This window comes from Oncorhynchus tshawytscha, linkage group LG14, assembly GCF_018296145.1.
Source record: "Oncorhynchus tshawytscha isolate Ot180627B linkage group LG14, Otsh_v2.0, whole genome shotgun sequence".
Taxonomy (NCBI): domain Eukaryota; kingdom Metazoa; phylum Chordata; class Actinopteri; order Salmoniformes; family Salmonidae; genus Oncorhynchus; species Oncorhynchus tshawytscha.
The window spans coordinates 34,089,481-34,143,390 of NC_056442.1; the positions used below are offsets into that span (position 1 = coordinate 34,089,481).

Below are 53,910 nucleotides of genomic sequence, written 5' to 3' on the forward strand. Positions count from 1 at the left end.
CCATTGTTAGAGCGTACACATGAGTATCTGGTCAATATAACAGACAATCTGTGTGCAAGATAAACACAGCATTCCATTGGAAATAATTGTACTTCAGGTGTATCAAAACACAATGACGTTGTCGGTCTGATCGAGGCATCACCCTCTGAGTTTTGACAGCAACACATAACAACGTAGGACCCTCCAAGCGAGTTGGTAAGGGAGAGGGGCTGGTTTGGGATCATAGAGATAGATAGAGGACTCATCTTTATATCTGTGCTATTATAGCATCTGTGACAGCATGGGCAGAGCCACAACCCATAGGAATCCCCACCCAGTTGACTATTTTGATTACTTTAAAATGGTGGAAGTATGGTGGAAGCCAATGGCGCTTCCCGTGCCAAAACTGCCTTTTGGCCACTAAAGGCTTCTATCATTATCTATGTTTGGGATTCACCAAAGTTATTTGTATGCACAGTATCTTCACACATCCACCACAAGACAGCGTTGTAAGTCTATTTAAATATTCATGATTAAAGCTGTTTGATACATTTGTTAACTTTTAACAACATTATAGCATTAGAACTATTGCATAATTTTTGTATTTTGTTTTATCATTTAAAACAGCAAACTTTCAAATATCTTAGCCATATTTTAGAGTAATCTTCTGTGCTAATTGAGCTGAATACACCATATTATTGCAATAAAGATTATATTTTCATTTTAACCAATCTTATTAACTTTTGCTCCAATTGTGTATTTAAATTAACTAAAGACACTACATGTGATTTTTGATTCTGCAAACTGAAATGTGTCTTGACATTGATTTAAACTGGATTATGACTTTTCATTCAGGTTGCATTACTTAAAAAATATATATATTAGAAATGTTGCAATAACAATATCAGGGTCTAGCGCTAATGATAATGAGTAGAGCTCTGTAAGGCCTCAATGTTAGTATGTACTCTGTGGCATGGTCTACACATTGGCACACTCCCTGGAACCTGATATGGGTTGCCAGGTCAGCAGACAGATTCACAGCCCAGGCTCCTCTGCCTCTTTAACTGTGTGGACTGTTACTACAAATGGACGCTTTGGCTGTTCCAACAGACAGGGGGAAAGGCTGGTACATTTCCCTAATGGCACCAAACACCAGAGGACCAACTTTTGCCTGGTTGGACCCATCAAGACTCTACTGTAATTCCCAGGTTCTAGTGATATACCTTTAATTTCTTGGTCCATTTATCCAAAGAAGGTGAGAGTGAGTGTTGAGTGGCTTATAGCAGTTGTATTTCACATTTCTGGGTCAACACATTCTTGGGATGTATTCCCCAGGAGAGTACTTTTGCCTTTCAAGAGGGATTAAAAGATGATGTGGTAACTGAACAATACAGTGGGTATCCTAAGTATTCACCTTGGATTTCTTCACATTTCATTGTGTTACCAAGTGGGATTTAAGATGGATTTGTCCTTTTTTTTGTCAACGATCTAGCCAAAACATTCTGTCATATCAAAGTGGAAGAAATATTTGAACATTTTATAAAGATTAATGAAAAATATAACACTAATACTGTATACCTTGATTAGATAAGTATTAACCCCCCTGAGTCAATACATGTTAGAAACCTTGTTGGTAGTGATTACAGACGCAAGTCTTCTTTGCACACCTGGATTGTGCAACTCATTATTATTTTAAAAATTCTAGCTCTGTCAAGGTGTTGCGGATCATGGCTAGACAGCAATTTTCACGTCTTGCCATAGATTTTCAATTAGATTTAAATCACAACTGTAACTTGGACACTCAGGAACACTGTCTTCTTGGTAAGCAACTCCAGTGTAGATTTGGCCTTGTGTTGTAATTTATTGTCCTGCTGGAAGGTAAATTCCTCTCCCAGAGTCTGGTATAAAGCAGACTGAAGCAGGTTTTCCTCTAGGATTTTGCCTGTGCTTAGCTCCATCCTGTTTCTTTTTACCCTGAACAACTAGCCAGTCCTTGCTGATTTCAAGCATACCCATACCATGATGCAGCCAATGCCATGCTTGAACATAAGGAGGCAGTTACTCAGTGATGTGTTGCGTTTGCCACGAACATAAGGCTTTGCATTTAGGCCAAAAAGTGTATTCATTTTCCGTGTTTTTTGAAGTATTACTTTAGTGCCTTGTTGCATATGCACAGGATGTACATTGTTGAATATTTTTATTCTGTACATTTGTATTCTTATTTTTAACTCTGTAATTTAGGTCATTATTGTGGAGTCACTACAATGTTGTTGTTGATCTATCCTCAGTTTTCTCCCATCACAGCCATTGAACTTTATAACTGTTTTAAAATTACCAATGACCTCATAGTGACATCCCTGAGCATTTTTCTTTCCTGTCCTGCAGCTTAGTTCAGAATGACGACTGTATTTTTGATGTCTGGATGGTTTAATACATAAATCAACAGCATAATTATTAACTTGACCACGCTTAAAGATATATTCAATGTATGATTTGTTATTGTTAACCATCCACCAAGCACTGCCTTTCTTTATGAGGCTTTAGAAAAGCTCCCTGGTCTTTGTAGTTGAATCTGTGCTTGAAATGCAATACTTCACTGAGGAACCTTACAGATTAAATGTATGGGGGGCATAGGAAGGGGTAGCCATTCATAAATCATGTCAACCCCTATTATTTCACATCCCGAGTAGCGCAGCGGTCTAAGGCACCGTGCTTGAGGCATCACTACAGACCCGGGTTTGATCCCAGGCTGTGTCATAGCCGACCATGACCGGGAGACCCATGAGGCGGCGCATAATTGGCCCAGCATCATCCGGGTTAGGGGAGGGTTTGGCCGGCTGAGATTTTCCTTGTCCCATCCCACTCTAGCGACTCCTTGTGGCGGGCCGGGAGCCAGCAAGCTGATTTCGGTCACCAGCTGGAAGGTGTTTCCTCTGAGACATTGGTCCGGCTGGTGTCTGGGTTAAGCAAGCATTGTGTCAAGAGGCAGTGTGGCTTGGTACTGTAGGGTCATGTTTCAGAGGACACATGGCCCTCGACCTTCGCCTCTCCGGAGTCCATAGTGGTGTTGCAGCGATGGGACAAGATGGTAACAACCAATTGATATCATAAAATTGAGGAGCAAAAGGGGTAAAAGTTTTTAAAAAAAGGTTTTGTTATATATACTGGAAGAAAACCTGATGGAGTCTGCAAAAGACCTGAGACTGGGACGGAGATTTGTCTTCCAACAAGACAATGATCCAAAACATAAAGCAAAATCTACAATGGAATGGTTCAAAAATAAACATATCCAGGTGTTAGAATGGCCAAGTCAAAGTCCAGACCTGAATCCAATCGAGAATCTGTGGAAAGAACTGAAAACTGCTGTTCACAAATGCTCTCCATCCAACCTCACTGAGCTCGAGCTGTTTTGCAAGGAGGAATGGGAAAAAATGTCAGTCTCTCGATGTGCAAAACTGATAGAGACATACCCCAAGCGACTTACAGCTGTAAAGTATTAACTTAAGGGGGCTGAATAATTTTGCACGCCCAATTTTTCAGTTTTTGATTTGTTAAAAAAGTTTGAAATATCCAATAAATGTCGTTCCACTTCATGATTGTGTCCCACTTGTTGTTGATTCTTCACAAAAAAATACAGTTTTATATCTTTATGTTTGAAGCCTGAAATGTGGCAAAAGGTCGCAAAGTTCAAGGGGGCCGAATACTTTCGCAAGGCACTGTACATATGAGATGAGTAATGTAGGGTATGTAAACATTATATTATGTGGCATTGTTTAAAGTGGCTAGTGATACATTTTTTACATCAATTACCATCAATTTCCATTATTAAAGTGGTTGGAGTTGAGTCAGTATGTTGGCAGCAGCCATTCAATGTTAGTGGTGTCTGTTTAACAGTCTGATGGCCTTGAGATAGAAGCTGTTTTTCAGTCTCTAGGTCCCTGCTGTGATGCACCTGTACTGACCTCGCCTTCTGGATGATAGCGGGGTAAACAGGTAGTGGCTCGGGTGGTTGTTGTCCTTGATGATCTTTATGGCCTTCCTGTGACATCGGGTGGTGTAGGTGTCCTGGAGGGCAGGTAGTTTGCCCTCGGTGATGCGTTGTGCAGACCTCACTACCCTCTGGAGAGCCTTACGGTTGTGGGCGGAGCAGTTGCCGTACCAGGCGGTGATACAGCACGACAGGATGCTCTCGATTGTGCATCTGTAGAAGTTTGTGAGTGCTTTTGGTGACAAGCCATGCAGTCGTGCGTGAACAGGGAGTACAGGAGAGGGCTCAGAAAGCACCCTTGTGGGGCCCCAGCATTGAGGATCAGCGGGGTGGAGATGTTGTTACCTACCCTCACCACCTGGGGGCGGCCCGTCAGGAAGTCCAGTACCCAGTTGTACAGGGCGGGGTCGAGACCCAGGGCCTCGAGCTTGATGACGAATTTGGAGGGTACTATGGTGTTAAATGCTGAGCTGTAGTCGATGAACAGCATTCTCACATAGGTATTCCTCTGGTCCAGATGGGTTAGGGCAGTGTGCAGTGTGGTTGCGATTGCGTCGTCTGTGGACCTATTGGGGCGGTAAGCAAGTTGGTGGGTCTAGGGTGTCAGGTAGGGTGGAGGTGATATGGTCCTTGACTAGTCTCTCAAAGCACTTCATGATGACGGAAGTGAGTGCTACGGAGTGGTAGTCATTTAGCTCAGTTACCTTAGCTTTCTTGGGAACAGGATTAATGGTGGCCCTCTTGAAGCATGTAGGAACAGCAGACTGGGATAAGGATTGATTGAATATGTCCGTAAACACACCAGCCAGCTGGTCTGCGCATGCTCTGAGGACGCGGCTGGTGATGCCGTCTGGGCCTGCAGCCTTGCAAGGGTTAACACGTTTAAACGTTTTACTAATGTTGGCTGCAGTGAAGGAGAGTCCGCAGGTTTTGGTAGCGGCTGTGTCAGTGGCACTGTATTGTCCTCAAAGCGAGCAAAAAAAGTTATTTAGTCTGTCTGGGAGCAAGACATCCTGGTCCGCGACGGGGCTGGTTTTCTTTTTGTAATCCGTGATTGACCCTGCCACATACCTCTTGTGTATGAGCCGTTGAATTGCGACTCTACTTGGTCTCTATACTGACGCTTAGCTTGTTTGATTGCCTTGCGGAGGGAAAAGCTACACTGTTTGTATTCGGTCATGTTTCTGGTCACCTTGCCCTGGTTAAAAGCAGTGGTTCGCGCTTTCAGTTTTTCGCGAATGCTGCCATCAATCCACGGTTTCTGGTTTGGGAATGTTTTAATCGTTGCTGTGGGTATAACATCGTCAATGCACTTTCTAATGAACTCGCTCACCGAATCAGCGTATTCGTCAATGTTGTTGTTGGACGCAATGCGGAACATATCCCAGTCCACGTGATCGAAGCAGTCTTGAAGCGTGGAATCAGATTGGTTGGACCAGCGTTGAACAGACCTGAGCGCGGGAGCTTCTTGTTTTAGTCTCTGTCTGTAGGCTGTCGTGGTCAGCTTTTCCAAAAGGAGGGCAGGGGAGGGCCTTATATGCGTGTGGAAGTTAGAATAACAATGATCCAGGGTTTTACCAGCCCTGGTTGCGCAATCGATATGCTGATAGAATTTAGAATTTTCAGATTAGCCTTGTTAAAATCCCCAGCTACAATGAATGCAGCCTTAGGATATGTGGTTTCCAGTTTACATAGAGTCAAATAAAGTTTGTTCAGGGCCATCGATGTGTCTGCTTGGGGGGGAATATATACGGCTGTGATTATAATCGAAGAGAATTCCCTTGGTAGATAATGTGGTCGACATTTGATTGTGAGGAATTCTAAGTCAGGTGAACAGAAGGACTTGAGTTCCTGTATGTTTTTTATGATCACACCACGTCTCGTTAATCATAAGGCATACCCCCCCACCCCTCTTCTTACCAAAAAGATACTTGTTTCTGTCGGCGCGATGCGTGAAGAAACCAGCTGGCTGCACCGACTCCGATAGAGTCTCTTGAGTGAGCTATGTTTCTGTGAAGCAAAGAACATTACAGTCTCTGATGTCTTTCTGGAAGGCAAACCTTGCTCGGATTTCATCTACCTTGTTGTCAAGAGACTGGACATTGACGAGTAGTATGATCGGGAGTGGTGCGCGATGTACCTGTCTCCAGAGCCTGACCAGAAGACCGCTTCGTCTGCCCCTTTTACGACGTCGTTGTTTTGGGTCGCCGGCTGGGATCCGATCCATTGTCCTGGGTGGAAGGCAGAACACAGGATCCGCTTCGGGAAAGTCATATTCCTGGTCGTAATGATGGTGAGTTGACGTTGCTCTTATATTCAGTAGTTCCTCCCGGCTGTATGTAATGAAACCTAAGATTACCTGGGGTACAAATGTAAGATATAACACGTAAAAAGAAAAATTTCCTAGGAACGCGAAGCGAGGCGGCCATCTCTGTCAGCGCCGGAAATATCATATTGTATCATACTGTACCGGGCCTGCCCCCCCTCCTCCCCCCCAACCTAATAAACTGACCGGTGAGTGCATTTTAATTATTTATTTTATTATTAATTAGTAAAAATGTATAGAATTTTCTTTTCAATTTGACATTATGGAGTATGTTGTGTAGATCAATGAGAAAAATGCCAATTAAATCTATTTCAATCCCACTTTGTAAAGGAAACAAAATACGAAGAAATCCAAGGGGGGTGAATACTTATGATACCCACTGTACAATTTATAACTATAACAAATTTCCCCTGCAGTATGCAAAATGTGTATTTTGTCCAGTGCATATACGTAATGATACTGTAAGGGAACCCATAGCAGTCCGGGTGGTCCATCTGGTTCATTCTGGTTTATTTTGTCTCTAATCCAGGCTCTGTCAGATTGTGTGAAGGACCTTCTCTATCCATTCCAGAAGGAGGCCATTGACCTGGTAATGGGTATAGATGCAATGGGATTCATCCTCGGTAAACAACCAGTCAATAATGTTTTAGGAAAACACACAATCTCAACCAATCTGCTCATGTGTTGTTGCTGAAGTGTGGCTCTATGCTACTTACTTGATACTCATTTTATTTCATATCCAGCAAGCTCCACTGAAAGGGCAGGAAACCTAACCCCCTTGGCAATGATACTTAATTTAGGGGTAGTACACATAGGTCCTGCTTGGAGAATTGCATCACCAAGGACACACTAAGAATGCGATATCACACCATGCAATTCAAAATAAAAGCCTTGCTAAATCAATCACAGTATGTGTGAAATGGATCTGTATGGATTGATCTATATGGAATGCTGCTGTCACTTCAATCACTTCAATTTCTTCTGAGAGAAAATTGATTGGTGAAATGAACTCACAATCTCATCAAAACAATAACAGTGTCTCTGTGCTGTTTCTAAGATGTCAATTTTATCTTGGTGGTTTTCAGGATCGGCTGTGGCCACCACCCTTGGAAAGGGCTTTCTGGCTATCTGCAAAGCAGGACACCTGTGCATACAAACCCAGAGCCAAGAGTACAGTGACTACTCAGACAGAGAGAAGATGGTGGCGGTTCGCCTGGATGTGTTAAGGCCAGGTGAGTCACCATCACAGTCTGACAGGATAGCTTTCATTGGTGAATAAGTCACAATTTTGAGTCTATGGCCAATGAACGGACACCACTCGTCTAAGGTTTCAAGAGTCCTGCCTTGTTTGTAGAATCTTGAGGTGAAGGATAAAGAGACATACTCATTAACATGAATGTAGCAATGGACAACATACAGTGTGATAGACAAGCTCAATGAACCCACAAGCAAAGAGGCAGTATGGCCTGTTTTGGCTCTGACTTTGTATTTGTTTCAATGAATGCAACCATGGCCTCATTCCCTCCAGACATAACCACTCTTATTTCCTGTGACATAATGCCCTCTAGTGTTGGTGCAGGAACCGAGGGCCCTATTCTGTATAGCAAATATTTAAGGAAACATTTGCCCTTCAAGGTGATTCTCTGAATGTGTTTTGTACTGTATCTCAGTAGGACTGCCAGTGTGCATACTGTGAGTTAGGAGTTTGAATAGAAATGTGGTGTAGATCCCAAATGGCACCCTATTCCCTTATTTTGACCAGTGCCCATAGAGCTAGGAATGCACTATGTAGGGAATAGGGTGCCATTTGGGACACAACCACAACCACTAGTTGGTCTGTCTCTGTGCTTCAGGGCTCCAGGTGCTGATAGTGGACCAGTGGATAGAGACCGGAGGAACCATGAAGGCTGCTATCAAACTGGTGGAGCGACAGGGAGCGACTGTTGTAGGTCAGTGTGTAATCACAGTGCCAGACAATGTGTCTCATTGTAGGTAGGCTAGACTTGATTTAACTTGTTGTATCACTGAGAAGTGCAAAAAATATATACTTTAATCACAACGGTATACTTTAAAGTTTTCTTCTACCTTAATTATTATCAAGTAAAAGTAATGCATATTTGCAGGTGTTGCTGCTGTGGCCATTGAGAACAGCGAGGGAGTGACCAGTCCCATGATCGCCAAAGTAAGCACGGGGAGTTGGCTCAGGTCTCCAACCTGACTCTGCCACACTTCCCGTGTGCCCCCCAAATTTTGGGGGGGGCGGCTGCCTCTCGGGCTTCCTTGCCAGCCGTGTTCCCTCGTATCGCCGGTTCCCTTTTCCTGCTGCCTCCGCTCTCCTGGCTGTTCCCATGGGAGGCGATCCCTTCCAGCCAGGATCTCCTCACATGTGTATGATCCCTTGCCGTCTAGAATGTCCTCCCATGTCCAGTCCTCTTTTCCACGCTGCTTGGTCCTTTGGTGGTGGGTAGTTCTGTAACGGCCGTTGGTGGAAGAAGGTGAGGACCAAGGTGCAGCGTGGTACATGTTCATCTTTTATTAGTTGAACTGAACACTGAATAGCAAACCAACAAAGAGAACAACCGAAACAGTTCTGTCTGGTGCAGACACAAAAACAGAAAGCAACTACCCACAAAAACCCAGTGGGAAAAAGCTACCTAACTATGGTTCTCAATCAGAGACAACGATAAGACAGCTGCCTCTGATTGAGAACCACACCCGGCCAAACACACAGAAATAGAAACACATAGAAAAAGAACATAGAATTCCCACCCCAACTCACGCCCTGACCAAACCAAAATAGAGACATAAAAAGGATCTCTAAGGTCAGGGCGTGATAGTTTGTTAGGATTAAAAAAAAAAAATGTAATGTAAGCATAGCCCATTACATTACCTCAGTCTTCTGAAAACCTAACCCTGGGATTAAAAAAATTACCCAAAATGTAATGCCAAATATGTACAGAATGGCCTTCCAGGAGGTGTTGACTGTTTCTAAATAGTCCAGTCTCAGTCCTGACTTAAATCTGTTTAAAGAAAAACAAGACAATGTTTGAATATTGCTGTCCATCAATGATTCCCAACCAAATTTACTGAGCTTGAGCAGTTTTGACAAAAAACAATGGATATACAGTATGTAACCCTAAGAGTTGTGTAAGGTTGGTAGAATCTTATTAAAAATGATTTACATCTGTAATAGCTGCCAAAGGTGCTCCCATCAAGTACACTCAGCAACAACAAAAAAACGTCCCTTTTCAGGAGCATGTCTTTCGGAAAAATCTAAATAACTTCACAGATCTTCATTGTAAATGGTTTAAACACTGTTTCCCATGTTCAATGAACCATAAACAATTAATGAACATGCACCTGTGGAACGGTCGCTAAGACTGAGGGCTTGTAGGCCTGTTGTAAGTCAGGTCCTCACCAGACATCAGCGGCAACAACGTCACCTATAGGCACGAACCCACCATCGCTGGACCAGACAGGACTGGCAAAAAGTGCTCTTCACTGATGAGTCACGGTTTTGTCTCACCAGGGGTGATGGTCGGATTCACATTTATCGTCGAAGGAATGAGCGTTACACCGAGGCCTGTACTCTGGAGAGGGATCGATTTAGAGGTGGAGGGTCCGTCATGGTCTGGGGCAGTGTGTCACAGCATCATCGGACTGAGCTTGTTGTCAGCATGACAATGCCATCAGCCATACTGCTCATTCTGCGTGTCATTTCCTACAAGACAGGAATGTCAGTGTTCTGCTATGGCCAGCAAAGAGCCCAGATCTCAATCCCATTGAGCACGTCTGGGACCTATTGGATCGGAGTGTGAGGACTAGGGGCATTCCCCCAAGAAATGTCCAGGAACTTGCAGGTGCCTTGGTAGAAAAGTAGGGTAACATCTCACAGCAAGAACTGGCAAATCTGGTGCAGTCCATTAGGATGAAATGCACTGCAGTACTTAATGCAGCTGGTGGCCACACCAGATACTGACTGTTACTTTGAGTTTGACCCCCCCTTTTTTCAGGGACACATTATTCAATTTATGTTAGTCACATGTCTGTGGAACTTGTTCAGTTTACGTCTCAGTTGTTGAATCTTATGTTCAAACAAATATTTACACGTTACGTTTGCTGAAAATAAACGCAGTTGACAGTGAGAGGACATTTCCTTTTTTGCTGAGTTTATTAACATACAGTATGCAATCAATGCAGATTTGACACCAATGCTCCTTATAGGACACATCACTGCACTCTAAACTCCTGTAAACTGGTCATCTCTGTATACCCGTCGCAAGACCACTGGTTGATGCTTATTTAGAAATCCCTCTTAGGCCTCACTCCCCCCTATCTGTGACATCTACTGCAGCCCTCTTCCTCCACATACAACACCCATTCTGTCAGTCACATTCTGTTACAGGTGTAATGAGTATGATGGGAGACAGAGTGCTGGTTTCAAGCGCAGGGCACAGCAGGTGTTTGTTTAATAAAGGACGACACGAGAAGGCAGGTACCATGATCCAGGGAAGGTCAAACACAGGGAATCCAAAAAGGTAACAGTACAGGCCATGGGGAAAGGCTAATAACATAGTCCGGGAGATCAGGCAAGAGGTTGATGACAGGAAATCTGATAGGCAAAAGTATAGGCAGGGAATAGGCAAAAACGTTGTTAGTGAGGACAGCCAAAAACTACGAGACACGGGAGGACTAATAAACATCACTCCGACTAGACTGTGGACAAAATCAAACAATATCTCACAATGATGGGGTGCAATGAACTAAACTAAATAGTGTGTGTAAATGACATACAGGTGTGTGAACAGGTGATTAGAATTCAGGTGATTGGGATCTGGATAGTGAGGTGCGTTCAGGGGATCTATGTGTTTGACAGTGTGAGCTGAAAAGTGAGCTGTGTTCATAGGATCTATGTGTTTGAGAGTGTGAGATGGAAGCAGACATTATAAAAGGTCCCCAAAGAACACACATCCCTGGGTCGCTCCTCTTTTCAGTTCACTGCAGCTCGTGACTGGATCAAGCTACAAACACTCAAACTGGACAGTTTTATCTCAATCTCTTTATTTAAAGACTCAATCATGGACACTCTTACTGACAGTTTTAGCTGCTTTAAGTGATGAATTGTTGTCTCTACCTTCTTGCCCTTTGTGCTGTTGTCTGTGCCCAATAATGTTTGTATCATGTTTTGTGCTGCTGCCATGTGGTGTTGTCATGTGTTGCTGCCTAGCTATGTTGTTGTCTTAGGTCTCTCTATATGTGGTGTTGTGTGTTTTGTCCTATATATACACTGTATACCTATTTTTCATATATTTTTTTAATCCCAGCCCCTGTAATAAGAATTTGTTATTTTACTGTTATTTAACTAGGCAAGTCAGTTAAGAACAAATTCTTATTTTCAATGACAGCCTAGGAACAGTGGGTTAACTGCCTGTTCAGGGGCAGAACTACAGATTTGTACCTTGTCAGCTCAGGGATTTGAACTTGCAATCTTCCGGTTACTAGTCCACCGCTCTAACCACTAGGCTACCATGCCGTTCTTAACTGACTAGCCCAGTTAAATAAAGGTTAAATACAACAACAATCCTAATGTTAGAATGTTGTATTTCTTAGTCATTTATGTGGAGTAGGTCGTGTAGATTGACAGGAAAAAATATTTAATTGAATAAATGTTTTGTATTTGTATTTTAAGGAAGCAAAATGTGAAGATTGTGCAAAGGGTGTGTAGACTTTCACTAGCGACCTTATGTATTATTGTTTCATATTAAGAGGCCCTGGCTAATATGACAAACAGTTATAAAACATAATTGAATTACAGATTAGTGACTCATCCCAGATAGGACTTTTAATAATAACTTTGAATTAGTCTAATTAGAGGTAAACAGCAGTTTGATTTGATACAGAGCAGTGATTTTAAAGCTTATATCTATATTATAGAGCTAAGTGTAGTAGTTTTTGATACACAGTATATCTTTATAGAGTCAAAACTTACATCGGCAATTAAACATATTAGAAAAAAAACGTAAATAATCTTTATTGTCTAAAAGGACAACTAGACATATGTATGCACATTTCACTCTGATTATGATATTCAACTAGAGGGATAGTATAAGATCAGTCATTCAAATATCGCATATAATTCAAAATGAATAATTCTCAGTTATATTATTGTCTCTAACGTAGATGAGGTACATCTGACTAATACACATCTCTCATACTGTATGAACGCCTCTGTGCTGCTAAAAATAGGACTATCCAAACAATGAAATCATACTCCTTAGCTAGCATAATATAACCTCCCAGGATGGAGTCATGAGTTTCCATCTATGCTATAGTTACAAATTGTGCAAAAAACATATACAATGCAAACAACACTAGACAAAACACTGTAAAAACTCTAATAGGCCTAATGGTGGTGTCTTAAAAATATCCATATTAGGTATTTGAAGACGTCCATGATTGTCCATACTCCATAGCCATTTAAGCAGTGACGCGATAATCTGTCAACACTCAAAAACTGGAATTGTACAGTATGGAGTGCAATGACATAGAGGAAATTCTATTCCGAAACAATAGATAGGCAAAAATAAGCCAAACACCACAGGAATCCACATCCAACCAAGGAGCTGTTCTTACTGGGCCCGGAGAAATGATAATCAAATGCCTGTGGAAGCAAAAGTCTCTGTCCCGTCTGCTAGCTCTCACTGCAAATTCCATGTGTCTGGGAGTGGTCCGTGGTTCTCAGTTTCTCTTCTGAGTAAATTATGCTTTTTTGCTTTGGTACCTTTTAACTGTAGTAGTCACGTGTTTGTCTTCATTGACAACAGTTTGACTGTTTCTTCTTTGATGTTGCATACACGTTGTTTGAATTACTGTTAATTTCTGAAACAAACAAATAAACTTGCATGAAAAAAGGCTCTTATGTGTTTCTTATGTTATTCATTCAAGGGCCTGCCTGTAACCTAGTCAGGGTTAACATGGCGAGAGAAGTGGTGTTATTAATGTTACATACAGTGGCTTGCGAAAGTATTCACCCCCTTGGCATTTTTCCTATTTTGTTGCTTTACAACCTGGAATTACAATTTTTTGGGGGGGTTGTATCATTTGATTTACACAACATTCTTACCACTTTGAAGATACTATAAATATGTTTTATTGTGATACAAACAAGAAATAAGACAAAAAAAACAGAAAACTTGAGGTGCATAACTATTCACCTCACCAAAGTCAATACTTTGTAGAGCCACCTTTTGCAGCAATTACAGCTGCAAGTCTATTGGGTATGTCTCTACAAGCTTGGCACCTCTACCCACTGGGATGGGTTTCGCTGGTGTACAGCAATCTTTAAGTCATACCACAGATTCTCAATTGGATTGAGGTCTGGGCTTTGACGAGGCCATTCCAAGACATTTAAATGTTTCCCCTTAAACCACTTGAGTGTTGCTTTAGCAGTATGCTTAGGCTCATTGTCCTGCTGGAAGGTGAACCTCCGTCCCAGTCTCAAATCTCTGGATGACTGAAACAGGTTTCCCTCAAGAATTTCCCTGTATTTAGCGCCCTCCATCATTCCTTTAATTCTGACCAGTTTCCCAGTCCCTGCCGAAGAAAAACATCCCCCACAGCATGATGCTGCCACCACCATGCTTCACTGTGGGAATGATGTTCTCAGGTGATGAGAGGTGTTGGGTTTGAGCCAGACATAGCGTTTTCCTTGACGGCCAAAAAGCTCATTATTAGTCTCATCTGACCAGAGTACCTTTTCCCATATGATTGGGGAGTCTCCCACATGCCTTTTGGCGAACATCAAACGTGTTTGCTTATTTTTTTTCTTTAAGCAATGGCTTTTTTCTGGCCACTCTTTAGTAAAGCCCAGCTCTGTGGAGTGTACGGCTTAAAGTGATCCTATGGACAGATGCTCCAATCTCTGCTGTGGCTTTGCAGCTCCTTCAGGGTTATCTTTGGTCTCTTTGTTGCCTCTCTGATTAATGCCCTCCTTGCCGTGAGTTTTGGTCCGTGAGTTTTGGTGGGCGGCTCTCTCTTGGCAGGTTTGTTGTGGTGTCATATTCTTTCCATTTTTAAATAATGGATTTAATGGTGCTCCGTGGGATGTTCAAAGTTTCTGATATTTTTTTATTACCCAACCCTGATCTGTACTTCTCTACAACTTTGTCCCTGACCTATTTGGAGAGCTCCTTGGTCTTCATAGTGCCGCTTGCTTGGTGGTGCCCCTTGCTTAGTGGTGTTGCAGACTCTTTGGCCTTTCAGAACAGGTGTATATATACTGAGATCATGTGACACTTAGATTGCACACGGGTGGACTTTATTTAACTAATTATGTGACTTCTGAAGGTAATTGGTTGCACCAGATCTTATTTAGAGGCTTCATAGTAAAGGGTGTGAATACATATGCACGCACCACTTTTCCGTTTCTTATTTGAAGTATTTTTATTTCACTTCAACAATTTTGACTGTTTTGTGTATGTCCATTACATGAAATCCAAATAAAAATGTATTTAAATTACAGGTTGTAATGCAACAAAATAGGATAAACACCAAGGGGATGAATACTTTTGCAAGGCACTGTAACGCTTGTTTCTATATTTTAACAGTGTATAGCTGTATACTCACTGATAACGTCCCCAATGTGCCTTGATCCACTCTTCTCTAGCTCTGCCAGAACGTTGGCCTCAAATGCCAATGATGCAATACGGAAGAAAAATTCCCTCACATTTTCCCCTACAACAAAAATAGGAGAAAAACATGAAGTCACATTTGTTCCTTAGATGTTTAAACAATTAGTTTATGATAATTGATAATACCGCCTTACAAACAAGTAGGCTGCATCCTATCATATTGCTACCAATCTCAACATTGATTTGATGTATTAGCCCACCCACCAGTCAATGATGACAAGGCCCAATATTCTGCTTTGATTTCCTCAGCCAGTTCGATGGCATCCTGTTCAATCTGAGAGTACTGAGCAGGAGACTGAGGAAATAGCATAGAGAAGAGGAAAATACAAACCCAATAGAAAAAAACATAATGTACAATAATAATATACAGTATTCCATGCATTTTATACAGAATCTTTTTCAATATCTTAGTATCCAGTATATAGTCTGAACTTTGACTTCTGGAAAAATGCATTCCTGTGGTACGGTGTTTAATAAGACATGGATACTTGATGCCGTTGTCCTTTATCCCAAAAAAATCCAGATTTGACCTTCCCCTAAAGCAACAACATACCACTGGAACAGAGGTGAATACTGGGACAGTGGTTAAGAAGTGGCTAAGTTGTATCTTCATCATGAAGTATGATCTTGAAATGGAGAGACTAAAACGGATCAATTGTGCCTCTGAAGAATGTATATCAAAAGAGTAAACACATACACTTAGGTCTTTCTTTGTGCCCACCAGGAAAAGCTGGACATTGGTAGGATCATTCTCCTTCAAGGCATCTTCAAGCCACTGCCTGTGGATAAACGCAGTGACATTCAGATATGTTAAATAGAGTTTACAGAACACACATGCAGCTGAAATGCACATCCATAGTCATGTCAGGTGATTCTAATGTATTTTACCTTGCATGGCCCAAAGATGCCACATCATTTACATCGAACACAATAACAATAGCTGGAAAACAAAATTAACTTCATTAGTAAACTCAAACCTCATCACATCTGTCCCTAAGAACATGGCAACATGTTTTAGGTCATAATGAATGATGTGGAAACATAAAAACTGTTCAAAAGAGAAACTCCCCTTACTCTGAGCTCCCCTGTAGTATGTGGAAGCAATACACTTGAACCTCTCCTGCCCTGCAGTGTCCCACCTGTAGAGGAGAAAGATATTGGTGAGTGAAGGGATACAGGTTAGCTCTGGGGATTAATACTGTCGAACACACCAGTAGAAAGAGACTCACAACTGTAAGCTGAAAGGCACCCCCAACACTTCAAACCGCTCCATCTCAAAGTCAACACCAATGGTCGCCTTGTAGTTCTTGTCAAATGCATCCTTGCAAAACCTAATGAATAAAGTGTGAAATATTAGGAAAATTGGCTGACAATCTGTACTTACAAACAACCTAGAAAAAATACAACCTACGGTATTCAAGTTTGCTGTACGCTGTGCATTCCATCTGGTTATTGATTCACCAAAACTGCCCAGTTGACTGGTATTACGCATCAGCAGTATCCTTTGCTTACCTATTAATCAGACATGTTTTTCCCACAGCCAGGTCACCAACCACTATGACCTTAGCAATTTTAAACCTACTGGAGGAGAAGGAGACTTTTACAGAGAGACAATCAAAGATCCCAATGAGACACAACATACCACCCTCATCCCCATAATGCCATAAGGTATATATCTAACCTGTATATCTTGAACATGAAAAGGTTTTGTGGCCTACCCACCCTACTGTGCCAGTGCGTTGCTCCTGGCAGGCAGTCTTCACTTTGGAGTTGAACTCATCTTTAGTGTGCACAGCAGCCTTCTTACTGTAAAACTAGATTAGAACATAATGAACACAGCTTTATGAGATTGGTGGCTTGGTAACACTTTACTTGACACCCAGTGTCATAGCACATTATGACATGGCCAAAATCATGTCATAATGTGTCATAACAGCTGACATAACCTGTCATAACACTGTCATGACCCATATATTTACACCTGTTGTGACATATGTTGCATTATTTTATGGCTGGTTATGACACCTACATAAGAGTGTCAAAACTGACATTTATTCAAATTAGTTTTTGCCATGCCAAGACATTTCCTTTCGTTTGAAAGTTTGTTTCTTAAATCCTTAGTTTCGTTGATGTTGTAATGAATTCTTCAGTCATGTTTTTTTCATAATATTTTTAATAACTTGTAGAAAATGCACTTTATGACACTGTCAAGAAGCATTATGACCATCATAATCATATAAGCCAGATAGGCCTATCACGTACTGTACATGCCCTTATGTCAGATATTAGTCTAAAAGTGGGTGTCGGGTCTTGCTCCTGAAATCACCTCCTGTATTCATCCCACTCATCAGCAACAGAACATTGGGGTAGGTGAATGTCTGACATCAACGTGTGCGTAATTACAATGATCATTTAATATGGTCAATTGCGAAAAAACGTATATAACATAAACATACTGTTGACACATAGGCTATGGTGTAATAGAATGTTTGCCTTGTGTGGTAGGTTTTGACACTCTTATGTAGGTGTCATAACCAGCCCTAAAATAACACAATACTTCACAACAGGTCTAAATATTGTCATGATAGTGTTTTGACCATATTATTACAGGTTATGACAAGTTATGTCAGCTCTTATGACATGTTATGACATGGTTATGACCATATTATTACAGGTTATGACAAGTTATGTCAGCTCTTATGACATGACATAGACCTCACTTCCGTCATCATGAAGTGCTTTGAGAGACTAGTCAAGGCCCATATCACCTCCACCCTACCTGACACCCTAGACCCACTCCAATTTGCTTACCGCCCAAATAGGTCCACAGACGATGCAATCTCAACCACACTGCACACTGCCCTAACCCATCTGGATAAGAGGAATACCTATGTAAGAATGCTGTTCATCGACTACAGCTCGGCATTCAACACCATAGTACCCTCCAAGCTCGTCATAAAGCTCGAGACCCTGGGTCTCGACCCCGCCCTGTGCAACTGGGTACTGGACTTCCTGACGGGCCGCCCCCAGGTGGTGAGGGTAGGCAACAACATCTCCACCCCGCTGATCCTCAACACTGGGGCCCCACAAGGGTGCGTTCTGAGCCCTCTCCTGTACTCCCTGTTCACCCACGACTGCGTGGCCACGCACGCCTCCAACTCAATCATCAAGTTTGCGGACGACACAACAGAGGTAGGCTTGATTACCAACAACGACGAGACGGCCTACAGGGAGGAGGTGAGGGCCCTCGGAGTGTGGTGTCAGGAAAATAACCTCACACTCAACGTCAACAAAACTAAGGAGATGATTGTGGACTTCAGGAAACAGCAGAGGGAACACCCCCCTATCCACATCGATGGAACAGTAGTGGAGAGGGTAGCAAGTTTTAAGTTCCTCGGCATACACATCACAGACAAACTGAATTGGTCCACTCACACAGACAGCATCGTGAAGAAGGCGCAGCAGCGCCTCTTCAACCTCAGGAGGCTGAAGAAATTCGGCTTGTCACCAAAAGCACTCACAAACTTCTACAGATGCACAATCGAGAGCATCCTGGCGGGCTGTATCACCGCCTGGTACGGCAACTGCTCCGCCCACAACCGTAAGGCTCTCCAGAGGGTAGTGAGGTCTGCACAACGCATCACCGGGGGCAAACTACCTGCCCTCCAGGACACCTACACCACCCGATGTTACAGGAAGGCCATAAAGATCATCAAGGACAACAACCACCCGAGCCACTGCCTGTTCACCCCGCTATCATCCAGAAGGCGAGGTCAGTACAGGTGCATCAAAGCTGGGACCGAGAGACTGAAAAACAGCTTCTATCTCAAGGCCATCAGACTGTTAAACAGCCACCACTAACATTGAGTGGCTGCTGCCAACACACTGACACTGACTCAACTCCAGCCACTTTAATGATGTAAAATGATGTCAAATATATCACTAGCCACTTTAAACAATGCTACCTTATATAATGTTACATACCCTACATTATTCATCTCATATGCATACGTATATACTGTACTCTATATCATCTACTGCATCCTTATGTAATACATGTATCACTAGCCACTTTAACTATGCCACTTTGTTTACATACTCATCTCATATGTATATACTGTACTCGATACCATCTACTGTATCTTGCCTATGCTGCTCTGTACCATCACTCATTCATATATCTTTATGTACATATTCTTTATCCCCTTACACTGTGTATAAGACAGTAGTTTTGGAATTGTTAGTTAGATTACTTGTTGGTTATTACTGCATTGTCGGAACTAGAAGCACAAGCATTTCGCTACACTCGCATTAACATCTGCTAACCATGTGTATGTGACAAATAAAATTTGATTTGATTTGATGTTATGACATGGTTATGACCATGTCATTAACGTGTTATGACGCTGAGTGTCAAGTAAAGTGTTACCGGTGGCTTTGCAAGCTCAGACAAGTTTAACACATTCAAATTATTGTTTTACTGATAGCATGTAAGATGCTTACCTGAGGAAGCTGGGCAATGATGCGGTCCCTTCGAACAGGAGGCAGCACACTCATGGATGGCACCCGGACAGACATTAGGCCAAGATAACAGTGATCAGAGAGACCTACAGGGTAAAAAATAAATAAAGGGAGAGAGAGATTTAGGTTTTATTAACATGAAAATTATGAGCAAGAGTAGCCTATGCCACGTGGTATGGCAAGCCACTACATGATTTGCCTATGAGTCAGTCAGTAGCCAGTAACTCCTACATTCTGGAGATGATCCACTAATCTCTATTTTAATCCTATTGTTCTGTGCACAAAGACAAATATTGACTGGAAGCTGTTTACAACAATATAGCTAATTCATATTGAACCGAGAATAGATTGTAAAAAATAGTCTTGCTGCTTTTTTATAATTGTAATCATGCTCTCCAAGAACCAAAACACGGGGACACATTGAAACATGACCTTCCAAGATGGTTAAACAAAACCGAAGTTTTGTCTACAAAGGCTAAATAAAAAAGCTGCTAACTGCAACAGAGTCCAAACGGGGATGTCACTGGACTTACATACCTTGTAACGGGACGGGATGGAGTTCTTTCGTCACGGAGCAGTAACCGTTTTTCAGTCAATAAAAACAATGCTTTGACTTTTAGTCTGGTTTCTAGATTTGAGGATTTCACATAAATGAACCCCAATCTTTCCAAAACACTCACCGTATTTGCTTACACCAAATAGACTCGATCTACGGAAGTGAGTGGGGAAAAACGTAGTCTGCAAATGATTTCGTTTTTTAGGCGGACCACTGACTCTGACTCACCTCCAGGTTCTAGTTGGAATTTGGGAAGTATGTTCAGCGCGGGTCGAGTCCCCCTGGCGGCAGATATCTTTGGACACAGTGTAGCACAAACAGGCATTTTTTTTGCAATATTGTTTATTATACAGAATCATGTAGGCTACAATCCAACATTAAAGTCATTGGCACCCTACTCCGATGATAGAACGCTGGGTTTTCTGACCTTTGATAATTACTGTAGACCTACGTTGCTTTGCCACTTTTTCTATATTCTATGCTCATCGACACTTCCTGTCTCGTGGATACAGGGAGGTGACTGTTGTCTTACCAGTAGTAGCCAATGGAAAATTACAATTAGGCAGGATTTTAACTCAAAATCTTGCAAAATACAGTACATTTAGTTTTGAAGCTTCATTTCTGGAGGTGGTCTATTCGTCTTGCATTTGCACCAGCATTCATAAACTATTTAGTTCAGCCTTTCTTAAAGTGGGTCGCGACGAGTGCGAGTAAATGTATAATTATTTCATTCATTATTGGAATTGATTTAGCCAAGTGCATCTGCGCTCTCTGTTCGGTGCGCTCTGTGCTTAATCTTAAACAGGAGGTCTTTGCTCAGTTTGGCAGCTGCGCGAGTGTGCTTCGCGGTTTACCGGATCTTTTTCTCTGCCTTATTCTTGAAGATCACTCCGCGACACACACGATGCAGCGCTGTGGGTCAGCAGCAGATGATAAACTGGGAGTTATTTCAAAACGGCATGACGTAAATTCACGTAAGCCTTGGTCCGTACAATTGCCCTTATTTTAGCGCCCCAAAAACGTAATACTTCCAGATCAACTGTAATGTCAATACCATTGTAAAGCACAATTTCTCCCCTTTCCAACAGAATCAATTACATGACCTAAACGCTGCCCGTTTCTGCATAATTCAAGCAGGCAATGAGCCCGTCGGGTCTTTTTTTAAATGGTGGGTGGGGAAGCGAAACTAATGCGTGATAGTGAAAAGGAGAGGTTGTGTGGGAAAATTGCATTTTTTCCACTGATCTGTCCAACTTATCACCTTATCGCCTCTAAAATGTAAATATAACACTATAAAGAGTTTATATAATGTGTCATTACATACCTATTTGAATGTTTGTGTCAAATTTGAATCAGGTTTTTAGGGCGGTGCTAAAGTGATCTTCGAAGTAAACAGCGGCTTTGAGAATGATGATCGCATGCAATGATGACGAAAAAAATTACTAGATATCCCCCTTACCCCCTTCACTGTCCATTTCTTGTTTTTAAAGGATGATAGAAGTGCTACACCTGGTGGAGAGAGGCTGTAAGACAGAATTAGTTGCCTTATGCGTGCTGTACCTTACGACATGAGACGTCAAGATGTAACGGAGGGTCCGTTTTTTCAACTTTTCTCCAATACTATAGAGCCATTACCATTTCGATCAACGCTTGAATGGAAACCTAGTTCACACCCCCGATTTTGACGTCAAACACAGTCGCTACAGTCCCATTAGTTTTCTTTGTAGCCTCATTTGAATGTTGCGGTTGCGCACATTTGTACTGAATGGGGTGAGTTTACATTAATGCTTCAGGAAACAGTGCTTCGACAGTGGAAAAGTAAGTTAGCTAGTAAGCTATTGCTGTCATTTTATAACAGGTGGTGGATGATAAGCAGAAATAAGGGAGTACTAACTAACTCTCATAGTAGTAGATGTGAGTTTCTCTTTCAAACAATCCGCTGGCCTTGTACACAGCTAATAGCCAACATTCGCCAACGCAAGCTAGCTACTGATAGTGTAACCCTAGTAACGGTACAGATGAAGATGAAAGATGATAAGGCCAGTACATCTTACTGTATAAATTATTGTTGAAAACTACTCTAGGTTGGAACTGTTGCTGTTAAAATACAATAATAATTGTTATTCTTAACTGGAATTAACTGATTGAAGCAAAATGCTTTTGAGGCAAACACAGTTCTGGGTTGCTCATCTACAGCAGGAGGCGGTCTCCTGACTGACTGAGAAAGCTGTATATGTTCTGGGCCAGTTTGTCACCACATATAGTGACAAATATAATGGCCAGGTCGCAGTTGTAAATGAGAACTTGTTCTCAACTAGCCTACCTGGTTAAATAAAGGTGAAATATATATATATTTCTTTTAAATAGTTGAAGTCGGAAGTTTACATACACTTAGGTTGGAGTCATTAAAACTCGTTTTAGTTAAAGCTTGATCGCAAATGGGTCTTCCAAATGGACAATGACCACAAGCATACATCCAAAGTTGTGGAAAAGTGGCTTAAGGACAACAGAGTCTAGGTATTTGTATGGGCCATCTCAAATCCCTGACCTCAATCCCACAGAAGATGTGTGGGCGGAACTGAAAAAGCATGTGCGAGCAAGGAGGCCTACAAACCTGACTCAGTTACACCAGCTCTGTCAGAAGGAATGGGCCAAACTTCACACAACTTATTGTGGGAAGCTTGTGGAAGGCGATCCAAAACCTTTGACCCAAATTAAACAATTTAAAGGAAATGCTACCAAATACTAATTGAGTGTATGTAAACTTCTGGGAACGTGATGAAATAAATAAAAGCTGAAATATATCATTCTCTATAATATTATTCTGACATTTCACATTCTTAAAATAAAGTGGTGATCCTAACTGACCTAAGACAGGGAATTGTTACTAGGATTAAATGTCAGGAATTGTGAAAATGTATTAAATGTATTTGGCTAAGATGTAAACATCTGACTTCAACTGTACATATGCGAGTCATGGTTCTCAACTCTGACATACTTTAAAAAAACAAGTACACAAACAGTTTCAAGGCTGAGCATAACCTCAGTGTTGTACTGTTACTTAGGGTTGCACTATCAAAAACTGAGCCTGTGTGTGTGTTCTGTTTTTCATCTGTGTGATGTGATCAATCCGTTTATTCCAGTACAGATTGAAAATTATTTATTGTATTTTAACAGCAACAGTTCCAACCTAGACAGATATGTAAGTGTTTTAAATGGAGGAAAATAAACATTTATAGATATTTATATTCATATTTAATTTCATTGTTGTTCGTTTTTGACTATATTGCATTTGTTTTAGGCATACGGGCAATGAAATGTACCAATATTTATGTATAGTTGCATTTTTCTTAAACTTGGGTCCCAGGAAAACACAGGATTTCTCATTTGGGTCCCAGGTTGAAGTTTAAGAACCCCTGCTTTAGTTCATACAAAACAGCTCTAGAGAGCAGCATAGATCCATGAAGTATTTTATCTTTATGAATGGGACTATAATTCAAAACAGTTAGGCAATTTATTCCTTCCTTAACAAATTGTCTTTATTTGTTTAACAGATCATAAAGTTGCATTCAACAAACAAATGGTTTTTACAAAGCTTTAATAAGGTACATAAAATAAACAATTAAAATCAGATATGTAATCTTTGAGTCACTCAATTACTTTATAATACATTTTTTCTTAAGCTATATTAGACTTTTTACAGTAAGTAACCATAAGGCATGTTCTGTAAATGTTCACGGCATACCATTACATTTCAATATCTGTTTGGTTGTTTTCTGCAATGTTTTATGTTTTTTTTACTATTTGGCAAAAGCCCATATAGCTCTTCAAAGAAAAAAAATTAAAAGGTATTTATTTAACCTTTATTTAACTAGGCGAGTCAGTTAAGAACAAATTCTTATTTACAAAGATGGCCTACCCTGGCCAAACCCTAACCCGGACGAAGCTGGGCCAAATGTGCGGCACCCTAATGGACTCCCAATCACGTCCGGTTGTGATACAGCCTGGAATCGAACCAGGGTCTGTAGTGACACCTCTAGCACTGAGATGCAGTTCCTTAGACCTCTGTGCCACTCATGAGCTCCAAAAACAACAAAACAAGGCACTGACCATTTATTGTACACAGTTGTTCTACGTATATTTATGTTTACATCATTCAGTCCAGCCAGCCCAGAGTCACATCTGTACAGTGTTAGGGAGTAGTGAACTAACTATACTGAATAAAAGTATAAATGCAAGATGTAACAATTTCAAAGATTTTACTGAGTTACAGTTCATATAAAGAAGTCAGTCAACTGAAATAAATAAATTACAGATACTCGCACATTTGAGTTATCTTTGTTGCAGGTGCATGAGAACAATTTAATAACATGAGAGAAAAAATAAGAAACCTGCACACTGCTCTTGCTAGTATCACTGCTCTTTATTAAGCCTTACGTATAAGCTTCATCAGAGCTTTTGTGAGTGTTTTTAATTTGCACTCTTATGTAGACATTGCTCCACCCACATCCGTTCAATGCATACCTTTAAAAAAGGCGCGTCAATGGTACTCTGCATCTCGTCACAGTATTTCTGTGCATTCAAATTGCAATCGATAAAATGTAATTGTGTTCATTGTATGTAGCTTATGCCTGCCCATACCTTAACCCCACCCGCCCCTTGGGGCACTCTGTTCACCACATTGACATTAGCAAACTGCTTGCCCACATGGACATACTGCCAAATTCTCAAACAAAGTTGGAGGTGGCTTATGGTAGAGAAATGCACATTATTTTCTCTGGCAACAGCCCTGGTGGACATTCCTGCAGTCAGCATGCCAATTGCACGCTCCCTGAAAACTTGAGACATCTGTGGCATTGTTTTTTGTGACAAAACTGCACATTTTAGAGTGGCCTTTTATTGTCCCCAGCACAAGGGTAATGATCAAGCTGTTTAATCGGCTTCTTGATAGGCCACACCTGTCAGCTGGATGGATTATCTTGGCAAAGGAGAAATGCTTGTTAACAGGGATGTAAACAAATTTGTGCACAAAATGAGAGAAATAAGATTTTTGTTTGTATGAAACATTTCTGGGATCTTTTATTCAGCTCATGAAACATGGGAGCAACACATGTTGCATTTACATTTTTGTTTAGTGTACATGTAGTTCAACTTGTAATTTAACTACATTTTGCAGCAACTTGGTGGCAGTTGAACTAAATTCAAATCTATGTAGTGTATTCAGTAGTTTATAACTTTTTTGCCATGTAGCGGTGCAGCTACAGTTGAAGTCGGAAGTTTACATACACTTAGGTTGGAGTCATTAAAGCTTGTTCTTCAACCACTCCACAAATTTCTTGTTAACAAACTATAGTTTTGGCAAGTCGGTTAGGACATCTCCTTTGTGCATGACAAGTGTGTGCATGATAATTTTTCAACAATTGTTTACAGACAGATTATTCCACTTATAATTCACTATCACAATTCCAGTGGGTCAGAAGTTTACATACACTAAGTTGACTGTGCCTTTAAACAGCTTGGAAAATTCCAGAAAATTACGTCATGGCTTTAGAAGCTTCTGATTGGCTAACCTGTGGATGTATTTCAAGGTCTACCTTCAAACTCAGTGCCTCTTTACTTGACATCATAGGAAAATCAAAAGAAATCATCCAAGACTTTAGAAAGAAAAATTGTAGACCTCCACAAGTCTGGTTCATTCTTGTGAGCAATTTCCAAATGCCTGAAGGTACCACGTTCATCTGTACAAACAATAGTACGCAAGTATAAACACCATGTGACCACGCAGCCTTCATACCGCTCAGGAAGGAGACGCATTCTGTCTCCTAGAGATGAACGTACTTTGGTGCGAAAAGTGGAAATCAAAGAACAACAGCAAAGGACCCTGTGAAGATGCTGGAGGAAACAGGTACAAAAGTATCTATATCCACAGTAAAACGAGTCCTATATCGACATAACCTGAAAGGCTGCTCAGCCAGGAAGAAGCCACTGCTCCAAAACCGCCATACAAAAGCCAGACTACGGTTTGCAACTGCACATGGGGACAACGATAGTACTTTTTGGAGAAATGTCCTCTGGTCTGATGAAACAAAAATAGAACTGTTTGGCCATAAAGACCATCGTTATGTTTGGAGGAAAAAGGGGGAGGCTTGCAAGCCGAAGAACACGGGGTGGCAGCATCATGTTTTGGGGGTGCTTTGCTGCAGGAGGGACTGGTGCACTTCACAAAATAGATGGCATCATGAGAAAGACAAATTATGTGAATATATTGAAGCAACATCAAGACATCAGTCAGAAAGTTAAAGCTTGGTCGCAAATGGGTCTTCCAAATGGACAATGACCCCAAGCATACTTCCAAAGTTGTGGGAAAATGCCTTAAGGACAAAGTCAAGGTTTTGAAGTGGCCATCTCAAAGCCCTGACCACAATCCTATAGACAATTTGTGGGCAGAACTGAAAAAGTGTGTGCGAGCAAGGAGGCCTACAAATCTGACTCAGTTACACCAACTCTGTCAGGAGGAATTGGTCAAAATTCAGCCAACTTATTGTGGGAAGCTTGTGGAAAGCTACCTGAAACATTTGACCCTAGTTAAACAATTTAAAGATAATGCTACCAAATACTAATTGAGTGTATGTAAACTTCTGACCCACTGGGGATGTGATGAAAGAAATAAAAGCAGAAATAAATCACTCTCTACTATTATTCTGACATTTCATTCTTAAAATAAAGTGGTGATCCTAACTGACCTAAGACAGGGAATTTTTACTACGATTAAATGTCAGAAATGGTGAAAAAACTAGTTTAAATGTATTTGGTTAAGGTGTAAAATTCAGACTTCTACTGGAACTATACACTACTTTTATTTGCAAAAATATAAGATTGCCTACTTCACCAATCCTTTTCTTTCTTTTTCAGCATCAGACCTGCCTCATTCACACTTGAAACATTGTTGTGTTTAATTTAATATGTTAAATTACTCTTTGTTACCATATGACCCCAAAGTGATAATCTGTTCTTGCAATTTGTAGAGTCTATGGCATTTCAAATTTACATAACTTCATCTAAACTACTTCATGAAAAATGTACTACTTTTTCAAAGTAACTTTAGTGACATAAACTATATTTTTCTTAAGGGTAGCTTTAGTCCACCTTAACGTCTTCTAATGTGAAGTAATTGGTATCTTCTCCAACATTGCATCTATAAACATACTGTACGGGCTATCTAGGGAAGGTTGTTGAGAAGGAACTGTGGTATAGGCACTACTATAACTTACCAAAATGCATTGCTAACCCATCCTCTGGACCTGTCTGTTTTGGTTTGGTTCACTTTGATAAATAATTCAAAGATAAATATAAGTGATTCTTGTAACCTCAAGAAAATGTAGACCTGGCCGTACATTCAGCTACTTTCAACGGGATACATGCATTTCACTATGTTAGATAGAGTTTGTGGGGTGGGATGTACAACACCAAGGTGATGCCCGATATATCTTTGGCAGTTTGTTTCTCTACTGTATATATTCACAAAATTATGTTAAATGTATAAGTATTTTTTCTGTTAAAGAGCATTCCACATGAATCACATACATTTATTTAAAATATAAGAATGTATTAGCCATGATCAGAAGCAAAAGTGGCACAGTATCCTGGAGGTAAGTTAGTAGGATTCTCCCAGCCAGTGTGAATGGACCAGTCTCTAACTCTATGCTGCCCTGTTTGGGTGTCTGTGAGAGATCTTTAGCCACAGTGGGCATAATCATCAGTAGAGAAGCATCACTATAGGGAATGTACCACTGTCCCCATCCTTTCCTGGCTGCCTCTCACTACAACACGAGCTGTTGAGAGACAGAGCTCTGTTATGGTTGTTGTTGTGAAGACACAGCTTGACAATGCAACCAGATGAGACGTCTTGATGAGGAATGATATCAGTAAGCAAACAAAACAAAAGGCAAACACAACCGCCAGTTTACAGCCATGTCGCTCTCGGTGTCATTCAGTGAGGAACTTTTTGATGTTGTTGTTATGGGTGCCATTTAGCGTCATGCTAGGCCTGCTCCGGGGGAAGAAGTCGGCACGGAGAAGACGATAAAAGTAGATCAGGATCATGGTGTTCATGAGGGTCATGGTAATGAGGAAGTAGCCTCCTTTGTCCATCCAGGAGTAGTTCTGGACGATGTAATACGTGAGGTAGAACTGTGCGCTGAGGCGGAAGACAACATATGTGAAGACATTGAGGAACTTGTTGATTTGGTACAGAGGGGACGACTGCTGTGATGCTAGCTTCAGCATTAGCCTCAAATGCAGGGTGACACTGTTAACCTCCACAAAGAGAGCCACCACAGCACCTGCCACGTAGAGGTGCGAGTACAGAGAATACAGGAAGCACCAGAGCACCTGAGGAAGGGAAGGACAGAGAGAAAGGGGTTAATAATATATACCAATGGCACTCTGCCACCTTACAGCAGTAAGGCTATTGGGATACCGTAATCTTTGCAATAGTCAAACTGGGGAGAAAACTATTTATATTGAATTTATTGAATATATTGTATGATTAATGGATCGCCAGAAAACACTATCAACCAACTAGTAGTCTTTAGGTGTTCCAGTATGTGCCATGTTAGAAAAGTTGGGACATACATGCCCACTGACTGATCAGAGACACAGGGAAGCGCAGCTCAGTGTGTGCCTCTGATCAGTGGCAAGATGCACTGTGTTCAACACAACACAGATCCCCCCCACACAATGGTGGGTGTTGTTCCCCTGCAGGGGACAGGCACACAGGAGCATTCATTTAGAATAGGCCCTCGCTGTGGCACCTTTAAAATTCCACTACTGACATATTAAAATCCCCCAAGGAGGAGTGCGATATCTCTTAGCACCATACAATATTAAAATTCCTTCACAGCTCACATTGTTTCACTTCCATAGAAGTGAATTGAAACAAAGTGTGAGCGCAGCGATCAGTCTGGTTTCACAAGGCCATAAAACAACATTTAAATACGGTGTATCTAACCTTCAGACACAATCTACCAGTAGCTGCTATAACAATTTACCTATGGTCTCTTTTTTTAAATTATCTTACCAGGTAGTAGGTACAAACTGAAACAATAAAAAGGCAATTATCTTACCAGGACATGATGAATTAAGAACTCCCAGGATCCTTTTGCGTGTCCAGTTAGGATGATGTCACCTGCATCCTGAACAAAGTATCCTGTCAAATGAGAGTAAAAATCAATGCTTCAGTCTCTCTAGGCCTTGGAGTGCCCTAAATCAAATTTTATTCATCACATAAACAGGTGTAGACTAACAGTGAAATGCTTCATTATGGGCCCTTCAAAAAAATTCTGAGAAAGAAAATGGAGAAACAATAGAAAAGTAAAACGTGTAATAATAAATACACAATGAGTAACGATAACTTGGCTATATACTGTACATGGAGTATCAGTACCAAGTCAATGTGCAGATATATTAGATAGCTCTTAGATACAGTATCTAATCTTAGGCCACGTTCCAATGTGCATACCAGCATACCCATTTGAGTGCATGCCCAATACATTGCTTCAATCCAAATTCTATGCAGTGTAGATATTGGAACAGAGCCTGAGATTCTATTTCTATGGATTACTTATCAAGGTCCAAACAACGGATGAAGGCCATCTAAATGGTTGATAACAGTGGTACCAGAAAGAAATGGTCAGGACTTCCCTGTCCTATGTACATCAGTGTAGAGAAATATATTGAACTGTACTGGCATAGTCCATCCTGGTTATCATATGTATTACACTTGATAGGCAAACACAGAGAAACCGCTTTAGACTGGATTTCAAAATGAGTGTTGTGTGAACCTCTATACATGCCAAACTGTCTCAATGGAACAGAAGGTTTGTGGTTGTCAGGCTGGCTCTCCTTAGACCTGCATGCTTGAGAGACACATGGAATAATAACACCCAACACTAGTCACATCTTGTCATCACATCTTTCAGCAGTGCTCTTGACTGCTGGGTCTTTAGGGGATTAGTTTTGGTGCCCAGAGCGATCTGAGGGTGTGGCCCATCCCCTATTTGAGCCCGGTGAGATGGGTGGATCTGCATTGTTCATTCTCTCAACCTGGTTGCCACTTAAATGTGGGAGAGTATCTAGTTTCCCAGGATATACCAGCTTTTACTAGAAAAAGGGGATGGAGGGGGATAGTATAGTGTGTTCTGTGTGAGCAAGTGCTCCGAATTCATTCCATGCCTTTTAACTTATTTTTTTTATTTGATCAAGCCAGACTGAAGCCTTTATAATAAAGTTCAACATTGGAGTGAGAGTCTCAAAATAGCATGTTTACAGATTCTCCACGATGAACCCTACTCTCCCATGCCAGTGGCGATCAATATTCATAGTTCAATAAAGGTGAACTGGGAATGAATGAACTATTTCACACACAGCTTTTTTAGCAGCCATCTTAAAGGGGTAGTGACTGACCTGATGAGATGCAGATGAGTATGTAGGCTGGGGCCGTGTAGAAGGAGTGAATGTTGGTTGCCATCTCAGGCCAGATGAATACACTGGAGAGGACAGGGATACATGGTTATGGACAGTTAGGTCTGATATCTTCTCATTCAGATGCACATGGCTCACTCCTGTAGCACATGGTTTCCCAAACTCAGTCCTGGGGCCTCCCCTGAGTGTAAAAACCAAAACGTGCATCTAGGGGAGGCCCCAGGACCAAGTTTGGGAAACCCTCCTGACTAAGCACACACTTAGTATCACTATCTGGTAACATATTATCCTGCTTCTTTATGAGATGATACATGCCTTAACAAGGTCTCTAGCAAAGTCTATGGTAAGACATAACATTCCCTTGTTATTGAGTAACCTGGTGCTTTCTAGCAGGTCAGGGTAAACATGTGTATGGCAATAATCAGTGAACTACATGAACAGCTTGTCCAAGCAGCTTGTTGAATATAGCTGCTTTCACTTTCTTATGAAACAACTGTTGATACATCTATTAGTACACTATATTGTAAAGCCTGCCAATGTATGCATGTGTTGTAGTCAGCTAGCTATACAAGTAGCATAGCTATATGTAAAAAATAAAATAAAAAATAAAAAATGTATACTTGTACTACAAAAACAATGTGTGAAACAATTAAATAACAGCTTTTACGACAGTCTAGCCAGCAGGTTTTTCCAGTTCACCTACTTGCTCTTTTTGAAATAGGCTACTTCACAAGCTTATGATTGAATCGTAAAAAGAAATTAAAAGAAATGTCTATGGCGTGACACTAAGGTAGGCTAATTGACTTGAGTGGACTCAAGAATTAGGCTATTTTTCTAATGTCAAAACAGATGTGCTTTCTAAACTGCCACAATCTGAATCTGATTAAGGTGCCATTGTTGCTGACTCAATACTAACCTCTGACACATATTGATAGTTATTAACTACAAAGGGGAACATTTACTGCCCTTATCAGCTACTCTAAACTACAAGCATGACATCAACACATCATCATGCTCATCTAGACCACAGCCTGTCGTTTTCAAATGGTAACAAATTAGTGATAGTGGGCAGAATAAGCAAGGAGGTGGGCAGAGCCAAGCACGAGCTAGCGAGATCCTACTGGTGTGTTCTAGCATACATTTGCATATTTCCATTAGGGAATGCTTTCTCTGTGAAGTGCGTGTGTGCAATAACTCAATTAGCCTTTGCACTCATAACTAGCACAATTTCTAAAACCTTTGGTAAAGTCTACAAGACTCAGTCCATTCTGTTCGTAACAGATTCTAGTTTTGTGAACAGAAAACTGTAGAGATCAAATGTTTCGTCAATGAGAAAATTTGCACAATGTCGGACAAAATCCATCTCATTCCATCTTCCATATTTGGTAGTGAGTGAAAACGCCAAGCGGATGCTTCACATTTATACATTTGGTGAAATATCGGTCTCATTGTTCTATCTGTGGTATTGCAGAGCTCAACAAGTATTTATTTCCCGAGGATGCCATTTTGTAAACTGTACTGTGGTATTTAACTCCCCACTTGAGAATGCCTTAGTCTCCCCACTCCTTCCCCTGTCTCCCCCGCCAGTGAGTGTTACTCCTCTGCACCACACACCCTTAAATAACACAACATCATGTGGATCCACTATGAATGAACAATGGTGTCCCAGTGCAGAGAGTGACTCACCAGGTCACAGCCCAAGTCCCTGTCAGGAGGGAGTGGACCATAGAGACCGAGAGGTTCCTCCACTTCCAGGAGCGGAAGTCATCCACCGCCACCACTTTGGGCACAGGCAGGTTCTGTAGTAGTCGGTGGGCCACCCGGAACATCAGAGCGCACACCAACACAGACAGTCCAGGGTGCCGCTGCAACACAGGAAGCAAGGCCTCCATTTTCTTCCCTCTCTCTCTTTTTACTCTCTTCTTCCTTGTTCTTTGTCTGTTTCACGTCAGCTGCTTATCGCCACGGCTCTTCTCACACCTCCACGGTCCGTTGGCGAGTATGTGTGAGGGGAGAGATCTCCTCAGGACAGTCACAGCTCCAGGTGTTTGAAGGGAGTCAATGTTCTAGATATGGTATTTCCCCCTTGTGCTTTCAGAACTACTCACAGAGAATAGGTGCAGCTTGTCTCATGTTTCACACTTCCTAGGCTCAGAGGGAGGCAAGCTAGGGCTCCCTTAAACAGCTCATTCCAATTCCACAGATTTGTTCCCCCTCTCGTAGTGTGTTGCCACTCAACCAGTCTGTTCGTGTCTGACTGTGACTAGAGGGAAGGGGGAGTGGTGTGGGTGGTGGCCTACTTCCAGAAAACCAGAGAATCAAGGGAGGGGCCACTCATCTTACCTCACAAAACACAAACAAGAAGATTGAACTATATGACAGGGCTAAAAACATTATCAGGGTATATATTGTTAACTTACTATGAAACAGTGTTCTTTGTTTCTATGGAAAATTATCACCATCACAGATCAGGCTGTATAAAATGTGAATTTATGAGGTTTGATACAAAGAAGGAATTTCTCAACTTCAATAGAATTTGTTAGCCAATGAGAGCACAGATCTGAAACAAAATAATTTCTCACTAAATTGTAAATACAAATCCAGCAACTAATTTGTTTAGACTAATAGCTAACTTTGAAAAGACTGAAACTCGATTAGTGAGAAACTGTGCTGCTCCATAAACCACTGTCTTGTTTTCCCAACACTTTTTCTATAAACAGAGCACACACTCCCCACAGCTGGCCATCTCTGGCCCCTGTGGGGGAAGGGGAAATGGAAGTGAGGAGGAGGGTGGAACAGTGGCAACATCCCAGGGCATGCACACTCAAATCAAATCAAACGTTATTTGTCACATGCACCGAATTCAACAAGTGTAGACCTTCCCGTGAAATACTTACTTACAAGCCCTTAACCAACAGTGCAGTTCAAGAAAGAGTTTAGAAAATATTTACCAAATAAACTAAAGTTAAAGATAATAAAATGTAACAATAAAATACCAATAACGAGGCTATATACTGGGGTTACCGGTACAGAGTCCATGTGCGGGGGTACAGGTTAGTCGAGGTAATTTGTACATGTAGGTAGGGGTGAAGTGACTATACATAGATAACAAACAGCGAGTAGCAGCAGTGTACAAGACAAATGGGGGGGGATAGGGGGTGCTCCTTCTGCTGTATCCTGAAATAAATTTAAAATCCTACAATGTGATTTTCTGGATTTTTTTTCTCATTTTGTCTGTAATAGTTGAAGTGTACCTATGATGAAAATTACAGGCCTCTCTCATCTTTTTAAGTGGGAGAACTTGCACAATTGGTGGCTGACTAAATACATTTTTGCCCCACTGTACATATGAGATGAGTAATGTAGGGTATGTAAACATAAAAGTGGCATAGTTTAAAGTGGCTAGGTATACATGTATTACATAAAGATGGCAAGATGCAGTAGATGATATAGAGTACAGTATATACATATACATATGAGATGAGTAATCTAGGGTATGTAAACATTATTATTATTATTATTAAGTGGCATTGCTTAAAGTGGCTAGTGATAAATTTTTTACATCAATTTCCATCCATTTCCATTATTAAAGTGGCTGGAGTTGAGTCAGTATGTTGGCAGCAGCCACTCAATGTTAGTGGTGGCTGTTTAACAGTCTGATGGCTTTGAGATAGAAGCTGTTTTTCAGTCTCTCAGTCCCTGCTTTGATGCACCTGTACTGACCTCGCCTTCTGGATGATAGCGGGGTGAACAGGCAGTGGCTCGGGAGGTTGTTATCCTTGATGATCTTTATGGCCTTCCTGTGACATCGGGTGGTGTAGGTGTCCTGGAGGGCAGGTAGTTTACCCCCGGTGATCCGTTGTGCAGACCTCACTACCCTCTGGAGAGCCTTACGGTTGTGGGCGGAGCAGTTGCCATATCAGGCGGTGATACAACCCGACAGGACGCTCTCGATTGTGCATCTGTAGACGTTTGTGAGTGCTTTTGGTGACAAGCCAAATTTCTTCAGCCTCCTGAGGTTGAAGAGGCGCTGCTGCATCTTCTTCACAACGCTGTCTGTGTGGGTGGACCAATTCAGTTTGTCCGTGATGTGTACGCCGAGGAACTTAAAACTTACTACCCTTTCCACTACTGTTCCTTCGATGTGGATAGGGGGGTGCTCCTTCTGCTTCTGCTTCTCCTTCCTTCCTTCTCCTTTCTTTCTCTCTCTCGGAGGACCTGAGCCCTAGGACCTGAGCTCCAGGACTACCTGACATGATGACTCCTTGCTGTCCCCAGTCCACCTGGCCATGCTGCTGTTCCAGTTTCAACTGACCTGAGCCCTAGGACCATGCCCCAGGACTACCTGACATGATGACTCCTTGCTGTCCCCAGTCCACCTGGCCATGCTGCTGCTCCAGTTTCAACTTCCACCTGACTGTGCTGCTGCTCCAGTTTCAACTGTTCTGCCTTATTATTATACGACCATGCTGGTCATTTATGAACATTTGAACATCTTGGCCATGTTCTGTTATAATCTCCACCCGGCACAGCCAGAAGAGGACTGGCCACCCCACATAGCCTGGTTCCTCTCTAGGTTTCTTCCTAGGTTTTGGCCTTTCTAGGGAGTTTTTCCTAGCCACCGTGCTTCTACACCTGCATTGCTTGCTGTTTGGGGTTTTAGGCTGGGTTTCTGTACAGCACTTTGAGATATCAGCTGATGTACGAAGGGCTATATAAATAAATTTGATTTGATTTGATTTGATTTGCTGTATCCTGAAGTCCACAATCATCTCCTTTGTTTTGTTGACGTTGAGAGTGAGGTTATTTTCCTGACACCACACGCCGAGGGCCCTCACCTCCTCCCGGTAGGCCGTCTCGTCGTTGTTGGTAATCAAGCCTACCACTGTAGTGTCGTCCGCAATCTTGATGATTGAGTTGGAGGCGTGCGTGGCCACGCAGTCGTGGGTAAACAGGGAGTACAGGAGAGGGCTTAGAACGCACCCTTGTGGGGCCCCAGTGTTGAGGATCAGGGAGGTGGAGATGTTGTTACCTACCCTCTCCACCTGGGGGTCGGCCCGTCAGGAAGTCCAGTACCCAGTTGCATAGGGCGGGGTTGAGACCCAGGGTCTCGAGCTTGATGAAGAGTTTGGGGGGTACTATGGTATTAAATGCTGAGCTGTAGTCGATGAACAGCATTCTCACATAGGTATTCCTCTTGTCCAGATGGGTTAGGGCAGTGTGCAGTGTGGTTGCGATTGCTTTGTCTGTTGACCTATTGGGGCGGTAAGCAAATTGGAGTGGGTCTAGGGTGTCAGGTAGGGTGGAGGTGATATGTTCCTTGACTAGTCTCTCAAAGCACTTCATGATGACGGAAGTGATTGCTACGGGGCGGTAGTCGTTTAGCTCAGTTACCTTAGCTTTCTTGGGAACAGGAACCATGGTGGCCCTCTTGAAGCATGTGGGAACAGCAGACTGGGATAAGGATTGATTGAATATGTCCGTGAACACACCAGCCAGCTGGTCTGCACATGCTCTGAGGTCGCAGCTGGGGATGCCGTCTGGGCCTGCAGCCTTGCGAGGGTTAACACGTTTAAATGTTTTACTCACGTCGGCTGCAGTGAAGGAGTGTTGCTTGCCTCGAAGTGAGCATAAAAGGCATTTATCTCATCTGGTAGGCTTGCGTCACTCGCGTCTGTTTTTCCCTTTGTAATCCGTAATAGTTTTCAAGCCCTACCACATCCGACAGCGTCAGAGCCGATGTAGTAGGATTCAATCTTAATCCTTTATTGTTTGTTTGTTGTCCTTTATTGCTTGTTTGATGGTTTGTTTGAGGGCATAGCAGGATTTCTTATAAGCGTCTGGATTAGTGTCCCGCTCCTTGAAAGTGTCAGCTCTAGTCTTTAGCTCGATGCGGATGTTGCCTGTATCCATGGCTTCTGGTTGGGATATGTACATAAGGTACTGTGGGGACGACGTCGATGCACTTATTGATGAAGCCGATGACTGAGGTGGTATACTCCTCATGGCCATTGGATGAATCCCGGAACATATTCCAGTCTGTGCTAGCAAAACAGCCCTGTAGTGTAGCATCCGCGTCATCTGACCACTTCCGTATCAAGCAATTCGCTGGTACATCCTGCTTTAGTTATTGCTTGTAAAGCAAGAATCAGGAGGATAGAAGTATGGTCAGATTTGCCAAATGGAGGGCGGGGGAGAACATTGTATGTATCTCTGTGTGTGGAGTAAAGGTGGTCTAGAGTATTTATTCCTTTGGTTGCACATGTGGCATGCTGGTAGAAATTAGGTAAAACTGATTTATTTTGCCTGCATTAAAGTCCCCGGCCACTAGGAGCACCGCTTCTGGATGAGCAAATCTTGATCCATAGAATATGGACTAAATTACACTGCCCCCACTCTCATCCTCCTTTCACAGAATAACTTTCACAAGGTGAACGGGGGCCTCCTGAATGGCCAAGATTGTGTGCACAAGGTAGGCCTACTTAGAGGCCCCACCCTTAATTACAATTGCACACACCTGCTGCTTACAGGGCAACAGATGTGCATTCATAACAGATTTTATAAGGGCAAATCAAATAAAACCCATAGAATAAAAAGGAAAGTTGTACATCTTCCTAAGTCTGAGTTTTTTTTTTACCTTCCAGACATGGAATTGTATCAACTCCCTACCCAAGGCTTTTATTTGCGACATTTAGTTAAATGCACTAAAGAGGAGCAATAGGTATATATTGAAGTTGCTCATGCTCATCCCCAGAATCTTTTCAAGTGTCTATTTTCAAAGGATAAAGCTCAGAACATTAACAACTTCATAGTTAAGAACAGTGTAAATAATATGGATGAAAATGAAATGTATTCTACAAGAACCAATATCACTCCCTAAAAACACAACCCTATGGAACAATCCTTGGATAGCTTTTCAGAATTCACAGATAAATTGGTCTGCATGGAAAACTAAAGGCATAGAAACCATAAATGACTTGGTAATATGAAATACATTTATTTCCATGACAGAATTAAAAAGCATTTTTTTTATTTTACCTTTATTTTATCTAACTAGGACTGACCAATGTAGATATTTCAAAATACATGCAACCTAAAAAAGTTTCATATCAAGACATCAGAACAATCTGAGGTTATCTTATTTGAGTCAGATAAGGATAATCATATGATAGATCAGATACACTGTATATACAAAACCTTTCAGAGAGCCTATCCAACAGACAATCTCTTAGAAAAATAAACTATTGGAACCCAGACTTAAAAAGAACTGATATTGGCATAAAATGGAGGGAATGTTGGAGCATGACTAAAGAAAGTACAGTTAACATACATGTACACTTAATCCAGTGTAAACTAATGTATAGAATTTATTACACAAGAGACAAAACTTACAAAATCTACAGCACAACGGCAGTCATTCCTTAAGTGCCAAACTCACAATGACTCAATAATCCATGCTTTCTGGGAATGCTATGAAATCAAAAAATTATGGGCGGATACTTTTTTCTTCGGTCATCTCGAAAAAACAAATACTTAAAATCTGGAAGTCAACCAATCCTCCATCGTTAACACAATGGAAAGGTCAAATGCTTTATTATCTACATTTTGAAAGGGCATGGGCCATGTGGCGGAAAGTGATGCAGGCGCTGGAGATGGGGGTGTGAGCAGGTGGGTCTGGGCGGGTGATGTTGTGGATGTTTGTGTGTGTTTTGTAAAAAAAAAAATATATATATATATAGACATACTGATCCACTCGTAAAATTGAAAACCAGTGAGAAGTTGAAACCAATTTTATATTATTCAATTTAAACGAATGGAACAGAAAATGTAAATATTGAAACTAATACTTTATTGTTCAATTTGAACGAGTGTATTAGGTCATTACATTGATAAGCGTTATACGGGCCCAGGTGACAGCAAACCCACAAGTGACGCAAAGTTTGAAGGGAAGTTGTTGCATTGTGAAGAGGATGCCGCTGAACATGGATAAATTCGGAAATGAACCACTTGGGGGCACTTCATGCTTATGTCTACAGGACAAATATTTTTTAAACTCACTTTTAGAGCTTTTAGGCTTAGAGGAATCCTTTTGACAGGTATAATTAAGTGTTGTTATCCATTTTTACATCAAAAAGAGGGCATGTAATACAACAATGCAGTTATGTTTTTGTTCATCTTGTTTGATCAAGGTCTACTGTGTGTAAGTCTGATGAGGCAACCCCACACCTGTCCTCAGTCAACTTCATGGATGAGCGGCTGCTTTGTGGTTGTTGCACAACGTGTCCATTGGATCGGACACACTCACTAACGGGCATAGGCCCATCAAGTTATCGGGCGAAAATGGGGAGGGAAGCGTGCCCTTCTCCAATCGAACCGTAGGCCTAATCTGCGCCTCTCTGTAATTTTGTCAACAAGGCCAAATAAATGTTTGAATTTTCTTGCAAGTTTTAATTGAGAAGTCAATGCGTTTTTATCAAAAGCAATCCATTTTGCATGGGAACAAAACAATAGTGATTTCTACAAGTGCTTAATTACATCACTTTTGTTTTGAGATGACTTCCCCGTGGGTTTTGAAATGGGCATCTGGCTCACACCCGGGAGTCAGCCCGGTTTGGCAGTTCCAAATCGCATGCAAATGAACTTTCAGACAATGCATAACAAGCCTACACAGGCGCCCGGACGGGATTAATCGACCCCCACCATACTTAATACAGGCTCCAGTAATGTAGCGCAGGGCCAGGATAGAAGTAAGGTAATGTGGTGGCCACAACATGCTCATAGTCAGGAAGGTACAGGAAGCAATTGATTAAGTAGAGTTGTGGCGATTTCATGTTCTCAAGAGAACTCAGACAGTGTGGTTTACCAGGAGAAAGGTGAGGTATGCTTGAGTTTATATGGGAGAAACTTGGAGAGGGTGGGGACCTTCAGGTTCTTTGAGGTATATTTTGACACTAGACTGTTCTGGGCAGAACACATCGAGAGAGTGGTGTAAGAAGGTGCTAAATGTGATGTCTGATGGGGAAGGAGAGGGGGGCTGGGCGTTCCACATTGAAGACCATGTATATTGCATTGATCTGATCTTAGGTAGACTATGGCAGTATAGCGTATGGTTCTGCAGCTCAGACCTCATTGGAAAGGCTAGATGTCATACAGGGGCAAGGACTCAGAATATGTAGTGGGGTGTTTCAGACCTCCCCAGTGGCTGCACTACAGGTGGAGATGGAGGATATGCCATTGCTGATTAGGAGACATCAGCTGGCAATTAATTATTGGGTCAATCTACAATGACATGCGGTGTCTCTTCCTGCGAAAAGGATTTTACAGACATGCTGGGTAACATGAGTGAGGACAGAACACAAGCTTTGGGTGGGTGGGTAATACTCAGGCGAGGGGACTGTATGGAATGGAGTTTAGTTCAACAGTAGATATTCCTGTAAAACCACCATGGCTACTCCCGCCTCCAGTAGTTGATCTAGAAGTGTTGATCCATCTGATTTGTTTAATAGACACCTGAATACTGTGTATCAGGATTTTGTGTCCATTTACAAAGATGATTCAAAGGATCTAAGGACAGAATGTACTGGGTCAGTATTCGTAGTGCAGGAATGTGAGATGGCAGTCAGGAAACGTATTACAGATTATTTGGCTGTATATATGTGAGAATGTTATTCATTGACAACAGCGCAGCATTCAACACCATAGTGCCATCAAAGCTCATCAATAAGCTAAGGACCTTGGGACGAAACACCTCCCTCTGCAACTGGATCCTGGACTTCCTGACGGGCCGCCCCCAGGTGGTAAGGGTAGGTAACAACACATCCGCCACGCTGATCCTCAACACAGGGGCCCCTCGGGTGCGTGCTCAGTCCCCTCCTGTACTTACTGTTCACTCATGACTGCACGGCCAGGCACGACTCCAACACCATCATTAAGTTTGCAGACGACACAACAGTGGTAGACCTGATCACCAACAACGACGAGACAGCGTATAGGGAGGAGGTCAGATATTTTTTTAAACTACATTGTTGGTTAGGGGGCAATTCAGACACTCTAGATGGCAACCAAACGTGTTTCATCATTCTACATTATGTATTGGCAACACGTCAATTAGCCCATGAAGGTCAGCCATCATTACGCACCACTGAGACGAGCGGTGTTCACTTGATTGACAGTGTCTTGGTCCAATGAGCACCTATCGTTTTGAAACATAGCTAGCTAGATAACCAATGAGCTGGGCTTTCCAGCAGTATGTGAACGCCCTTTGTACGACAAACAGCCATCATGCTAGAGCTGTGCTCAACAGTGTACATTCTCAGGTGAAAGTAAACAGGAAGCACGGTAGTTTACGTTACACAGCAGTTCCTTCTCTTCTACAAACGTTTCTCAAAACTGATAAAGTAAAACATGGCTACTAAGAGTGGAAAATCTAAATCGAAGTCCAAGTATACAAATTTGGATGAGATTATTGCAGATAATGGGAGAGTGACCCATGAATGAATGGATGAGGACTCTGAGTGAACACAGTTTTGATTCCAGCGGGGAAGAACACTTTTAGATTAGTAAGTAAAATATGTTCTTGCTTCTCATGCTAATGCAGTTGTTGAAATGGTTGCATATTCATTTGAGATTTTTCTTTGATATCTATATACTGTATATAGGCCTGAGGCATACAATGTATTAGCATAACCTATGTGTATGTTATGTTGGCTATGACATGCTGTGAGTGTGATTTTTGAGTGTCTTAATGCCTATTGGTCCACATATTTCATTATAGTGATTGTGTTCCCCATACTCGGGTTCCCGAGTGGCGCAGTGGTCTAAGGCACTGCATCTCAGTGCTAGAGGTGTCACTACAGACCATGGTTCAATTCCAGGCTGTATCACAACCAGCTGTGATTTGGAGTCCCATAGGATGGTGCACAATTGGCCCAGTGTCGTCAGGGTTTGGCTGGGCTAGGCCGTCATTGTAAATGAGAATTTGTTCTTAAAACAATAAAATGCAGGTCTTAGTAATAGGGTGTCTTTTCAAGTGTAAGCAGCCGTGTAACCTGATGCTTCAGTTTCCTGCTTCAGCCCACTCCCTTTGTCATCAGCCTTCACACAGCGAGAACTGCAGTATTGCTCAGGGCAGATCTCACACTGATAGTATCACCGAAACCTACCGGTGCTGGCTGTCTGTCTGTCTGTTGGCGCATTTCCATACAGGATTTACCCTGTTATCGTTATTGATTGTGTACTTTTCTATTATTTCTCCATTTTCTTTCTCTCTGCATTTTTGGGAAGGGAAGGGGCTGTAAGTTAGCATTTCACTGTCAGTCACAAAGTATGTGATGAATAGCATTTTATTCAAATGTTTTATTTAATCGGCTTATGTTTAAAGTTTTAATGTCACATGCACATGTAGAGTGAAATGCCTTTCTTGCATGCTATTTTACAGCAATGCAGTAATCAATAAGAGTAGTGCTATGAAGTAAAGTAGAACATAAACATACAAGAAATAGAATTAAGAACACAAGAAACCCAAAAGGCTCACACTTTTCTTTTTCCATCTACGCAGGCCAGCACTCGTGTCTCACTGGGTCATGGCTCTGGCAGACCTGCTCTGACTTGAAGCCAAAGCCAGGCCACTGGTACTTTTCAGCTTTCATTTACTTAACAGGGGCTCCTGAGTGGTGCAGCAGTCTAAGGCACTGCATCTCAGTTCTAGAGGTGTCATTACAGACCCTGGTTTGATTCTAGCCTGTATCACAACCATCTGTGATTGGGAGTCCCATAGGGTGGTGCACAATTGGCTCAGCTTCGTCCGGGTTAGGGTTTGGCAAGGGGTAGGCCGTCACTAAACATCCAAGATGGTGTAGCAGTCAGATGTCTTTGTGCTGTCTTGTCCCGTCCCATGGATAATCGTTTTCTTCATATATATTTCGTATATATTAAAAATCTAATATACAAATATTAAAAGTCTCAACATACTCTCCTGCAACCTGCCTCACCCAATGTGGTATGGATCTGCTATTTCTTTATACTTTAGAACCGGAACCCCAATCAGCAGCTAATCAGCTAGCTAGTAGTCAGTTAGCTACTACTAGTGGTCATCACCGTTAACTAGGACATCAGCCAACCTCAGCCCGGTCAATTCCTGCCAGTCTGCACAGCGTGATATCAACCCAGAGCATATTGGACTGCTTTTTCTCTACCTCATCTCTGGATTCCTACCGCAAGCTTTGAACCTTTACACCGGATCATCGCAGCTAGCTAGCTGCTATCCGAGTGGCTACTCCTGGCAACCGTCTCTGTCCCGAAGCAAGCACCAGTTAAGCCTGGAGCTAGGCCCATCTCCCGGCTAGCCGAAAATATCCATCAGACAATTCCTGGGTTTCAATACCTCTTTTGTCAATTGGCCTGGACCCTTTGCTGCCGACACGGAGCCCCGCCGATCCATCACGACTGGTCTGCCGACGTAGCCATTCGAGGGGGTTTCAACAGGCTCTCCCGTTGCGATGTCACCCTGAGGCCTGTTAGCCTGCTAACCCCGGCCTGCTAGTTGTCTGAATCACCATGTCTCTAGCTCGCCTAGCTACTCACTGGACCCTATGATCACTCGGCTACACATGCCTCTCCCTAATGTCAATATGCCTAGTCTATTGCTGTTTTGGTTAGTGATGGTCTTATTTCACTGTAGAGCCTCCTGCCCTGCTCAAAATTCCTTAGCTAGCCCTTTTTTGTCCACCCCTCACTCATGCAGTGACTTCACCTGGCGTAAATGGTGCCTCTAGAGACAAAACCTCTCTCACAGTCACTCAATGCCTAGGTTTACCTCCACTGTACTCACATCCTACCATACCCTTGTCTGTGCCTTGAATCTATTCTTCCACGCCAAGAAATATGGGCAATTTTACTCTCTGTTCCGAACGCACTAGACAACCAGTTCTTATAGTCTTTAGTCGTACCTTTATCCTACTCCTCCTCTGTTCCTCTGATGATGTAGAGTTTAACCCAGGCCCTGCAGCCCCCAGCATCACTCCCATTCCCCAGGTGCTCTCATTTGTTAACTTCTGTAACTGTAAAAGCCTTGGTTTCATGCATGTTAACATTAGAAGCTTCCTCCCTAAGGTTGTTTTATTCACTGCTTTAGCACACTCCGCCAACCTGGATGTCCTAGCAGTGTCTGAATCCTGGCTTAGGAAGGCCACCAATAATCTTGAAATGTCCATCCCTAACTATAACATTTCCCAACAAGATAGAACTGCCAAAGGGGGCGGAGTTGCAATCTACTGCAGAGATAGTATGACAGAACTCTGCAGGCTATCCAGGTCTGTGCCCAAACAATTCAAGCTTCTACTTTTAAAAATCCACCTTTCCAGAATTGAGTCTGTCACTGTTGCCTTTTGCTATAGACCCCCCTCAACCCCCAGCTGTGCCCTGGACACCATATGTGAATTGATCGCCCCCCATCTATATTCAGAGTTTGTACTGTTAGGTGACCTAAACTGGGACATGCTTAACATCCTGGCCGTCCTCCAATCTAAGCTAGATGCCCTCAATCTCACACAAATTATCAAGGAACCTACCAGGTACAACCCTACATCCGTAACCATGGGCACCCTCTTAGATATCATCCTGACCAACTTGACCTCTAAATACACCTCTGCTGTCTTCAACTAGGATCTCATCGGTCACTGGCTTATTGCCTGCATAACTTAATGGGTCCACGGTCAAACAACCACCCCTCATCACTGTCACACGCTCCCTAAAACACTTCAGTGAGCAGGCCTTTCTAATCGACCTGGCCCACATATCCTGGAAGGATATTGACCTAATCCCATCAGTAGAGGATGCCTGGTTGCTCTTCAAAAGTGCTTTTCTCACCATCTTAAATAAGCATGCCCCATTAAAAAAAATGTAGAACTAAGAACAGATATAGCCCTCGGTTCACCCCAGACTTGACTGCCCTTGACGAACACAAAAACATCCAGTGGCATTCTACATTAGCATCGAATAGCCCCCGCGATATGCAACTTTTCAGGGAAGTCAGGAACCGATATACTCAGTCAGTTAGGAAAGATAAGGCTAGCTTTTTCAAACAGAAATGTATTTCCTGTAGTACTAATTCCAAAAAGTTTTGGGACACTAAAGTCCATGGAGAATAAGAGCACCACCTCCCAGGTGCCCACTGCAATGAGGATAGGAAACACTGACACCACCGATAAATCTACGATAATCAAGAATTTCAATAAGCATTTTTTCTACGGCTGGCCATGCTGTCCACCTGGCTACCACTACCCCGGCCAACATCTCACACCCCCTGCAGCAAAATTCCCAAGCCCCCCTCGCGTCTCCTTCACCAAAATCCAGAGAGCTGACATCCTGAAAGAGCTGTAAAGTCTGGATCCCTACAAATCAGCTGGGCTAGACAATTTGGACCCTCTCTTTCTAAAATTATCCACCGAAATTGTCGCAACTACTAGCCTATTCAACCTCTGTTTCGTATCGTCTGGGATCTCCGAAGATGGGAAAGCTGCCGCGGTCATCCCCCTCTTCAAAGGGGGAGACACTCTAGACCCAAACTGCTATAGACCTATATCCATCCCGCCCTGCCTTTCTAAAATCTTCGAAAGCCAAGTTAAAATCAAATCAAGTCAAATGTATTTATATAGCCCTTCGTACATCAGCTGATATCTCAAAGTGCTGTACAGAAACCCAGCCTAAAACCCCAAACAGCAAGCAATGCAGGTGTAGAAGCACGGTGGCTAGGAAAAACTCCCTAGAAAGGCCAAAACCTAGGAAGAAACCTAGAGAGGAACCAGGCTATGTGGGGTGGCCAGTCCTCTTCTGGCTGTGCCGGGTGGAGATTATAACTGAACATGGCCAAGATGTTCAAATGTTCATAAATTACCAGCATGGTCGTATAATAATAAGGCAGAACAGTTGAAACTGGAGCAGCAGCACGGTCAGGTGGACTGGGGACAGCAAGGAGTCATCATGTCAGGTAGTCCTGGGGCATGGTCCTAGGGCTCAGGTCCTCCGAGAGAGAGAAAGAAAAAGAGAATTAGAGAGAGCATATGTGGGGTGGCCAGTCCTCTTCTGGCTGTGCCGGGTGGAGATTATAACAGAACATGGCCAAGATGTTCAAATGTTCATAAATGACCAGCATGGTCGAATAATAATAAAGCAGAACAGTTGAAACTGGAGCAGCAGCACGGCCAGGTGGACTGGGGACATCAAGGAGTCATCATGTCAGATAGTCCTGGGGCATGGTCCTAGGGCTCAGGTCCTCCGAGAGAGAGAGAGAGAAAGAGAGAATTAGAGAACGCACACTTAGATTCACACAGGACACCGAATAGGACAGGAGAGGTACTCCAGATATAACAAACTGACCCTAGCCCCCCGACACATTAACTACTGCAGCATAAATACTGGAGGCTGAGACAGGAGGGGTCAGGAGACACTGTGGCCCCATCCGAGGACACCCCCAGACAGGGCCAAACAGGAAGGATTTAACCCCACCCACTTTGCCAAAGCACAGCCCCCACACCACTAGAGGGATATCTTCAACCACCAACTTACCATCCTGAGACAAGGCTGAGTATAGCCCACAAAGATCTGTTAACAAACAGATCACCGACCATTTCGAATCCCACCGTACCTTCTCCACTATGCAATCTGGTTTCCGAGCTGGTCATGAGTGCACCTCAGCCACGCTCAAGGTCCTAAACGATATTATAACTGCCATCGATAAAAGACAGTACTGTGCAGCCGTCTTCATCGACCTGGCCAAGGTTTTCGACTCTGTCAATCACCGCATTCTTATCGGCAGACTCGATAGCCTTTGCTTCTCAAATGACTGGTTCACCAACTACTTCTCAGATAGAGTTCAGTGTGTCAAATCAGAGGGTCTGTTGTCCGGACCTCTGGCAGTCTCTATGGGGGTGCCATAGGGTTCAATTCTCGGGCTGACTCTTTTCTCTGTATATATCAATGATGTTGCTCTTGCTGCTGGTGATTCTCTGATCCAACACTAAGCAGACGACACCATTCTGTATACATCTGGCCCTTCTTTGGACACTGTGTTAACAAACCTCCAAACAAGCTACAACGCCATACAACACTCCTTCCGTGGCCTCCAACTGCTTTTAAATGCTAGTAAAACTAAGTGCATGCTCTTCAACCGATTGCTGCCCGCACCCTCCCGCGCAACTAGCATCACTACTCTGGACGGTTTTGACCTAGAATATGTGGACAACTACAAATACCTAGGTGTCTGGTTAGACTGTAAACTCTCCTTTTAGACTCGCATCAAGCATCTCCAATACAAAATTAAATATAGAATCGGCTTCCTATTTCGTAACAAAGCCTCCTTCACTCATGCTGTCAAACATACCCTTGTAAAACTGACTATCCTACCGATCCTTGCTTCGATGTCATTTACAAAATAGCCTCCAACACTCTACTCAACAAATTGGATGCAGTCTATCACAGTGCCATCTGTTTTGTCACCAAAGCCCCATATACTACCCACCACTGCGACCTGTATGCTCTCGTTGACTGGCCCTCACTACATATTCACCGCCAAACCCACTGGCTCCAGGTCATCTATAAGTCTTTGCTAGGTAAACCCCCACCTTATCTCAGGTCACTGATCACCATAGCAACACCCACCCGTAGAACGCGCTCCAGCAGGTATATTTCACTGGTCATCCCCAAAGCCAACACTTCCTTCGGCAGCCTTTCCTTCCAGGTCTCTGCTGCCAATGACTGGAACGAATTGCAAAAATCACTGAAGCTGGAGACTTATATCTGCCTCTCTAACTTTAAGCATCAGCTGTCAGAGCAGCTTACTGCTTACTGCTGTGTACAGGTACAGCAAATCTGTAAATAGCACACCCAACTACCTCATCCCCATATTATTACTTACCCTCTTGCCCTTTTGCACCCCAGTATCTCTACTTGCACATCATCATCTGCACATCTATCACTCCAGTGTTAATGCTAATTGTAATTATTTTGCCTCTATGGCCTATTTATTGCCTATCTCCCTACTCTTCTACATTTGCACACACTGTACATAGATTTTTCTATTGTGTTATTGACTGTACGTTTGTTGACGTGTAACTCTGTGTTGTTGTTTTTGTCACACTGCTTTGCTTTATCTTGGCCAGATCGCAGGTGTAAATGAGAACTTGTTCTCAACTGGCCTACCTGGTTAAATAAAGGTGAAATAAAAATAAAATAAAAATTGTAAATAAGAATTTGTTCTTAACTGACTTGCCTAGTTAAATAAAGGTAAAATAAAAAATCAACTTTAACACCTTCTCACAAAGCAGCTGTTTTGCTTATGCATAGGTTTTTGATTCTGCTCTTTACAAGTCCTCACTGTCAGCTCTAGGTATGGAAACACAATTTCCCTAGTATAACAACCGGTTGTATACACTAGTGTTATAGTCGAAAGGCAGCATGTCTGTCCATCACCCATGATAGGTCTATCACCCTCCTCTAGGGCTGGTTCTGTCATGGGATGTGACATAACACCTATTTTACATACCATCTTATGAATCTGAAATCTTAAAAGAAGCAGATAGGTTACCTTTGTTGACACTCGCAAAGAAAAGGCCCTAATTCATGTTGGTGCTTTTCCATGTAGACTTACCCCCACACTAGTGGGTCACCAGTGTTTTATGTTAATGTCAGCTATAGTGTAAATGTGTTTCCATTAGGAATGTGACACTAAAGACTTGGCAAGCAGAATCAACAACTTTTGCATCACAAGAATGTTGCTTTGTGAGGTGTTTAAGTTCAGTTAGCCATTGTTCTGTAAATACCAGCTGAAAAGTACCAGTGGCCTGACTTTGGGCCTACGTCAGAGCATGCCCGCATAGATGGAAACAGAAAAGTCTGAGCCCTTTGGGTAAAAAAACACTGGGGTAAATCCTCAGTGGAAATGCGCTGTGATTGGCTTTCTTGTAGAGGCTAATGGAAGAAATACCTCTTTGTGTCTGTCCAAAGTAGGTATTCCAATCCCAATATCATGTGGTGCGGCCGAATGGAATCTTAGTGCCTGGTTCAGTGCTCATTTGGCTGTATTGATTCTAGGGTGTGTCCCAAATGGCACCCTGTTCCCTATACAGTGCACAAACCCATAGGGTTCTGGTCAAAATTAGTGCAATATTATAGAAAAAAATGTATAATTTGGGACACAAGCCTAGTGTCACAGAGAAAAAGTACAATGGAGATTTTGAACAGCCAATGAAGTGAAAAATCGAAGGGTTCATTTATTTCTGAGGGTCGTTAGTGCATTTTAATAGACAAACACAAATAAGCCTGTTTCAGTGGAGGATGGGGAAGATTCATCCGAATGCACAGCTGGCGGAAACTAGATTACACACTGCCAGATTTACCACAGAAAACATGTGTAGTCAGTGCCTAATGTAGTGTGTGCATATTTCTCTTCATTTGATGTACAGAAAGAAGGCCTGTATAAAAATCAATGAAGAAATTTAAATGATAGCATTAAAATCAATGAATGCCACATAAAAGGTACTCAGTGAACGTCAATTGATTTCCCAAATGGAGTTCCAATGAGCAAAGGGTTGTTATGTTTGTACTTTAAGTCACAGGTGAGCTGATGGAAACAAACGTGACACATATTTCTCTGCCTGTTAATGAATGATGGTTTCTTTTGTTAACAGACTGACAAAGAAAGGTGTTTAGGTTGTAACAATGTTGTTGACTGAAATCAACAGAAACCCATCACTCCATGAACACACACATAAGAGCTAAACCAACTCAATAGAGCCCTCACTTCACTGCTGTGAATAGAGTCATACCACCATGTACACAGCGGATAAGAACGCTGCACCTCTATCATGTAGACAAAGATGTAGGTAAACCACACATTGTCTGGGTCAGCAAGTCATCCTCATTATAGACCTGAACCACTAACGAGACAGGCACTGGCTGAGTTCTAAATGGCACCCTTTTCCCTACATACTGCACTGCTTTTGGGCTCCAGAGTGGCGCAGAGGTCTAAGGCACTGCATCTTAGTGCAAAGAGGCTATCACTACAGTCCCTGGTTAAAATCCAGGCTGTATCACATCAGGCTGTGATTGGGAGTCACATAGTGCGGTGCACAATGGGCCCAGGTTTGGCCGGGGTAGGCCGTCATTGTAAATAAGAGTTTGTTCTGAACTGACTTGCCTAGTTAAATAAAGGTTCAATTAAATACATTTAAATTGACCAGAGATATGGCCCCTGGTCAGAAGTAATGAAATGTAACTACCCTCTCTAGTTTCCACATCTAGTAAACAATCTGCAGTGGGAAGTGGATGTTAGGTAATAACATATTTTGGATGTGATTCTGACTTCCACCCATTGATTCCTGGCACTTTTATGAGGTGTCTCTCATCTCATGAGATCTCATAAATGTGATGATCTCTACAGATTGATTTACAACCAGACAAGCAGTTTCAGTTGTTCTTATCTTCCCACTCAAGTACATACTAGTGATTTAACGTCCGTAGTTTCGGTGTGCACCCTACACTACACCTTCAGATAGTGCATTCCTGGACATCGACATCCATCCATCCAGTGACACACACACAAACACCCCCAGTGATAGCACACAACTCAAAACAAAATATGTCACCCAGCAGGTCAAATATGTCACCCAGCAGGTCCAGGTAGTGTGAGAGAGAGTGCACATTTCAGTTCAGCAAGGTCAACAAACAGTGTAAACAGACATTGATTACAATGATTTTCAGATCAGCATGTGGTGTTGGAAGATGTACCTGAGAATAAGCAGAAAATTTGCTGCTTCAAATGAGGGCTGTGATGTGTAACCAGCGCATTACAGACCTGACAAGGCCTCGTCAGAGAGACTACAATATGTTTGTTATGGCCTGCATTAGAGCAGAGACGGAAGCAGAAGGGACAGGAGCAAAGCTTGCCAGCTGCCTGCTTATCTCAGCCAAAGGGAAGGCGCTCCATAATTACATGCCGTCTAGACACTGTTATCTACAGCCCTACCTAGGAGAGAGATAATATGGGAATTAACACTCACTCACACACACACAACAGCATTTATGATGACAATGTCTAATTTAGTAAAATTATATGAAGGAGCATACAATAATAGCCTACAACAAAAAGCCTTTGTGTAACCACAAATAGCCCTAGACTCAGGCTCAAGGAAAACAGAAGAAGCTCGCTTTCAGACTTGCGTGCCTTTTGTCCCTAGTTGATCTCTGTAGGAGCAGAGGAAGTGTTACCTGGAGACGAATTTTGATGTTTTTTTACAGCCTCGTCTTTACAGAGATGGAGAAGTATGAGAAAATCAAAGTGGTCGGAAGAGGAGCTTTTGGGTAATCCGAAAAAATGTACTTGATGAACTTCTTGATGAAACTACATTGCTAAGGCACAGTACTCTCATTCATACTGTAATGAAACAGCAAGGAGCAGGTCTCGAACCCTCGACCCCGAGGTCGGGTGCGCTATCGACTGTACCGCAAAAGCATGCTCGAGCGGCAGAGTCGATTTCCGCGCTTAAAAATCCAGGGTCATTACACTACTCACTCCCTTCTAGCTTGGGACTCTACGTTTTACAGGAACGCGCTCACCGGCCAAGCACACGCACTGTCGTGGATGCAAGGTCCGATCACTTCTGACACCAGTGTAATGAAACAGGCAGGGAGCAGGTCACAAACCCTCGACCTTCTAGCCCGAGGTCCGGCGCGCTATCGACTGTGCTGCAAAAGCATGCTAGAGCGGCAGAGTCGATTTCCGCGCGTATAAACCCAGGGTCGTTACAATACTTTGTGATGTTTAATTTCTCTTCCTGTCAAACTTAAATCACGGAAAGCATGTACATTGGTTCAGTCGCGCCCATCTTTAATTAAATGTCCCGCGCTCATAGAATTCGAATTATGCGCTCATTGTATTTCTATCGCTGCCCTAATCAATATTGTACAATACTAGTACATGATGAGTGCAAAGCTACTGTGCTGTCTTTTTAGTCATAACTAACTGTGATGTGTAATGTTATTTGCCCATTATATAAATGGTCAAATTCTAGTTCTAATGCCCACATGCATGAATGCATTCGTATTTATTACCCCATCTTCCTGGGGTCCAGCAAAATTAAGGCAGTTTATACATTTAAAAAAACTTTACAATATATTCACAGATTTCACATTACATAGCAATTTTCAATAACATCTGCTAAACACATGTGACAAATACAATTTGATTTGATTTAGCATCCATATCAGTAGCAATAATGTACAAGAGCATACAAGCAAGTAGGCCCACTGTAAGGGGATAGCCTACACCAGAACACACTTTCCCAACTCTTCACCACGCTACTCATTCTCCACCTTCCCATGTCATGTGTGACAGGATAGTGCACCTGTGTCGCCTGCGCAGTGACGGGGCCTTTGTGATCCTGAAGTAGATCCCAGTAGAGTAGATGTTCAGTGATGAACGCCTCAACGCCCAGAACGAGTGCCAGGTGCTAAAGCTGCTCAACCACCCCAACATCATAGAGTACTATGAGAACCTCCTGGAGGACAAGGCTCTGATGATCGCTATGGAATATGCACCAGGTACTGTCACATTACCCCCCCCCCCCATAAAGTACATAGCTCACTGATCTCATGAAAGTCTGACACCTATGCTGTAACATAGGGTGTCATATGTTTTGCTTGTCAGATGTTCCCCATGAGGTCTCATCAGATGTCAGTCCCTGTTCTAAAGCTTCAGGAGATATATGATATAGGGCACTGCATTATGTTATAAAACTCAGTGGCCTGAGAGCATGATCTATTCTACTGTAACTATTATTTCCCTGGATTCTTACTGTAGGTGGAGCCCTAGCCGACTACATTCAGAAGCACTGTAACTCCTTGCTGGATGAGGACATCATTCTGTAGTTCTTAGTCCAGATCTTGCTGGCCCTGTACCATGTGCACAACAAATCCATCCTACACCGCAAGCTGAAGACCCAGAACATTCTGCTTGACAAGCATCAAATGATTGTCAAAATAGGTGACTTTGGAATCTCCAAAATCCTTGTCAGCAAGAGCAAAGCCTACACTGTGAGTGGACATGATCTAGCATTGGTCACCTGACTACATAGTAACAGCAAAATGCGTCCGCTGATGATAAGCATAGTCATAGGCAGCACTGGCAGTAGAGTTGATCCTTTGTTTTATTTCCATTCAGGTGGTGGGGGCCCCATGCTGCATCTCTCCGGAGCTGTGTGATGGAAAGCCCTATAATCAGAAGAGTGATATCTGGGTGCTGGGCTGTGTTCTATGTGAGCTAGCCAGCCTCGAGAGCTTTTGAGACTGCTGTACACATTTCTTTCAAATGCACTTCGTACATTGCCATTACAATTTCAGAAACTGTCCTTGCACAGGATCCAAAAATAGCATTGAAGTGAATCATATCTCACATTAGTTTTTGAAGCACGTATCTTTCCATCTCCATGTAAAATGTATTTAATTTGTTGGATGATGCATAAAGCTTACTGGTCCAAAAGTAAACCCATAAAGAAATCAAGGCATTAGCATTGTTTTAATATTTAATTCCTCTCCTTGGGCTTACTCACTCTTCCTTCTTTTACAGAACCTACCTGCCCTAGTGTTGAAGATCATGAGTGGTACCTTTGTACCGTCCAGAACTCAGGAAGTTCATAATGAACATGCTCAACCTGGACCCATCCAAACGCCCACAGCTCAATGAGATCATGGCCCACCCTGTTTGCATCAAACCCCTGCTCAACCGCTTCACTGATATAGGCAACGTCAAAATGTGCAGGTAGTGAATGCCACAAAAGTCTATCCCAAATGGCACACTATTCCCTATACAGTTCACTATATAGGGAATAGGATGCCATTTTGGACACAGACAAAGCCACTAGCTTCTAGTCACCAGACTCATCGTAAGAAAACAACAATTTATCTCATGTATACATACATTACCATTGATGGAAGTGTATGTATATAATATTCAAATACATTTTGATTTCTGATCCATAATTGAGAAACCACTGTCCACCGTGCAGTCAGGAGGTCATGGTAAACCGGGAGGGCGAATGACCGGCACAAGGTCATTCAGAGGTCAGTGACATTCCTGCCACATCTATGATTGAACCGGTTCTGTAATAATTAACACCCTTTAGTATAATGTTTTGTCCTGTACTAGATGGACAGATGGGAACAGGACAATTGCACTCCCTCCCGCTGTCATCAGTGTACACATGGGGCAGTGGCATCCCTGCGTCTGCCCATGCTCAACACAGAGGTGCTGCAGGTGGCCCTGGGACGCACACAGAAGATGGGCGTCACCAAGTCAGGCTGACTCATCACCTAGGAG

General features: G+C 42.5%; 3 protein-coding genes and 1 pseudogene across 6 annotated transcripts; 2 read left to right on the forward strand and 2 right to left on the reverse strand.

Annotated features, from left to right (window-relative positions):
• The first annotated feature begins 428 nt into the window (after positions 1-428).
• Positions 429-8,769, forward strand: zgc:174895 (uncharacterized protein LOC100126024 homolog). 3 transcript variants are annotated; one of them, XM_024445795.2, is made up of 6 exons: positions 429-488; positions 1,090-1,234; positions 6,823-6,916; positions 7,379-7,525; positions 8,147-8,242; positions 8,417-8,769. In XM_024445795.2, the coding sequence occupies exons 3-6, from the start codon at positions 6,886-6,888 to the stop codon at positions 8,509-8,511; spliced, it is 369 nt and encodes a 122-aa protein (XP_024301563.1). In that variant the 5' UTR covers positions 429-488; positions 1,090-1,234; positions 6,823-6,885; the 3' UTR covers positions 8,512-8,769. The 3 variants fall into 3 exon arrangements, with proteins under 3 accessions (XP_024301563.1, XP_024301565.1, XP_024301564.1); XM_024445797.2 differs by having other exon boundaries at positions 1,090-1,176; XM_024445796.2 differs by lacking the exon at positions 429-488 and having other exon boundaries at positions 858-1,234.
• Positions 8,770-12,297: 3,528 nt separating this feature from the next.
• On the reverse strand, positions 12,298-20,849 carry LOC112267082 (ras-related protein Rab-34). 2 transcript variants are annotated; one of them, XM_024445145.2, is made up of 11 exons: positions 20,289-20,849; positions 19,487-19,590; positions 16,706-16,797; positions 16,496-16,564; positions 16,213-16,314; positions 16,058-16,122; positions 15,872-15,923; positions 15,681-15,762; positions 15,188-15,278; positions 14,919-15,026; positions 12,298-13,172 (listed from the first exon to the last, which is right to left on the reverse strand). In XM_024445145.2, exons 1-11 carry the CDS (start codon positions 20,383-20,385, stop codon positions 13,105-13,107), a joined length of 930 nt encoding a protein of 309 aa, XP_024300913.1. In that variant the 5' UTR covers positions 20,386-20,849; the 3' UTR covers positions 12,298-13,104. The 2 variants fall into 2 exon arrangements, with proteins under 2 accessions (XP_024300913.1, XP_024300914.1); XM_024445146.2 differs by having other exon boundaries at positions 16,496-16,561; positions 20,289-20,847.
• Positions 20,850-27,625: 6,776 nt separating this feature from the next.
• On the reverse strand, positions 27,626-32,823 carry LOC112267083 (TLC domain-containing protein 1). The gene is made up of 4 exons (XM_024445147.2): positions 32,229-32,823; positions 30,525-30,607; positions 29,186-29,268; positions 27,626-28,451 (listed from the first exon to the last, which is right to left on the reverse strand). Exons 1-4 carry the CDS (start codon positions 32,432-32,434, stop codon positions 28,047-28,049), a joined length of 777 nt encoding a protein of 258 aa, XP_024300915.1. The 5' UTR covers positions 32,435-32,823; the 3' UTR covers positions 27,626-28,046.
• Positions 32,824-50,635: 17,812 nt separating this feature from the next.
• LOC112267084 overlaps positions 50,636-53,910 on the forward strand; it is a 9,536-nt pseudogene continuing 6,261 nt past the window's right edge.

What these genes read in the sequence shown, in the direction of transcription:
- zgc:174895 (XM_024445795.2), top strand. Translation starts at nt 6,886, where the DNA reads ATGGGTATAGATGCAATGGGATTCATCCTCG. An exon ending in TGCAATGGGATTCATCCTCG is followed by an intron (nt 6,917 to 7,378) that starts GTAAACAACCAG and finishes GGTGGTTTTCAG; the next exon opens with GATCGGCTGTGGCCACCACC. An exon ending in CCTGGATGTGTTAAGGCCAG is followed by an intron (nt 7,526 to 8,146) that starts GTGAGTCACCAT and finishes TCTGTGCTTCAG; the next exon opens with GGCTCCAGGTGCTGATAGTG.
- LOC112267082 (XM_024445145.2), bottom strand. Translation starts at nt 20,385, where the DNA reads ATGCCTGTTTGTGCTACACTGTGTCCAAAGATATCTGCCGCCAGGGGG. An exon ending in GCACAAAGAAAGACCTAAGT is followed by an intron (nt 15,279 to 15,680) that starts GTATGTGTTTAC and finishes CTATTTCCTCAG; the next exon opens with TCTCCTGCTCAGTACTCTCA. An exon ending in GGCCTTGTCATCATTGACTG is followed by an intron (nt 15,027 to 15,187) that starts GTGGGTGGGCTA and finishes TTTTTGTTGTAG; the next exon opens with GGGAAAATGTGAGGGAATTT.
- LOC112267083 (XM_024445147.2), bottom strand. Translation starts at nt 32,434, where the DNA reads ATGGAGGCCTTGCTTCCTGTGTTGCAGCGGCACCCTGGACTGTCTGTG. An exon ending in GGGACTTGGGCTGTGACCTG is followed by an intron (nt 30,608 to 32,228) that starts GTGAGTCACTCT and finishes TGTCCTCTCCAG; the next exon opens with TGTATTCATCTGGCCTGAGA. An exon ending in TCTTAATTCATCATGTCCTG is followed by an intron (nt 28,452 to 29,185) that starts GTAAGATAATTG and finishes TCCCTTCCTCAG; the next exon opens with GTGCTCTGGTGCTTCCTGTA.